This window comes from Pleurodeles waltl, chromosome 12 (genome assembly GCF_031143425.1).
Source record: "Pleurodeles waltl isolate 20211129_DDA chromosome 12, aPleWal1.hap1.20221129, whole genome shotgun sequence".
Lineage (NCBI taxonomy): Eukaryota > Metazoa > Chordata > Amphibia > Caudata > Salamandridae > Pleurodeles > Pleurodeles waltl.
Genome location: NC_090451.1, coordinates 694,465,137 through 694,537,225, shown reverse-complemented (window position 1 = coordinate 694,537,225; position 72,089 = coordinate 694,465,137). Strand labels below are relative to the sequence as shown.

Here is a 72,089-nt window from a genome sequence, read left to right as displayed (position 1 = left end):
TGTATACCATGGCGATCGGTACTCGTTTGAACTGTGGTGGAAACGCTTGTTAACCGGCTCTCGATGCGGTCTAGCCTAACAATGGCTGCAGTTCTCAGCCATAACAAGGCGTAGCCGCTTCAGCATATCATCAGGACTTAAGGGCGCCTGCAAAGAAACATCCTAGCATAAAGCCAACTGGTGCTCCGATGTAGCCGCCCCCGCGGAACACTTCCATCTCCATGGCGATTCAGGAATTGACTCAGAAAGGGGACTTTGTTAGTGTCACTAGATGGACTTTTTTTCCTTGCAATTTTCTTCCTTTTTATGGCCGGGTCGGACTCTGCTTGGGCAGATAACTGCAAAGAAGTAATACTGGGCAAATCAGGGTCAGCTGCACTGTCCACGGAGAGGTTCACTCACTCAGGCCCACAAGTTCGCTGTCATGACTGTGACTGCAAAGAGCCAGACCCATTATTATGGTCACACAGAGATGGAGTTAACACATTCCTCAGTTACAGAGTCAGATCTTACATCCTTGATAATCTTCTTTCTGCTAATTCTATCTCATTAGAGATTATCTCTACTGCTCTCTCCAGCATACTATCTATAGTGTTTTTTGGGCGTAACCCTGTGTCAGCAGCCGATGGCACAAGTTGACCTACAACCTTCCTCTTTCCCATGATAACAGCAGACACCAACAAGCATTTGCAATGCAATGGGTCTCGCGTTTGCCCGAGTTAAAGCTATTAGCTTTGCAAACTCCTAACCGGACTTTTCTTGCCACATAAAATGAAAAGTAAAACAGTTTCACATAAGAGAGCCGATGGCCGACCTGACCGCAAAGCAAACACACAAAAGGAAATAGATGTTACTCGCAGTGAAATCTATCGGCAAAAGTGCAATTATCCATGTAACCAGCAAAAGTGCAATTATCCATATAATCGGCAAAAGTTCAAATATCCATGTAACAGGGTCGATGTCATGCAAAGCGCTATACTACTGCTCAGCGAGATTGCGCTGCCTAAGAAATTAAGAGCCTCGTATGTTTTCAGTAGTTGGCGGTGTACTCTATGTTGTCTAAATGCCAGAAAAGGCATGAGGTATGCATGCCTTTCACTAATGAAATCAAGCTAATTGTAAAAGGCAAGCCCACGAACCAACCAAACTGATGGGCTTGACATGGGCTTGGTTACAAGCCCACAGAGAGATCACAACAGGGAGCATTGTGCTCAACCATAAAAAGTCCGGGAAACCACTGACCAGTTAAAGTTCCTTCCACCACGCACAGACGAGGACACGAAGGGCGGAAAAAACAAAGAGAGATAGGACCCAGCCTCGTCTGACCGCAGACGGATACAGACTGGCCTGCTATTGGCCTGGTTTTTGCTCGGGCATCTCCAGACACCCACTGTAGCACGATGTGGACGGCGCTAGAAAGACCTAAAGAGGGCACTTTGGGATATGCCACCACCACAGACACTAGCAGGTGTCGGGAGCGCGGGACATGCACAAGCGCAAGCGTGACTCGGCTACGCTGCTTTTCTGTTCAATTATCGATCTAGTCCATTAATCAGGTGACAAAAGGCAAGGTTTCCTAATATATATTTTATATATATATCTCTTACTCATCCTGTGAAAAAAATATACTCTGAAAATCTTTGATTCCTCCTTCTCCTCTGCTGGGTGTCGAAATCCACTCACCACTTCCCCAACACTGAAAATAGTGCGGAGGTTTTGAAAGGGTGCAGCAGTGTGGGCCTCTTTTTATAGTTTTCGTCTGATTATCACATGCTCACGCTTGGAAATAAATTGCAAAAAGGAAAAAGCTAATTTTTCATCCATTCGCAATTTGTGAATGGTTTATACCAGTGCTTTAAATAAGCCGGTACTGTCCAGTACTGAGTACCGGCACTGTTTTATTTCTAGAGGGAGAGTACTGGCGCATCTCAAGAAAAACGTAATACTTTTAATCGGAGAGTACCGGCACTTCTCAGAAACAAGCAGGTACGCTGGCACAGAGTACCTGCACTTTATTTTTTCCATTGCAAGCACTGGTTTGTACATAATATCTGCAATTTGCAAAAAGGAGATCATAAAACGTCAGTACATCAGTCCCACATCCTGTCAAGCGATGCTATGGAATAGAGCTTCTTCTCATTGGCCAGGAGAGGGCAGCAAAGTTCCACCTTTGTTTGGTTTTATATCTGCCATTCGACTTGTAGCCTGACTAATTAAAGGCATGGAGTGGCAAAAAATTAGAGAGTTCACTTACGAAACGTTAAATTTGTTCACCAAGACAGGTAGGATTCATAAAAATAAGTACCGATAGGCGATTACCTTTGACCCGGCCATAGGTTCCCAAGTAAATGTAGTACCCCCATAGATGAATTACGTTTTGGACATAAAGTTTAGCTTTTTAGATTACCTGAGAATTTTTTTTTTTTTTTTAAAAGGACAGAGGAGATATTATGAAAACCTGACTGGCCCTAGATCCGTACTTTTTAGTGCTACGTGGGTCTGCGTATACTGCTGCATTAAAAGAATCAGTCCAAAGGGCAGCTCGCCAGGTATGTCTGCATATGAACCCTCCTGTGATTGGCTATCAAATTCTACGACAGCTATACCTGGGTTATGATTGGCCATTGTAGTCTTTGGAAGCCATATTTGGGAAGGAAAAACCACTGACGAGCAAACCACGAAACAAACAACAGAACCTGAAACGTAGGGCCCCAAACATTCTCCCTTTTTCCCAATCTTTGTTGTTTTTATATTGCAATATGCTTATAACAGAGCCATTTATAACCAACTAACTCATCTGGACATTGATAAGTATTTTAATTATTTGATCTGCCTTTGTCGAAGGTAACCCAAGGACCTCAGAGTGCTTCACAACAGTGGACTAATAGTTAGAGGACAAAAGTGGTAAAACAGCCATACAAATGTATGGTACATGGGGTCAATAGAAACACAATTATACTAACATGACAATTAGGAAAAAACACAAAAAAGAAAGTGTACAAGAGGGGGGAGGAAGTGCTGCAGGTTCTGGGAAGTGAGTACACAATGAGTGACAAGTAACGGAGGCAGTGGGGGAGAGGTGCCCACACCTCTGAGTCAAGAGGATACCATTAAATTTAATCCAATATGAGGTAGGGCCAAGTTCAAAAGACAGAAGAAACAGCCAGGAAGTCCAGAGTCCGAGGACCAGAAGAGAGGAGGAGGAATAAACCGTGGAAAGGTTTCTTCAGAAGCCACATAAGTAAAAAACCATTTGCAATGCAATGGGTCTCGCATTTCTCCGAGTTAGAGCTATTAGCAGTTGTAAACTCTCAACCGGACTTTTCTTACCTCATTAAATGGAAAAAAAGAGCACAGTCGCGCTGCTACAGTTCACTCGTATTGAAACCTATCGGCAAAAGTGCAATTATCTATGTAACCGGCAAAAGTGCAATTAACTACGTAACAGGGTCGATGTCATGCAAAGCACTTAAGTTCTGCCAAGCGAGATCGCGCTGCAAAAAAAAGAGATAAATTAGTCCACAAACCGGACAGAAAACAGCGAGCCTCGTATGTTTTCAGTACTTGGTCGCTGCGCTCTAGGAGGGCTAACCACCAGAAAAGGCATGAGGTATGCATGCCTTCCACTAATGAAAGCAAGCAGGTTTTTAAAGGCAAGCCCACGAACCAATGAAAGACACTGACTTGACATGGACGGGGCTCAGAGCCCTTTTGTAAGGACTATAGCCTCTCGCAAGCGATACGCATGTGCAAGCGCATGCTAGCGCAGGCTCGACCCTAAAACATAATTTGATGGAGCCAGAGTGGAAATGTCTGCAGAAAAAAAACAAAATTTGATCCATTGCGAATGCAGCCGAAGAAGCAGTGTTGAGTATAGTTGGTTAAGGAAAGTTCCTAGTTCTGTTCTCATTGCTTTAACAGCATCGAGCCACAGTATGCTTTTTCTTGAGGGCTGGGGTTTTAAAAAGAAGTGATTCTACACTGTGAGGAGATCATGCTCCTTCAGACAATTTTAACTTCTTGGTCAAGTAAATATTGTGTAGGACCCCAGTTACAACGCCTCCCATTAGCCAGACAGTAATTGTTGGACTACAGCCGCCGGGGGTGCCAGGTTCCGGTTATGGAGCTAATTTGTTTCTTAAACTCTCAGGGAAACAATAAACAAATTGTCACCATAGACTTGGAAATCGTCACCTCACTGACAGGTTATCATGGCATGCTTCATTATTACTGCAGTGACCATACCAAGGGCAGTATATCCTACCTTGGTAGACTAAAGCCGCTAGCTGGGAGTTCTTAACATGTATCCTCTGAATATAGAGATAAGATTCAGATTACAAAAAAATATCTTAGGGTATTCTTGCTCAGATTTCTCGTTTTAATAGTGGAGTACACTTGGTATGATTAAAAACTATTTCCTATTTGGATTCTGAGGAAACACAATAAGTCATCCATCCAATGAGATTTTCCAACATGTTTCAGCCTTTCGAATGCCCAGTACAGGTCAAAGGCCTTCTTCAGGGCTATTCTAATCCCTGCCTACTCTACATCCCAATCGTGCAAAGTTAGGAGGCATAGAGCTCTCATACTGGAACTAATCCATTAGTGTTTTTTACCCTTAATTTGTGGCAAACGTACAACCTAGTCTTGGCCAGGGCGCAGCTGCTTGTGGTCAGACGAGTCAAGGGGTAGTCAGATGAGGAACCGGTAGGTTATGGGCAGCGCCTAAGCCCTTGACAAGTGTGTGGCTCACTGAACTTCATGGTATTTTTACTCACTACTGCTGCCATATTATATACATGTGAGTATGTGCATCTGTATAGCACAGACTTAACTAGAAAGTAAGGAATGTGAGCTGAGTTTTTGGTTTTCAGTTAAAACCAATTAAAACTGATAACATCCAACTGAAGGGAACATTTCTTCTTTAGCAGAAACTCGAAAAACATCATATTTTGCCGCACATTTACTACTTTAGTGCCCCCTGGATTCAAAACGGTATATGTGTAGCCTTCCTTTAAAACAGTTTCCTCTGACGGATGCTCTCACTAGGCCCAGTCACGCCATGGTAAGACACTTAATAGGCTCTTTTGACCACCTTCAAAGTCCCTGGAGCCTGCTTCCACTCCTGGAGCGCAGTTCAACTCATAAGCCCTCAGCTCACTGTTCAGTTCATACAGTGTAGCGGCCAGCAGGTTTGCAGTTCAATTCTGAGCAACCTTTCAGTAAAGCCAAGAAAAGCTTTGCCCCGTCCTCCTTCACTGACATAAGCACATACATTAACAAAGAAAATCCACATGTTAGTATATGAGCTACAGACAGTGCAGCTCAGAATCATGAAGAGCAGCCAAAGTCTCAGAATTCAAAGAAAAAAGCTGGGTCTGTTGTGGCTATTATCGTGAGAAAATAGGCTGGGCTGCATACACTGATCTGTGAGACTAGCCCTTCGGGCGCTGTCAGATTGCCTTATAGACCGGTCCGATGCTGCCTCCTACCTAGACTAGAAACACTAGATCAGTTATGCTGATTTGTCAACCCCTTTTCCTATTATAACATTGAAATGATTGAAAATACATAGATAGAAATTGATATGTACATATTGAGGTGCAGATTTACTAAAGTTTTTTGCAAGGCAGCAAGGAAAGTTGCTGCAATGCATCGCGCCAAATTGAAAGAGCAGAAATGCGAAATATTTACTAAGATGTGGCACCGTTATGTTCTCTCATAGCGTTACGTCACTTCTGGCTGCCTACCACCAATGCAGTCTGTGAGACTAGCCCTTCGGGCGCTGTCAGATTGCCTTATAGACCGGTCCGATGCTGCCTCCTACCTAGACTAGAAACACTAGATCAGTTATGCTGATTTGTCAACCCCTTTTCCTATTATAACATTGAAATGATTGAAAATACATAGATAGAAATTGATATGTACATATTGAGGTGCAGATTTACTAAAGTTTTTTGCAAGGCAGCAAGGAAAGTTGCTGCAATGCATCGCGCCAAATTGAAAGAGCAGAAATGCGAAATATTTACTAAGATGTGGCACCGTTATGTTCTCTCATAGCGTTACGTCACTTCTGGCTGCCTACCACCAATGCAGTCTGTGAGACTAGCCCTTCGGGCGCTGTCAGATTGCCTTATAGACCGGTCCGATGCTGCCTCCTACCTAGACTAGAAACACTAGATCAGTTATGCTGATTTGTCAACCCCTTTTCCTATTATAACATTGAAATGATTGAAAATACATAGATAGAAATTGATATGTACATATTGAGGTGCAGATTTACTAAAGTTTTTTGCAAGGCAGCAAGGAAAGTTGCTGCAATGCATCGCGCCAAATTGAAAGAGCAGAAAAGCGAAATATTTACTAAGATGTGGCACCGTTATGTTCTCTCATAGCGTTACGTCACTTCTGGCTGCCTACCACCAATGCAGGCATCTTTGCCCCACAATGCAAGGGTGCCTGTGTGCACAAAAACTATTCTTAGAGGCATATTCCTGTATGAATATGTGCTGCAGAATGCATCACACATGCAAAGAGGAAGTAACAAAGAGATATTATATTTCTCCTTGTTTTGCCAGCTTTGGTTATGTGCACCATTTTACGTAGCCCATGTTTAATGGCTTTAGTAAATATTACTTTGCGTCAAACTACATGAGTGGATGCACAGAAACACCCATGCCCCTCCCAAGTAACTCCTCCTCACTGCAAGATAATGAAAGGCAGCACTGTGCACTGCATTGGTTTACTTTTGGGATGAAATCTGACGCAAAGCCACACAAATCTTGATCTGTGTGGCTTGGTAAATCCAATGTGGATTTTGCATCAGGGGCTGCGTCACAAAAGTGGCACAGACCTGATGCAAAATCTCAGTATATTTGGGCCTCAATCTTCGAGATTCTTAAGAACAATCTAGGTTTAAGCTCGCAAAGTTTCGATGATAGGCTAAAAACACTGTTTTTCAACATTAAGATAGAATTGCATTGCATGACACTGTCAATACATTTGTTTGCTCTTGACACTTTTAAAGAAGAATGTGAGGCATTTTTCTTAAGGTTCTAGAAGACTCATAAAGCTTCCAAATCGACCTGCGTCATATAATATGCTTTCATGACGCCCTAGCGTTCTATCCAACAACATTTTGCATTTTGCAACTCATATTTTTATCATTATGAATAAGGGCTTAAAATCTGACTATGCAACTTGTTTTTTATAAAACCCCGGAGCTGGCTGAAGTGATTGAGGGTGTCAGATTGACAGCTGTTCACATCTTCCCCTTGATAAGTTTCGATTTAGGTCATGGGCAAATCATGCAGCAAAAAAAAAAAATTCCGCAGCATGTGCAGTGAAACCAGAGACAAGAGTGTGAGGTATCCATTTCACCCTCATTATAACTTTTTTTGAACATTGCCAAAGAATTGAAGGCCCATTTCCCTTGCTTGCGTAAATGCCTGTGGCAATCATGCAACACCAGTGAATCAGAACCAGGAAATCTTTATTTGGATGAAATGAACATCCATAAAGTTACAAGTTAAAACACAACAACTAAAAACATCGTATAAAAACAAACCGTTCAGCAAGTAAGAACATAGGAGCAATCGGGTGCCACGGCACTACAAGCCTTGACAACAGCCCTCCAATAGGAGCCAACATGCAAGATGGTTTCATCATCAGATAATTGCAGCAAAAGAACAAAAACTGATTTGAAATGCATGTAATCACAACACTTCTTTTTTTCAAAAGGGGTATTAAAAAATGCTTTGCATATCTGTCATAAAATGTACAAAAAAAGTGCAAAGTACAGCATAGTTTGCCGGAATTTGCCATCACAGGGGCAATAGTTATCATCTGAATTTACCCTGTATCCTAAGGGGAAGCACAATAGGAATTTAACAGTGACTGCTCTAAAACAAAATAATAATGAGCGTTCCCAATGCCCCTGCGCACGGCAGAGATAGTTGGTGGGGGAGTTTGGAAGATTCCTATATACTGCGATAGTGGGCTTGCTCACTTCCCTGTTAAATCTTTGAGAGAACTTAAAGTTATATAAGTCTGGTATAACATGCTTTTTAACTAAGATAATACAACTTTCTGATTCAACAAATGTATTTTGCAGGCCAGTTTTGGAGTATTCTGATTTAACATAAAACAGCCATGGGATACGCAACCCTTCATCTTATGACAGGCAGTACAAAATGATATCGCTACATAGGCTAGCCTCCTCATTTTTCCAAATAGCTAACTTCAATTGTGCTGGCCGGACTCGAATGCAGTCTTCTAAATAAGGTAAGCACGACTCTTCATGGCAGATTAAGTTTGAAGTAGATAAAGGGGTGGAAAGAACTCTCCAACAAAAGCGATTTCCCTTCAGCTGGATGGCCTCGCAATTCGCAATGCCCCATTCCTCTGCCCCTTACACTGCAATTAAGACACATTGTGACTTGTAGATCTGTACCATGGCAAGCAAACCTCTACCCTGTGGTTCCGGGAGACTACATAGAGTGCCAATCACTTTTTTATAATTTTACCCTACACTGTACGACATTAGGGACACAAGAGCCTGTATCAGCAAAGGCGATCCCTAAATTGGGAAAGGTGCTCATACTACTCAGGTAATTAGTTCCTATACAGAGAGTAGCAAGTTGTTTCTGCTTCAGGCCGCATGACATAATAGGCTATTTTGAAAAATGTGTTCGTAGGTTTGATGCAGTCATACAATCCACGAAGGCAAGGACCTGGCAGGGTAGCGCTTTGGGCCTGCGTACCATAAGCACCGCGTCATCCGCATGTAAAAGTGATGACAACAACATACCTTTAATTTTGGGTACATCCGGAGTAATGGAGGTTCAGACATGGAAGAGTTAATTAATATATAAAAATGAATATTACAGGGGCTAACACACACCCCGTTCTCATGCCCGGCCAAACATATATGTCACCAGAAACCTCTTCAGTGGTGCTGATTCTAACTGTAGACTTCATGTCTTTGTGAAGGTGGGCCAAAAAGTGTACTAGCGCCTTATCCAACCCTGAGATCCAAGCTATGGAATATGCTTTTAACGACTGACACAACTGAATGCTAAGGTCAAATTCATGAATGAAAGGTAATATGGGCTACCTTTGGCAACAGTCTATTTACCAAGAATTAAATTTAGATTTAAGCATTGTTCACCTGTCCCTACACTATTTCTGAACACATATTGATAGGGATATAAGACTCATTCAGCTTGGATCCACTCCCTGATTCTGTTATAAAGAACCCTCCCTAGGACTTTGACCGTGGTGTCTGTCAATGAGATAGGCCTATAACATCCAGGTTGGTACCAGTCACCTTTTTAAAATATGTTTAGTATGATGGAATCTCTTTATGATTAGGGATCTGGTTATGAGCAAGACTAATAAAAACATCAGTAAGTAAGGGTACCCAGAAATTAACTTTATATTTTATTACATCAATCGGGACCCCATCAGGGCCTGGTTCCTTGCCACTGACACTCTATTTATCGCTCCCACTACCTCACTTAAACTAGTCTGAAGGCACCTCAAGATATTAGGGTCCATTACAAAATTAATATCTGATGGAGGAGCAGCATTAACATGGCAAAATAAGTCTCCCAGGTTTTGCTAGCAATATGAGAGGAGATTGGAGAAACAGAGTATTTTTTACACATCAAATCGCGGGCGGTGACCCAAAAAGATCTACTATCTTTCTGGGACGCTGCCTCTGCTAACCTGCCCCATAGTAATGTCAGTACCTCCCTCCAGCACTTAGTGGTAATCCCTTTATATTGTTTCCTTCCTATGACCACTGCTATGGCCACCGCTACAGAGTCCCATGGTTTGCTGGACAGAGACCAGCGAATCGCACGGTTGGCCACCGAACAATCGTGATTAAGCCATCTAGGTTTGCTATCCCAGAGTTGAAGGGCTTTAAAAGGCTTTCCCGATTAATACTAGACCATAAATCAAGAAATACCTCAAAAATCGGATGGTGGACTCACAACAAGGAACACCCAATAGGCACGTGAAAACGTTCTAATAGGTTTCCAAACCGCGTCTTGCGGTTGATTGTTCCACTTTCAAACAAACACTCCTTGTGACTCAAGAATGCTGAGACAGTCAAGGCCTCAAAAGATTGAACGTGTCCCCCTGTAACAATGCTTACCCAAACCACCAGACCCCCTGATGCTTGGCCATAGTGAGAGGGTGTAGCCGGCAAGCTATAGCACTGAAACCCGTCTACCACTGATGGTATAATACCCCAGGTCTCTTGAAACAAGGCAACATCATAGCCCTTTACAAAAGTAACCCATTCAAGCAGGCAGATTTACGATTGCCGCCCTACAATGCTCCAACGTAATGCTCATAAGGAGGACTTCCGTGAAGCAATTGGGGCATTAACTGAACAAGAGTTGTTGGAGCATGGTTGGGACACCACTGACTTAGCTTTAGCCCTGGTGTATCTTTTTTGTTGACAGGCTCGATCTGCCAGTATTGCACCTGTTTTCTGGGAGGGAATCTTGCACTTTTGAATTTTATGTTTTTTTATGTTTTATGCAAAGGTTGCAAACTCCACCTCTGCCCTGCCTATACTCACTGAAGGGACTGATTGGAAGTGTACTCCCACTTTACTTATGACACTACTGCCTATGAGTTTGATTTTGTGTGACCTTCAAGAGATATAAATTAACATGACAGTGCTTGATACTCTCAGCCTGAGACTGGCAGAGTCACTGGGGCTCAAGCTTATGAGATTTTGGCGCAAGGGAGTGCTCCAAGTCCCCTTGCTGCACTGCCCTTCATCAAAGGGAACGAAAGGGTAGGATTGCGAGGTAGTTAAGAAATACAGTGCATTCCTGTCCTTTCCACCTGCGCTGGCGGCCTTTAGGCAGTCGAGCACCAATGCAGGCAGCCAAGCATCATGGTGTGTGTTGCATGCAGGACACCTTCCTACACAAAAACAATCCTGGGAGACTTTTTCCTCTTTATATGTGAGCTGTAGAATGCAACACACCTAGCGAGAGGAAAAACGTGGAGAACTAAAGATCTTTCTCCTCATTGTGTCTCCCCTGGGGAGGCGTGAGGTTTTGGCGCATCCTCAGGTTTACAAGGTCTTGTAACACTGGGGATGCGTCAAAATCCATAGGTGTTGCGTGAGAACACCCACTGCAACGCCCATGGAATGCCTTCCTTGCGCAGAGAAAGACAACGCAGCGATCTGCGCTACCTTTCCTTACTCTATACCTATGAGGCCATTCAAAGCTATGCAAAGTACTTATGAGTTCAAGGTTTGTGCCGCTGTTGCGTCACAAAAAGTGATACAACAGTGGCACAAGGGGCTCACAAATGTGCCTCTCTGTTTCTTCAGGTCATGTGCTGAGACCTGACCAGCCTATGGGGGCCTTTGGGTGCAGGGCTGAGCACCAGTTAGGGACTCTTAAGTAAGTCTGTTGCTCTATCATCTCTGAGCTGAGACACCCTTGGAGTGTACATGCAGAGCATTGAATCTGGGGTCTGTGCTTCAAGCGGGAGGGACCACACAGGACCACCTGCAGCCTTGAAGCCTTGCAGCAACTGAACGATTTTGGGAAAAGGATAGGTATGCTTGACAGATTTTTAACCGTCTTCACTCAAAAATGTTGAACCTGGTATGGTCCTGGATCCCCCTCCTCAACGTACTGAGATTGGCGGGTGGCACTCCAGAACACCGACCAAAAACATGCATCTTGGATGCTCCTATGAGGGACGCTGCCTTGGGCTCATTGCACTCTACTTATGTTTGTCCAGCTGGGGTTGAACCCAGAGGAGCACCTTGGGTTTCAGATACGGTCAGGTATTGGAGGTTCGGCCCAAAGTGTTTCATATGAGGCCTGACCATTATGGACAAAAATAGATTTAGATCAGCGGGAAATAGGAAGCATTTCTGAAGGAAAGAAGAAACATTTGCTAATGATCACCGGGTGCTACAGCTTGTTTCTTGGGAGTGCAGTGGAAATTTTTTACAAAATTGCTACATAGACCTTTATTCCTAAAATCCAAAGAGACACTACCTTTTTTAAAAGTTACAGTAACATTTTCTGCAGTGAGGAACCAGTCGTAACTGATGTGTCTTGTCACTATATGTGAGTCCCAGAGCTGAAAAACATGTCAACAAGTTGTAATGTGATGCCCAGTGGAATAACTGGCACAGTAGAAGATGGTTCACATCTGAAATAAGGTGCATATTGGTATGTTGATCACAGTTTCACAATATCCGGGGAAGATACAGGTTAGATTGAGGTGCTCTGTCAGAGCTTTCTGTCGGACACATCTCTGGAGTGTTTTGTGAGACCACAGCAGCATGAGCAGGTCAAGAAAGAGGTGCAGGAAAGAGGTGCATTACAAATGTTATTTGTGGAGCCGAGCACTGCAGTATCAGGTTTGTTGCAGGTTGTGCCTCTTGTTTCCTGTCCAACAGAGATCTGTATATGAACTTAGTATTGGAAAAGCAAATGCGTTTCAGCTAATTTCTGGTTAGGAATGAGGGACCAGATGCACAAGGCTATTTAGCTGTCACAAACAGTGAAATTTGCTGTTTGCGACCGCTAAATGGCCTTGTACCATGTACCAATCCTATTTTGCGAGTCAGTAGCATAACACCGACTCGCAAAATAGGGTTTGCAATTTGCTATTACGAAGAGGCGTGCCAAGGGCGTTCCTTCCTAATAGTCAGTCCCAGAGGTATGTGCAAATGTTTTGCTCCGGGAACGTGGTCGCAAAACATTTGCTGATTACCACCAACTTCAAGTTGGTAGCAACCATTCGCTAACATTTTTTAAGAACAGGCAGTGGTCCCACAGACCACTGCCTACTCTTAAAGAATGAAAAGAAAACTTTTCATTTTTGTTTTTGGAATGCATCTTCTTTTCCGTTAGGAAAAACGGGCTGCATTACAAAAAAAAAAAACTGATTTGTTAAAAAAGAAATCACAGATATAATGGTCTGTTGACCCCAGCAGGCCACCATCCCTGTGTTTGTAGCCATTCAGAAAGGGTCACAGATTGCAACGACTCATGAATATTGATGAGGTAGGTCCATTTGCGACCCAGTGCGAATCGCTAAATGTGTCTGAGGCACACTAGTACACTGCAGTTTGGGATTTCCTAATTGCGCATCACAAAGATGCGCAATTAGGATATTGCAAACTGGAATCTTTGTACATCTGGCCCAAGGTACTTTGGCAGAGCTATTTGTTTGAGCCTAATACTGGAATACGAAGGAGCACTTCTGGCCATGCATGAGGTCCATTGAATGTTTTCTGGAGTGCAAGGTATGGCTAAAATTGTGGTTTGTGATGACAGAGAACCTGTGCCTGCACTATCTGTACAGAGCATCTGGACAAACACATGTCATAGAGTTACTGATTTATATATGGCAGTGCTACTGTCCATAGTTTTATAACATTCTGCTTTTGGTAAAGTTATTAAAACTGATCAATGCCAGCCTTGTGAGTAGGTCATGAATAATCAACAACAGATGACCACACAGTGGAACACACTCCTGACGACTGCTGCTAGACAAGGAGACAGAGACTGTGTTAGAAAGGTAAAACTGGACAGTCACCCAGACTCTAACTTTTGTGACGTCATTTGTATCTCATGATGTCATCAGGGTCACAAGCCACACAATCATTTACTCTGGTCGGTAACTATTTCATGTTATTTCCTGTAGTATATTTGTAAGCTTAAAGATTGTGTGATGTCATTTTAGGAGATGCCTTCAGTTGGATAATTAGTGCAGTATGTGTTCTCTATCAGGGAGACTCCGATGGCCGTTTTCTGTTCTGCTCATATTTTGCGAGGGGGCTGGCGGGGGCTTGCACTGCTGTGTACCAAGAAATATAGTTTTAGGAGGGAGGATTATACTGCTGCTTTTCATACTCTGCTTGTGAAGGGGGCGAGCTCAGCTCCCTGCCATGCTGTACCTGTTACTGAGCCAGGGATGTAGTGCAGCATATCCTGCCATGTATGTTTTGTCCAAACTTTGTTTTCACAGTTTCTTCTTTTCTCTTTAGTGTGTGAAGGACTGGTATACTTTTATTAGGACAGTACTGGCACTCTTTATCAGTGCTGCTATACTCTTAATAGGTAGTACTGGCACTCTTCGGCACGGCTGCTATACCTTTAATAGGACAGTACTGGCACTCTTAATCAGTGCTGCTATATTTTTAATAGCATAGTATTGGCACTCTTCAGTAGGGCTGTTATATTTGTATTAGGACAGTACTGGCACTCTTTATCAGTACTACTATACTCTTAATACGAAGTACTGACACTCTTCAGCATGGCTGTTATACTTTTATTAGGACAGTACTGGAACGCTATCAGTGCTGCTATACTTTTAATAGGACAGTGATGGCACTCTTTATCAGCACTGCTATACTCTTAATAGGTAGTACTGGCACTCTTCAGCACGGCTGCTATACTTTTAATAGGACAGTACTGGCACTCTTTATCAGTACTGCCATACTCTTAATAGGCTACGACTGGCACTCTTCAGCATGGCTGTTATACTTTTATTAGGACACTACTGACACTCTTTATCAGTGCTTCCATACTCTTAATAGGATAGTACCGGCACTCTTCAGCACGGCTGCTATACTTTTATTAGGACAGCACTGTCACTCTTAATCAGTGCTGCTATATTTTTAATAGCATAGTATTGGCACTCTTCAGTAGGGCTGTTATATTTGTATTAGGACAGTACTGGCACTCTTTATCAGTACTACTATACTCTTAATAGGAAGTACTGACACTCTTCAGCATGGCTGTTATACTTTTATTAGGACAGTACTGGAACGCTATCAGTGCTGCTATACTTTTAATAGGACAGTGATGGCACTCTTTATCAGCACTGCTATACTCTTAATAGGTAGTACTGGCACTCTTCAGCACGGCTGCTATACTTTTAATAGGACAGTACTGGCACTCTTTATCAATACTGCTATACTCTTAATAGGCTACGACTGGCACTCTTCAGCACGGCTGCTATACTTTTAATAGGACAGTACTGGCACTCTTTATCAATACTGCTATACTCTTAATAGGCTACGACTGGCACTCTTCAGCATGGCTGTTATACTTTTATTAGGACACTACTGACACTCTTTATCAGTGCTTCCATACTCTTAATAGGATAGTACCGGCACTCTTCAGCACGGCTGCCATACTTTTATTAGGACAGCACTGTCACTCCTCAGCAGGGCTGCTCTATCGTTAACAGGACTGCACTGTCACTCGTAAGCAGGGCTGCTAATCTTTCCATAGACCAGTACTGGCACTGTTCAGCAGATCTCCTCTGTGCTTAATTGAACAGTGATGGCTCTCTTCATCAGGGCTGCTCTGTCTTTAACAGGACAGTGTTGGCACGTGTTAGACCTAACAACCTTAGGGTTATCTTCCCCCAATCTTTTTGCCTGTCTGCGTCACATTTGTGCTGTGTCTTTTTGTTGGCCTTAGGACTCTGAGCACTTTACCACTGTTGACCAGCGCCTAAAGTGCATGTGCTTCTCCCTAAACATGGTAACAGTGATGTATCCACAAGTGGCATGTTTAATTTACTTGTAAGGCCCTTGTAAAGTGGTATACCCTTTAACAAGGGCCACTAAATGAAATGCTACTAGTAGGCCTGCAGCACTGATTGTGCCACCCACACAAGTAGCCTTTCAAACCTGTCTGAAGCCTCCTATTGCAGAACCTGTGAGTGCAGTTTCTCTGCATTTGGACTTTGCATTTAAAACCCCTTGCCAAGCCTTAAAAGTCCACTTTTATTACATTTAAGTCACCCCTAAGGTGGGCCCTAGAAAGTCCACAAAGCAGGGTGCAATGTAAGTAAAAAGCAGGATATGTATCTTTACATTTTATATGTCCTGGTGGTGAAAAAACTCCAAAGTTGTTTTTCACTACTGTGAGACCTACTCCTTTCTTGGACCAGCATTGGGAATTCCTTAATTCACTTTTAAGTTGTATTTCTGAGCAGAAAGGAGTAGCTACATTATTTATCGTATCTTTGGAATGGTAAAAATAAATCCTTTTTACTTGTAAAGTTGGATTTAATATTACTATTTTAGAAGTGCCACTTTTAGAAAGAGCATTTCTATGCTCGTACTGCTCTGTGTGTCTTGCAGCCTGTCTCCAATACACACACATCTGGGATAGGTGACAGCTGCACTTTGTGCATTCTCTCTAGACAGCAACAAACACAGGAAGGGTGGGTGGGACAGAGAACTCATCTGCATTCATCTGCATTCTGGTAGCTCTTCCTGGGCAGGAAGAGGGAGGGGCACTGACACACTTAAATAGGCAGTGTTCTCTGTTACACAGCAAGGGCTGATTAAATCCCTACTGAGCCATGGCTGGGATGAAAGGGGGGCCTGTGCACTTCAAGGAGCTGCTTTGAAGTCACTCCTACTTAAAAGGCACATTTGGGTATAAGTACTGGGGCTCTCACCCTAACAAGACAGTACATCACCCAACCTGTGAAGTACTGTGCCAGGAGTAAAGACAGCTGTGCTACAAGGATTGCCACTCTGCTTGGCTGACTGTTCTGAAGGAGCTGCTTCACTGCTTTGCTGTGCTGGCCCGCTTCCTGCTGATCTCTGCCGTACTGAGGACAAGGACTGGACTCTCTCACTTGAACCTAGAGTGACCCCAAGGTCTTGCTGGCTTGCCTCCTGTTTCTGAAGTCTGAGGGCCATCAAAGACTTCCTACAACCTGGTTTCTGCTGCTGGACTCTGCCATCCATGAGTCCTCCTGTCCTCCCTTGCTTGAGGTGCCAATCCAGTCTTGGGCCGCAGAAGTGGGTTTTGCAGCAGTTTCTCTCTCTTCAACAATTGATGCTTCCATACCATTGCATAGTTCAGGACTGATGCAGTGCCCTTCGACGTTGATGCAGAGCCGATTCAACAATGCAGAACCCGACTGCGAGGTTTGATTAAGACAAAGCGCCAATCTGAGGACATCGCTGCATGGCTCAACGACAACGCATTGCCTGCATCGAGAAGGGTTGACGCCGACGCAGGACCCAACTGCGAGGCTCTATACCGATGCATCTACCTGACTGCATGGATCGGAATCGACGCATCGAGTCTTCAATGCCGAGGCTTGCTTCATCCAAGGTACTCTGCGTGAGTCCTGTAGCCGGCCTGCCCTCCATCTCGGTCGGCCTGAACTTGGATTTACCCCTGTCTAGCGCAACCTCAAGTAACCTTTCAGTGCTATTGATGTCTAAGCATTATTTCTGGTTTATACTTTAAAATGTCATATATTGACTTCTACTGATTGCATTTTTGTCATTTTGGTCTTGTTTTACTCAGATAACTATTTTCTATTTTTCATAAAGCTGTGTGGAGTCTTTTTGTGGCGTTTCCATTGAGTGAATGTGTGTGTGTGTTGCACAAATATTTTACACATTACCTCTTTATATAAACCTTAATCCTCTGTGCCAAGCTACCAGAGAGTGTGAACAAGTTATCCATTAAGTGTGTATCGAGGTTATCTTGGCTAGAGTGGTGGTACCTGCTTGTATAGGGTGCATACCCTGACAACCAGAAAGCCCATTATTAACAGTAATCTGCAGTAAGGCTGATCTATCATTATTAAGATGATGCTGGCACTCTTCCGCAGGGCTCTAACTTTACTAGGGCAGTGCTGGTAATCTTCATCAGGGCTGCTAATCTTTCCGCGGGACAGTGCTGGCACTCTTCAGCAGGGCTGCTCAATCTTTAATAGAACAGTGCTGTCACACTTTGGCAGGGCTGCTCTTTTATAGGACAGTACCGGCACACTTCAGCAGGGCTCCTCTCTCTTTAATAGGACAGTACTGGCACTCTTCAGGAGATTGGCAGTATCTTCAATAGGGCAGTGCTGTCACCCTTTAGGAGGGCTACTCTATTTTTAATAGGACAGTACTGGCATTTATAATAGGACAGTGCTGGCACTGTTCAGCAGGGCTGCTCTGTCTTTAATAGGACAGTGCTGGCACTCTCCAGTAGGTCTGCTCTATCTTTATTAGGACAGTACTGGCACCGTTCAGCAGGTCTGCTCTATCTTTAATAGGACAGTGATGGCACACTTCAGCAGGGCTGCTCTATCTTTAATAGGACAGTGCTGGCACTCTTCAGCAGGGCTGCTCTATCTTTAATAGGACAGTGCTGGCACTCTTCAGCAGGGATGCTCTATTTTTAATAGGACATTGCTGGCACTCTTCAGCAGGGATGCTCTATCTTTAATAGGACAGTGCTGGCACTCTTTAGCAGGGTTGCTCTATCTTTAATGGGGCAGTGCTGGCACTCTTCAGCAGGGCTGCTCTGTCCCTAATAGGAGAGTGCTGACACTCTTCAGCAAGACTGCTCTCTCTTTAATAGGACAGCGTGAGTACTCTTCAGCAGGGCTGCTCTATGATACTAGGAGAGTGCTGGCACTCTTCACCAGGACTGCTCTTTCTTTAATAGGACAGTGCTGAGAATCTTCATCAGGGCTGCTCATCTTTCCATAGGACAGTGCTAGCACTAGTCAGCAGGGCTTCTCTCTCTTTAATAGGGCAGTACTGGCACTCTTCAGGAGGTTGGCTCTATTTTTAATAGGGCAGTGCTGGCACTTTTTAGCAGGGCTACTCTATTTTAAATAGGACAGTACTGGCACGTGTAATAGGACAGTCCTGGCATTGTTCAGCAGGTGCTGTTCTGTCTTTAATAGGACAGTGCTGATACTCTTCGGCAGGGCTGCTAAGTTTTCCATTGGCTGGTGGAAGTGCCCCTGTTCACAGCTGCAAGACTTTTAACAGAAGACTGATGGCACTTCTCAGTAGGAGGTATAGGCTGTTAATGGGACAGTGCAGCCGTGGTGAGCGGGCCTGCATCACAAAGGCGCATTTACTAGGATACTGGCAGCGGTGGTGGGCTGCAATGCATCACATAGATGCATTTAATAGGACACTGGCAGCGGTGGTGGGCAGCACTGCATCACATTGATGCATTTAATAGGACACTGGCAGCCGTGGTGAGCAGGGCTGCATCAAGGAGACGCATTTTAAGCGACAGTTCAGCCGTGATGGACAGAGGTGCATCACATAGATGCATTTAATGGGGCAGTGCCAGCCGTGGTGAGCAGGGCTGTATCACATAGATGCATTTAATAGGACAATGGCAGCGGTGATGGGCAGAGCTGCATCACATTGATGCATTTAATAGGACACTGGCAGCCGTGGTGAGCAGGGCTGCATCAAGGAGACGCATTTTAAGCGGCAGTGCAGCCGTGATGAACAGAGGTGCATCACATAGATGCATTTAATGCGACAGTGCAGCCGTGGTAAGCAGGGCTGCCACGCATTTAATGGGATCCTGCAGTTGCATCTCACCATTGCTGCTACAGTTTTAATCAACCAGTGCAAGTGTTTCCCAGCACAGATGCCTTAAGTTGATTGGGCCCGCCTTTCAATGTGCGACTTTCTGAGGCATAGTGTACTTACCATAAGGCATGGCCTCATACTTTGGGACCTTAAAGGGACAGTATTGATTATTCTGGACAGAGCTAGTATTATTTTAATGGGACAGTATCAATTATTCCCATAAGAGGCACTATACGCCAGTGTCGCAGTGGCAGCCTTCTGCTTTACTGCTGTGCATTGAACGGACACAGCTTCTGCATCCCTTCAGGGAAGCTTATTTTAAAGTAAAATATGTGCATTTCTCAGTTTGCCCTTTCTGAGCATGTCAGTGCATCCTATCTAGGGTGACAATCTGGCATTGAGGCAAATTCTGGACAGGACTGTCAAATATTCAGGACAAAGGACCTCATTACAACCATGGCAGTCGGTGTTAAAGCAGCGGTAAAACCGCCAACAGGCCAGCGGTAAAAAAAATGGAATCACGACCATGGCGGAAACCGCCCACATAAACAGCCACTTTAATAGTCCGACAGCCACGGCGGTACAAACAAACACAGCAGCGGTCACCGCCAACAGACAGGCGGAAGACAATGTACCGCCCACACTATTATGACAGGCCAATCCGCCACCTTTTCCGGGGCGGATGCAACGCAAATAAAAACACGGCGGAAACAGGACTTGGAAGGGAAACCACTCACCTCTACACAACCGACGAGGAACCAGGACGCCGTGGAGCCTGAACTCCAAATACTCCCTGCGATAGTATTCCTGCTCCTCTACCAGGGGTACGAAAGACGGCGGCGATGACCACAGTGAATACTGCACCTACAACACAGGGGATGGGGGAGGGAAAAGAGAGTGACACACACACACGCAACACCCCCACCCACACCCTAACCCACAACATACACACCAATACATGCTGCAACATTACATTTACAGCCACCCAACCCCCTTTCAAGAACGCAGGGACAAAAGGAAATGAGTTGAACAATTGTAATCAATAAAAATCCATTAGTCAAAACTTTATATACAGTATAAACAATTAAGTACACCAACCAATCAAGTCCGGGTAGTGCACCATTCATAGTCCGTGGCCCACTGGGCCCAAAATGCATGGGCGAGGCCCACACTCGATACCAGACTCGAAAAGGAGAGAACACTGCTGGGGCATCAGATCGAAATGAAACATGCACCTCAGGGGGAAGGGAAGGGGGCACCTCAGCCGGATGAGTGCACGACACCAGCTCCACGAGGGGGCTCCATGCCCATTGATGTATCCTGGGGAGTGCAAAGCCACAGTCTCTCAAGTCTCTCCAGTGGGTGGGTTGCCCACTGCTTTATCCTAGGGAGTGCAAAGCCACAGTCTGTAAAGTCTCTCCAGAGGGTGGGTTGCCCACTGCTTTATCCTGGGGAGTGCAAAGCCACAGTCTCTCAAGTCTCTCCAGTGGGTGGGTTGCCCACTGCTTTATCCTGGGGAGTGCAAAGCCGCAGTCTCTCAAGTCTCTCCAGTGGGTGGGTTGCCTACTGTTTTATCCTGGAGAGTGAAAGCCACAGCCTCTCAAGTGGATAACAGTCTCCACTGGTTCTGGAGGGGGCCTGGTGCCCGGAGTGCTTCAACCTGCCAAGGACTGAGGTAGTGGATGCCTTTCTCCACTGGTTCTGGAGGGGGCTTTGTGCCCAGAGTGATTCATCCTGCCAAGGACTGAAGTAGTGGATGCCTTTCTCCATTGGTTCTGTAGGGCTTTGTGCCCAAAGTGCTTCATCCTGCCAAGGACTGAGGTCGTGGATGCCTTTCTCCACTGGTTCTAGAGGGGGCTTGGTGCCCAGAATGCTTCATCCTGCCAAGGACTGAGGTAGTGGATGTGAATCTCCACTGGTTCTGGAGGGGGATTTGTGCCTAGAGTGCTCCATCCTGCCAAGGACTGAGGTAGTGGATGTGAATCTACACTGACGGTGGTGCTTCATGCAAGCTGCCCAGGCCCCTGGAACTGACCACCAGCCTCCTACGAATGACCACTGGGGATGGCAGTCATGTCTGCGGTGGTGCCACTGGCTCAGGATGTTGCGGGGCCGCTGGCGGTGGGGTCAGTAGCGGCGGTGCTTGCGGCGGGCTCTGTGGCATCGGTGCTGGCGGCGGTCATTGTGGTGGCGGTGCTGGTGGCGGCCTCACTGACTGCAGTGCTGGTGGCGAGCTCACTGACTGCGGTGATGGTGGCGGTGTCAGTAGCGGCGGTGCTTGTGGCGGGCTCAATGACTGCGGTGCTGGTGGCGGGCTCACTGACTGCGGTGCTGGTGGCGGGCTCACTGACTGCGGTGCTGGTGGCGGGCTCACTGACTGCGGTGCTGGTGGCGGGTTCACTGACTGCGGTGCTGGTGGCGGGCTCACTGACTGCGGAGCTGGCGGCGTTGTCAGTAGCGGCGATGCTGGTGGCGGGCTCACTCACTGCGGTGCTGGTGGCGGGCTCACTGACTGCGGTGCTGGTGAACGGCACAGTGTCTGCGGTGCTGGTGAAGGGCTCAGTGTCTGCGGTGCTGGCGGCGGTGCAGGTGGCGGTGCCGGTCTTGGCCACGGTGCAGGTTGGCGTCGACGTGGACTTGCCTTTCATTTTCAGGCTCTTCCCCACCTTGGATGGTGGCGCAGTTGTCTTGCCACTTTCAACTTTTGTCTTGCCTGAGCCCTTGGTGGCAGGTGTTTTTGCCTTCTCCCTCCGGGATATGGGCAACTTTTTCTGTTTTGGAGGTGGCGGAATGTCCTTGCCCTCGCTCCTTGGGACACTGGCAGCCCTGTTGCTTGGCGCACTCCAAAATCCCGCTATTGCTGGCACCACTGTCCCCGGTGATGTGGTGGCTGAGGTGATGGGTTGGGACCTGGAAAGGTGGGCCCTAGGGGAAGGACGGGGGAGGTGTAGGGAAGAGGTCAACATTTGATAGGAAAAGCTTTTTAGACACACTGGGACTGGTAGATGGAGGGGGTTTGGGAGTGGAGGAAGAGGTAGTGGTTGTATGAGCTGTTCGTTTGGTGACTTTGGGTGAAGGTGCATGGGCTGTAGGCTGTTGTGAGGTGGATGGTTGTTGGGTGGGTGTGTGACTGCGTTTGTGTACTTTGGGAGGAGGGCTCACAGAAACACTGGGAGAGGACACAGGGGATGTGTGAATGGTAGTGGGGTGGTGAGTGCACATGAGTGCGGGGTAGTGATGGGCGTGCTGGTGATTGAGGTAGTGGCTGAGGATGTAGTGCATGCAGGTGTGAGTAGAGACATGACAGGGAGGGAGGAGGGAGATGTGGAGGAGGGGGACACAGTGGAGGCAGTGGATGTTGGTATGTGTGCATGGGTATGATGCTTGTGTGAGTGCCTGTGGGATGTGTGGTGCTTATGTTTGCCAGAGCCACCCTTGTGTGTTGAGGTGTGGCCGAGGTACTGGGGATTGGGTCTGGGTGGAGGAAGGTGGAGGGGGGAGGCTGGACACAGGGACATTGGCTGCCATCAGTGCTGAGGCCAGAGCCTGAAATGCTCGCTGTTGGGCTGCCTGGCCAGAATGAATGCCCTCCAGGTATGCATTTGTTTGTTGCAACTGCCTCTCTACATCCTGGATGGCATTCAGAATGGTAGACTGCCCAACAGTGAGAGATCTCAGGATGTCAATGGCCTCCTCACTGAGGGCAGCACAGCTGACTGGGGCAGGGCTTGAGGTGCCTGGGGCGAAGGAGATGCCCACCGTCCTGGGTGAGCGGCCACGGGACACACGCTGAGGGGCTCCTGGGAGGGCGGTGCTGGTAGGGGGGGTGGCGGCTGAACCTGTAGATGCGGTGGGCACAGAGAGGCCTGCCACCGCAAGGGAGCACCCATCAGAGGAGGAGTCTCTGTCGCTGGTCTCTGCTCCTGTCCCCACCGTGGAGCTCCCCTCGCCCTTCGTCCCACTGCTGACTTCAGACTCCGTTGTCTCGCCCTCCAGGGCCATGTGGGATGCAGCTCCCTCCTGCTCCAGTGGCAATGCTCCTCCATCCGATAATGCTAATGCACACAAGAAAAGGGAGACCACAAAAAGGGGGGGGGGGGGGGTGAAAGAAGAAAGACATGTTCAGTGCATGCAATACCGCTACCGTTGGCGGACACTACAGACACAGCAGCCCTCTGCACTACGCCATGCACTTAGAGTTCCCTAATTAATAACAGGGACATGGGGTACATGGCCTATGCCAGATTGCTGCACACATGGAAATCACAGGAGCCTGACTAGGTGTCGATGGCTCTTACCACTGGTGGGGTTGGGGTGCCACTTAGCCTGCCTCACAAAGGGTCCTTGCCTACAAAGCTCGCCCTAGCCTAGGGGAACCCACTGCCCAACTCCCCCAACCAGACACCTCCTAATGCGTGCAGAGTCAGATGGATGTGACGGTACTCACCCCCTTGTGGCTGCTGTGATGCTCTCAAGCGCCCATCCAACTCTGGATACGACACCGCCAGGATCCAAAACATCAGGGGGGTCATGGTGCGACGGGCACCCCTCCCACGTTGGGAATCCATCCCCAGCTGGGCCCCGGTCGTCTTCTTGCTCCAGCGGCGAATGTCCTCCCATCTTTTACGGCAGTGGGTGATCCGTCTGTGGTGGACCCCCAGGGTCCGGACGTCCTTGGCGATGGCACGTCAAATATCCTTCTTCTGGTGGGCGCTGACCTAGAGGAGTAGTACTTGGGAAAAGGGAAACTTTAACCGTCCGGACCGTCAGTCATTGTCCCACGTTCCCACCCTTGCCCTGACGCACACACACTCACCGTCCGCTCATGCAGGCCTCATCTCCCCCATATCTTCCATCCACACCACTCCAAACAGGCTTTGCCCATACAGCATGCTCACAGTGTACTCACTTGTTTGTCTGGAGGACCGTAGGGTAGCGTGTACTGGGGGAGGACCCCATCCACTAGTTTCTCCAACTCCTCCAATGTGAAGGCAGGGGCCCTTTCCCCAGACACATGAGCCATTGTCGCTTCCAGACTGAGGTCACAGCAGTACTTGCAGTGTAGGTCCTCTCCTGTCGAATGTCAGGTATCAAGTGAGTGAACAGACAGAAAATGGCAGTCACGTCCGCGGCGGTGCATACCGTCACCACCGGCTTACATTGTCATTGGCTCCTGGGACCCATAGGGCCCAATGTTAACCAATACAGGATTGCGCCGCGGTCTTCGACCGCCTACTGCGACGGTGTACAACGCCAGCGCAGTTACCTCATATCCCCTTGTCCCACTTTACAGTTCAGGCAGCCGCCATTTCAGGGAGCCACATGGCATTATTTTTAAAGGCGTCACACATATCTAGGCCTTACATACACACAGAGACAGGCACATAGCGGATTGACAAATGTGTGCAATAAATTCTTTTTTCACTACCTCAGTGTTGGCTGACTCTGTGCTCGCTGTTCTCATCCATAGGGCACGTCCGCTGGGGCAGGTGAGGAGATGGCGGCATCCTCCGGTGTACAGACCGCTGGTGGACCTGTTGACAATGGAAGAGAGACATGTAATAGTCACCTACAGACTTGATCGTGCCACAATCCAGGAACTGTGTGCCCAGTTGGAGCCAGACCTGATGTCAGCTATCTGCCATCCCACAGGAATCCCCCCTCTAGTGCAGAATCTGTCTGGACTCAATTTCGTGGAAAGTGGGTCTTTTCAAACTACAGTGGCCATAGCATCAGGGATGTCCCAGCCTATGTTCTCAAACGTGTTGTCCAGAGTGTTGTCTGCCCTGCTGAAACACATGCTCAGCTACATCGTTTTCCCTCAGGTGGAGGATTTGCCCACAGTGAAAGGTGACTTCTATGCCCTGGGACATATCCCCAACATCATAGGAGCCATTGATGGGACACATGTGGCCTTGGTGCCCCCCCCCCCCCCGCAGGAGTGAACAGGTGTACAGAAACCGGAAGAGCTATCATTCAATGAATGTGCAGATGGTGTGTTTGGCCGACCAGTACATCTCCCAGGGGAAACGCCAAGTTTCCTGGCTCAGTGCATGACACTTACATTCTGAGGAATAGCAGCATCCCTTATGTGATGGGGCAACTCCAGAGGCACCATGTGTGGCTAATAGGTGATGACAATGACCCTATACCCTGTGAATAGTTGTCTGGGTCTGGGGTTGTCCCTAAGGGTTAGTGTGTGTCTAACAGTTGTCCCTCGACATATGCAGGTGACTTTGGGTACCCCAACCTGTCATGGATACTGACCCTAGTGAGAAATCCCAGGACAAGGGCAGAGGAACGCTACAATGAGGCAGATGGGCAAACTAGGAGGATTATAGAAAGAACCTTCGGCCTTCTGAAGGCCAGGTTCCGGTGCCTCCATATGACAGGTGGTTCTCTGTACTACTCACCAAAGAGGGTGTGCCAGATCATCGTGGCCTGCTGTATGCTGCACAATTTGCCTTTGCGACGACAGGTGCCTTTTCTGCAGGAGGATGGTCCAGAAGGAGGTCTTATGGCAGCTGTAGAGCCTGTGGACAGTGAAGAAGAGGAGGCAGAAGAAAAGGATATCGACAACAGAAACAACGTGATCCAACAATACTTCCAGTGAGACACGGGTAAGAAGACATCACTGCCTCCTACATCTCATACAATTGTTAGACCTATCATATGTTTGTCACTTTCACCTAGTGTATGGACCCTGACCTGTCACTTTGCCTTTCCATTTCACAGATGGGGGTCCCACTGTGTGACCTCTGCTATGTTACCTCATGGACTAGAGCTGTGTGACATAGGTATGATGACAATACAATGGACATTGCTATTTTCCTTAGTTATAGCAAATACACATTTGTGAAAGCACAGACTGACTCCAGATTGTTTTGTGATTCAAGGGTGTTTATTTAAGTTCAAAATAGTGGAGGGTGTTGGAAAATGGTCAGGGGTGATGGCGGAATGTCCATGGCAGAGTCCAGTTATTTGTCTCACAGGTGCATTGTCCAAAGTGGCATAGGAAGTGGAGCTAGGGCAGTTTGAGGATGGACAGGGTGATGAAGTGGGACAGAAGGATGACATTCAGGGTGGTCTCATTTCTTGGCGCGGGTCATGGCATTGTTCTCTGTCTTTGTCCTGGATCTCAGGGACCATTTGCAGGGTGGTTCTCCCTCTGCAGGGGGTGGGGTGCTGGTGTTGTGGTCCTGTGACGGTGCCTCCTGTCCACTAGCGCCGGCGGAGGTGGTGGGCAGTTCATCGTCCAGGATAGTGTCAGGGGCCCCTTGTTGTGCCACAGTGTCCCTCCTGGTGTTCACAAGGTCCTTCAGCACCCCTACAATGGTGACCAGGGTGGTGTTGATGGACTTGAGTTCCTCCCTGATCCCCTAATACTGTTCCTCCTGCAGCCGCTGGGTCTCCTGAAACTTGGCCAGTACCATTGCCATGGTCTCCTGGGAATGGTGGTACGCTTCCATGATGTTGGAGAGGGCCTCGTGGAGAGTGGGTTCCCTGGGCCTGTCCTCCCCCTGTCGCAAAGCAGTCCTCCCAGTTCCCCGGTTTTCCTGTTCCTCTGTCCCCTGAACCGTGTGCCCACTGCCACTGCCCCAAGGTCCCTGATTTTCTTGGTTTCGTGGATTTGCCTGTAACCTTATGCTACTTTACACAAATTGAACAAAAATATCTGGCTCAGCCCAACCGCCCATGGACTTTCAACCTAAACAAAATTTAATGAGACAGGGCAGATGGTGTGGGCGACGGTCTCACACCTAATGTCAGTATGTGAGGTACCCACAACTTGTCTGTAGTCTCACAGCACTAGAGTGTATGTCTGGGACTCTACATTTATCTCAGAAATGGGAGCCCGAACTACCTATCAAAGATAATAAAAGAGGAGGATGAAATAGAGATGGAATGCGAGATCCACAGCAAGTGACTCAAAGGGTTGTTGCTAAGAACTGGATAAATAAGGAAGAGAAGAACAAGGTGGGGCTATTCCTAAAATCAGACAAGATGGGTCCACCAAGACTATCGGAAGGTAGAGACACTCTCAAGTGGTTGAACAAGCAACACCTATCCACTTTGGCAAACTCTTCTGGTGCAATAGTCCGCTATTAGTGCTTGTGAAGGGTGAGCAGGGGGCAGGCCCCTTTGCTTGGTTGTGCAAGGCAATTGCCTGCTTTATCCTTGTCTTTAAATGGTTTTGAAATTGAGCAAAAGCCAAAATAGTGATCTGGGTTTTCCCTAAGTGTCAAGTACAAATAGAATCTTCAAAATATTTGGGATGTAAGTTACACAAACAAAAAGTAAATATTTAAAATGTAGTTAGTGTTTCTTTAACATATGGCACTGTTTTCCCCTTTATATACAATTAGATCTCAGATTGAACTGGGAACCAGTTACCTTTTGATACCTAGTGATTAATATCTACCATTCTCCCACTGATTTACAGGATGGAAATCTTGGCAGAGCATCACGGTCCCTCCAAACCCAGTTTGCTTTTTGGTCTTCTCTTCTACTTTCTGTAGTGGGCCACTTGGCACTAGTGAAGATGGTGTGCTACCCCAATGATAGTATTATTTTGCAAACCTTCTCCTGCTCGTCCTTCATTCCTTCTTCAGACATGCCACACATTTGATTTGGTTATCAGTGAAGTCTTTTAAGGAAAGCTTAATGCACTGCTTATTGTTTCCTACTGACCATTCTACGGATCACCATCCGGGGTTATCATGCACAGCTTTCTCTTTCCTTGCTAGAACCTGTAAACTCACTGATAAGAGGAAGCCTTGTGCTCCTGCACTATCTTTGCTAAGCCTTCCCACTCGCACAGGACGGCTGTGCTCAGAGCAACTCTATCAGTGGCATGCCGCAGGTGTCTTAAAATTGGGGGATTTGTTTCTGGACAGCGAGCTACTAAATTTCAAAACCCTTGTGGCAGACTACCATCTTCATCCCTGTCAACTCCTTACTTACAACCACCTTAAATAATCATTAAATGCCCTATTTCATGCCTGCCACCTAGCACTAACCAAACAAGAGGTGTGCCAAAAGCTCTACACCATAGGAACTGGTGGCAAACTGATAGAATGGGTGTACACACCTTTTTTTGCAACATGGAAACCACTCCAGGTCTTCTCGTCATACTACCTGGGTGATTGATGTGGCCAAACCTATGCAAGATACGGACTGGACTAAAATACTGGACTTTCCCCACAAAGTATCACAGGGCTCTCACTTTAAGTGCATTCATAGACCTTCCTTGGGAATGCATTCCACCTGTTGCTTGCCATTGGCCTTGCGGTTTGTAACTCACATTTTGTTGCTTTCAATTTGCTGGCATTATTTGTTTTAGGCTATGCAGCTTGAGCTCGTCCATCGCTTGCCCAAACCTTATTTACAGTTTGCTTCCGAGTGCTCCCTTTCTGTAAACAGGCCTGTAAATCCTGTTCTTATCTCATCACATTTGTTGTGCATTCACAGAACAAAGTAAGAGGTCAGGCTCTGTCTGTACCCCACTGCCCTCTCCTCTGAACCACTGCACTCTATGCCACTGCTCTCTCTGTCACTCTACTCCACTGCACTGACACTCTGCTCTGCAACATTGCACTCTCCGCTGCTGTACTGTACACCAATCTACTCTGTACTACTGCATTCTACGCCACTGCACTCTATGCCAATGCACTCTATGCCACTCTACTCTGCATCACTCCACTCTACATAACTGCACTCTACAGCACTATACTCTACTCTGCACTACACCACTCTACACTACTCTACGCCACTGCACTCTCTGCCATGCGAGCCTACTCGGCACTCTATGCCACTGCACCACTCTACACTCTCTGCCACTCTAAAGTATGCCACTCTATTCCACTGCAGTCTATGCCACTCTACTCCACCGCTCGCCACTCCATGCTACTGCACTCTAAACTACTGCATTCTACACCAATGCTCTCTAAACAACTGCACTGTACACACTTCACTGTACTCTGCACCACTACGCCACTGTTCCTATGCCACTCTACTCCAGTCCACACCACTATGCCACTAACTTTTAGCCATGAACAGCAGCCACTCTGGTGTATAAAATGGCTAAAACACATTGGCAAAGCCAATAACTCTTGTGTAGACTAGACCTATTGGCTTTGCCAATGTTTGTTAGTGCTATGAGGTACCAAGGTCCTTGAAAGAACTGTGAATGTGTATGTCCTTATTTTAAACATGCATTCGACTCGTCAGGAGTAGTAAGTGCTATATAGATACAATTACATCAAAATAATATAGGCTGCTACAAAATGCGCAAATGAATTTTGGTTAAATTAAAAAAAAGTGCTTCTCAAATACAGATTTCAATAATATACAGTTTATAGCTAGTACTAACATTTTTTATAACACTCCATTAAAACCACAAACTCCACAGCTCACCTTGGAACACCATTACAGTACCTCTCTAAAAGAAAATATCTTTGCCATCAGGAAGCTTCAAGTAACTCCTTTGATTAAAGTCAATGCAGGTTTTTAAAGCCTCTTTGCATTTGCACATTTACCAGTTGCCTACATTTCCATTTGTTTAGGGAAGGAGACACCCTGGCACAAAGGCCTTTTCGTATGTCTGCCCCTCCCTCCTGCAGAGCACAGGAGACTCCCTCCCTTACACTCCAGCTGGGGAAACTGATCTGCCCATAATGTCGCCCTGCTGTCCCTTGTCCTTTTTGTGAAAGGCTAAAATTATAGACAAATGCTGTTTTTCATCACGGACAACGGACAGCAGGGCGACATTACGGGCAGTCGGTGAAATGTACAGACCGGTGGTCACCCTAATCCGATCATGGACACTACCACTGCAAGTGCTTGGAAGCAGAGTTCCCTCGCGCTATACAAGCCCGCATCCTCCCCAGTGCTTAAAGGTGCCGGTGTCCAAAACCCTCTTACACACGCGGCTGCTGCAATTGAATGTGCAAGCACGTAATACTAAGGCAGCGTAAACCTGAAGCCATCTCGGGCCTCTTCAATCCATTTACAGCCCCTCCCTGCCCCCTCAGCTCACTCATGAAGCTTTCTGTTTGCTCCCACTGTGATGCTTTTTCGTTTTTCTCTTCATCAGTCTTTCCCATATGTGTCTTTTGCTCGCAGTAAATGCCGGAGGAAGAAAAATAAGTGCCGGCCCTCAAAAATAGGTGCCGGTGCTTTGCACCGGAAACAACAAGCACAAATTAAACACTGATCCTCCCTGTCAGTGAGTCCTCGTGCCTGTTTATTTCAGTCAGCTGAGACGGGTTGTGTGGCTTTCAGGCTATGTCCTCGGGTCAGAGTTGGTTGTCATGGCGTCTCCAACAGACCTCCCTCCACTTCTTCTGATCCTTGTAGGCCTCATAAACTCTGAGATGTTATCCTTCTGTGCCTAGTGCTGGCGCAGTCTCTCCTCCCTCACTTCCGGCTTCTGCACCCACCGGTATCCTGCACCCCGGATCCTGCAGAGGCACCAGCTTGGTGAGTAGACCCCCCTTGAACTCTATATGGGGCTTTAAATGGGCCGGGTCCCTCCGGGTCTCAGACTCGTTAGTGATTAAAAACGTGCACTGAAACGGGCCTTTATCGGCCCTGTATTAATTTCCTTATCTTCATTGGCAAATAACACCGCTCGTTTTCTGAACAGTTATTGGAACAAACGATAATGTATTCCATGTCTGAGTTCATAGTTTTATTTCACATGTTTTACTAATTCGAACACCAAAATACTGTTCGTGTGGCACACTGGATTACAAAATATAGTTTACTTGTTTAAACAACGGGCTTAATTACATAGGCCACGCCCCTTTCGGAGACATACCACCCCCCCATACCCGACTATTTTTTAACCCACTTAAAAGCTCTGCTCTATATGGAACTGCGACCAATACTTCATAACACAAAATACAGCTTATTGTAACATAAACTCAGAATAAATTCATAATTTACCCGGTCTCATCTATATTCGCGTCCATATCTCCAAAGATTTTCGCAGTTTCGTGATTTAGAGGCGCGCACCTTTTATTCGGTAAAGAATGCCTCCCTCAGAGGAGGCTCCATTCAGCGGGCTGGTGACACATGAGTGTAGGTTTTGTCTGTGACCAACAGCGGCTGGAAGGTAGCTCGGAGGTTTAAAGCCTCTGCGACCAGGTCTCTGGGTTCAACTTGCAGGACGCGTTTGAATCCCGGTTGAGTACTTCATTTTTCCCATGTCCACAAATCTAGCCGCACTTGGTTGGTTATAGAAAGACCTGTTATTTAGGTGCTTTTAAGGAGCAACAATTGGTATTCATTTTTGGTTTCGTTGGTGGAAGCATTTTATATCCAGCCGCATGAAGAAAAAAAAAATTAAGCACAAACCTATACAATTACGTGTATAATATAACTTTGATACTTTACTAATGTGTTGACGGTTGAGGCACACAGCTCACGGACATACTGAAGGGTAGGATGATTTTTAGCTAAATCAATGTTATACGGTTTAAAACTTAACAATATATGTGCAGTGTCCACTGAGATGTCTATTAAACGATCGAATTCTCGTGCAACCATTGAAACAACCTGCACAAATATTTGTGACAATACTTATACCGAGCACTTCCAGTTGGCCAGTGGGGTCTACTGGGCCTTCCTATAAATGCAGGGGTTTTACTTAGGCCTTCTTGTAAATCTTTAGTTCACCCCAGGTGTCTCCTGAGTAGTGGGGTGTAAGGCTGGCATTTGACTTCATTTACCATATCTGTTTCATCAAATAGCATTTCACTTGTTTTTGTTCTGTAGGCACACCCTGATAGTACAATGTGTAAAGAAAACCCTACGCTGCAGCTGTTTCCATATTAAACTATTTGCAACTGGTCAAGTGGATTTTCCCCCAGACACCTATAGCTTTCAGCCTTCCAAGTCTCTAACAACCGGTGTAGGTACTCCACACCCTCACAGCTGCTAGGTGCCCAGGGGTCACTGTTGGCACATTCCGCTGGTCCGGGCTCTTTAGCCAAGTTAACTTTCCATGCTGGAAAGCCAATAGGTTGCGCCTGTTCAAGAGCTATTGGCTTTGCAAATGTGTTTTAACCATGTGTTTTAACCAAGTATGGCTTCTCTGCAGCATGGCTAAAAGTAGAGGAGTGGATTGGAGTGTTGTCTAGTGAAGTGGTATAGAGTGGAGTAGAGTGTTAGAGAGTGAAGTAGAGTGATATAGAGTGGGGTGGAGTGGCTTAGAGTAGCGTACAGTGTTGTGGAGTCTTGTATAGCAGAGCATTGTAGACTGGCGGGTGATAGAGTGTCATGGAGTGGAGTAGATTGGTGTGGAGTAAAGTGGAGTGGCATAGAATGGAGTAGAGTAGGGTAGGGTGACAGAGTGGTGTGGAGTGGAGTCGACTGGCGTAGGCAGGGGTGGCATAGAGTGGATTAGAGAGCCATAGAGTGCAGTGGATTGCCGTAGAGTGGAGTTTCATTAAGTGGAGTGTTGTAGAATGGAGTGTCATAGAGTGGAGGGTTGTAGAGTGACGTTGTAGAGTGGAGGGGCACAGAATGGCGGTGTGTAGAATGTTGTGTCATAGATTGGAAAACAGTGTCACAGAGTGCAGTGGACTAGAGTTGAGTGCAGTGGAGCAATGTTGTAAAATGGAGTATGGTAGAGTGTCATAAGGTGGAGTGGAGGGACGTAGAGTGGAGTGGGATAGAGTGGAATGGCATGAGTGGAGTGGCACAGACTGGTGTAGCATAGAGTGGAGTAAAGTGTCGTAGAGTGTCAGAAGAGCGTAGAGTGTAGTGGCATCGGGTGGAGTTGCAGAGAGTGGAATGGCATAGAGTGCAGTAGCCTAGAGTGGAGTGCAGTTGAGTAGAGTGTCATGGAGTGAAGTGTGGTAGAGTGTCACAAAGTGGAGTGGTGTAAAGTCGAGTGGTATAGAGTGAAGCAACGTAGGGTAGAGTGGAGTATAGTTGAGTAGAGTGGCAAAGAGTGGTTTGGCATAGAGTGGAGCAAGATAGAGTAGCGTAGAGTGGAATGTGTTAGAGCAAAGTGTCATATATTGGAGGGTCGTGGAGTGGAGTAGTTTAGTGTGTCATGGAGTGTCGCAGAGTGGACTGTCATAGAGTGGGGTGGCATAAAGGGGAGAGGCGTAGAGAGGAGTAGAGTGGCCTAGAGTGAAGTGGCCTAGAGTGTTGTAGAGTAGAGTGGCCTAGAGGGGGTGAAGTGGAGTGTTGTAGAGTAGTGTGTCGTAGAGTAGAGTGGCATAGAGAAGAGTAAAGCACAGAGTGACAAACAGTGGAGAAGAGTAAAGTGGCATAGAGTAAAGTGCAATAGAGAGGTGTGCCCTTGCGTGTCCTAGAGTGGAAATACGTAAAGAGGGATACAGTGGTGTACAGTGGCATAGATTAGAGTGGAGTAGAGTCCAGTATGCATGTTGTGCTTGTGCATTTATATCACAGACAACCTATTTTCAAATGAAATGACCATAACATTTGCACATAGATTTGTACTGATAAAACTGTTCAGTGTACAACAACAAAATGTGTGGAAATAGCATCAGCTAGTGTATTTATTTGTTTTGTTTGTATTAAAATATAAATTTACAAAAACATGTTTCATTTGTACTTTCCTAATTCTGATATTGTCTAAAATATTTGCCCAGTCAATTGAAAGACCTTTACATTTTGTTGTGTGCTAGAAAAAATCCTTTAGCTTCACATCCCAAAATAGTCAGATAAATCCTCTCACTTTGAAGTAAGAAAAGAAGCAGTTTGCTTTCAGCACGTCAGGCTTGTTGAGCTTCTTGAACAATGTTACCAACAGGGTAGCAACGGGCCTTACTGTACAACTGCATATTCTGTTTTTTGAGCCCCAGGGCAGAAGCAATGACTGCCTATAATAGGTTTCAAACACATCTCAGTAAAGGCAGGTTCTACATAAACCAGGGCCCTGCTGCCCCAGGCATTGCGAACCTCATGCACCCCTGCAGTCCCTGCAATGTGAGGTGGGGAGTGGTCTCCTAATCCTCACTGCTACCCTGCAAGCTCAGATGAGCACCACCAGGATGTGGTGTAACGGCCAAAGCTTCGACTTTGGAACTGGGGAACCAGGTTCGAGTCTCTGTGTCTCCTCAACTCCCTATGATTTTAGGCAAATCCTTTTGGGCCTCATTACGAGTTCGGAGGTCCTCGGTCTGCCAAACTTGCGGTGGTGGTCGGACCGACACACTTCTGGTGCCACACTCCTGGCGGTCCAACTGCCAGATTAAGATTCTGGTGGTGGGACCGCTAGGAGACTGCCGCCTCTGCCGGGATCAGGCATTCCAAGGGGTTGGTGGCGGTCAATGTCATTGACTTTGAGTAAAGTGGTTACTAACAGTTGAATACAAGCAATGATTCAATAAATGCCTTCCTGTAAAACCTGAACAGTCTAATAATACTTTCAACAGAGCTTATGAAAGAATTTACAGTTTAACATCATTTAGCACTAGGGTGACAAACAGCCTCATGCTATTTTCCTCGACACCCGTCTCAGCAGACCTTTAAAAAAGCGACACTTTGCAGCCTTTGCATAAACTTCTTCACCCTCAGTTAAGTATTTTACAGTGAGGAGATTGTTTTTTGATGAGTGATAAAAAAGTGTAAAGCGAAGTATGAAAAGGTATCAGTCAACCAAAAGTGAAAATTTAAAATATTTTCTGTAGCATATATTTGCTATCTTAAGTGCTAAATTATGTGATGTTAAAAACATTAAAACAAATTGCCAAAATAACTTTTTGAAGTTAATCATTTTGTTGGGAAATAGAACCACGAGGTAAACAAAAAAAAATACTTTCCTGGACCAGGAAATAAGGCTAGAAGAAGTGGTATCGGCGATTTCCCGCCTGAAGAAAGGGAAGTCCCCTGGCCCAGATGGGTTCACGGCGTTGTTTTACAAGACCTTTTGTGTTGAACTTTCCCCGCTACTCACCCGACTTTTTAATTCCTTTCAGACGACGGGGACCCTAGCGCCTAGTATGCTGGACGCCACTATTACTGTCATACATAAACCGGGTAAGGACCCAGAGGATTGTGCCTCGTATAGGCCGATCTCACTTCTGAACATAGATTCTAAATTATTTACGGGGATACTTGCCTTCCGCCTTAATCCTTATATGCCGGGCCTCATTGATCCAGATCAGTCAGGTTTCATTCCAAATCGACAATGCGGTGATAATACGAAAGAAAATTAGTTACTTACCTGTAACTGCAGTTCTCCAGTATTGGTATCTTTCATAGATTCACATGCTTGAATCATCCCCGTCGTCGAGGTGGGAGCCTCACGGTAAACTTAAATATATAAAAAGCAGTAAGTCAGTAAAAGTAAAACCAGTAGGCCTCATAGGGTATTTTACAGTCTATCCACTTTGTTTTGTGAAAAGACCCAAACTTGAGTATCAACCAATCAGGATTCAGCCCCTCCCAAACACTCCCAACAGAGGCTGAATTCCCTCAGATTTTCTAGTAGGAGTGTGAAGTTTAATATCTGTATAATAGGGGAGCCTCTGAGGGGAGGAGGGTGGGTCGCATGTGAATCTATGAAAGATACCAATACTGGAGAACTGCAGTTACAGGTAAGTAACTAATTTTCTTCTCCAGTATTGGATCTTTCATAGATTCACATGCTTGAATCAGAGTAACGAGCAGTAATGTTTTCTTACTTACTGAATTACATTGACTGTAATTCCATCGTAATTCTATACGTGATGTGATTCACATTAGTTCAGTTTTAAATATGCACTTACATATAACTATATTTATATTCATAAACATCCAAATATAAGAGCAATAAAAGGTGTGTGGCAAGAAATCCTGACATAATTTATGCTATTATTATGGAGAATACGACACGTTAACACAGTATAAGAAAATGAACCATTAATGACCATACCTCGAGTGTGGTGGTGGGATGTGTAAGAGGCTCACCTTAACGAAATAGATGCCTCAGCACTGCTTGTCCCACTGCTGTATCGACCTGGTTAGTCTCCTCTAGACAGTAATGTCTTGTAAATGTGTGTTGGCTGGACCATGTCGCTGCTCTACAGATGCTATGTAGTGGTACACCTGCAAAGAGTGCAGCTGAAGTGGCTACCGATCTTGTAGAGTGGGCTCTCACCCTGGTGTGGAGCGGCTTTCCTGCTTTTGAATGGCAGAATTGAATCGCCAGGCCAATCCATCTTGCTAAAGTCTGTTTGGACACCGCGTGTCCCTTCTTTGTTCCGCCGAATGCTACAAATAATTGATCCGACTGGCGGATGGCCTGAGTTTTCTGTAGATAAAACTTTAAACATCTTTTAATATCGAGAGAATGTAATGTTTTTTCCGCCACTGTTTGCGGATTTGGAAAAAAGGTTTTTAAGATGACTGGTTCATTTAAATGAAATGTTGAGGGAACTTTCGGAATGAATTTAGGATTTGTCCGCAGGATGACACCTGAGTTTGTAAACTGGAGGAACGGCTGTTTGATAGTGAACGCCTGAATGTCACTGAGACTCATTGCATTGCAAACGATTGTTTTCCTACTTGTTTGCGTTAGAAGGGGGCATCTAATGGGGATGTCACCCCACAAAAGTTGATAAATGTTAACACTGTTGCTTACTACAAAGGAAAAGTCAGCTAGTAGATGGTGAAAAACATGCATAGGAACACACGAATAGACATGCCACAGTTTGCTACCTGAATGGATCCAAGGCGCTCACAATTTTTGGCAGATAACCAAAGGGAAGCAGGCTCAGAAGAGTACGTGAGCATAGCTGCCAAGTTTTAAATTGCTTATGAGTGACATTACTATGGCTTGTGTGCTTATGTGTGACATTTCATGCCTTATGTGTGACACTGAGTGAAACTTAATTGCAATTAAAACCATGCTGAAAAAGCCCTGTAAACATAAATATTAGAAATCACCCAATACATCAAGCGCTAAAGTTATTGACACTTTTTTGTTTTTCAAATGTACTTGCAATGAGACATTGTGCTCACTGCCTACATATTGCCATTTAATTTAAAGATAACTGCGTCTGCAAGGACCACCCACCACCAGCCTCATCTCATACAACAAGGTACATTGTCCGAGGTTTAACCATGACAGACAGATGTTAATCTTATTTTACCCTTTATCTCTCCTGGCCGCAGACACTAGTAGCTGATCGCTGGGTCTCAGAGGGTTTGCTGACATATAACTTTTGTCACTGGTGCATACAGACCAAGGGAACAGAACACCCCTCCAAATTGCGTGACAAAATGTTCCAATGCGGGAATGACTAACGATTTGCGTTACTCTGACCTGGGATGCGAGGCACTTGGCAGGGCTGGGTGAGTTGCCCAGCATCACAAGAAGCGTTCCTGTGGAAGCCGGGATTCGAACCTACGATTTAGGCGCCTTCTGCGCTTATGTGCGCATCTGCGGTGGAACACAGAAATTGAATGATACAGTGAAACAACTATGTGACAGTATTAATTATTGTAACTTGTCTTTGAGATGGATCTGTGGCTTTGATTTAAAAATAAATACCAACGGTTGCACCATTTCTGTTTACTGGGCCTGAGCGAAATGCATATTTAATTCGTGCCACTACGGGAATTTGGTGTTCCGACACAGCGCAAAACGACAGATTTGCATTTTGCATAATTACCTTAATTTTGCTTCATTTTTCAGCAGTCACGTGAATGCAAATTACGAGATTTTTGCACACCTTTACTGTTAAAAGTCTCCAGGCTTCATTCACTGTGTGTTTTCTGACTTTCCCTCGCTTTATTGAAAGTGTTTTGACACAATGTCTGGTGATGGCATAACTAGACCTCACATGATGTCATTTCCGGCGATGCCTTTAATACAGTAGTAGGTTATTTACCAACGAGAGAAAAGCCTACCTCGTTTTAGTCCTAGAATGTTTAAAGCATTGTCTTCTTAATGTTAACTCTTTTTTTGGCCATTTCTTCGGTCTACCATAACTACCGTACACAAACCAACACGTCGACAAGGAGCACGCGCCAACTGGAAGCACCCCCGGGCGTTGACAACCATTGTCCTAGGAGCGTGCCGAGGAAAGTGTGGGCGCGTCCAGGTTGTCACTTCACAGCTGATGTCCATCTAAACCCTCGACCACTTCCGCCGCACCTATCCAGGACGCCCTCCCCTCATTACCGCCCCCTACAATACTGCATGGTATGCCGGTTGCTTGACGTGTCCTCACCTACTGTGCAAGCTTAAAGTGCAAACCGTCGAGTACATTTTTGTTTGAATAAAGATAGGGGCATATTTACTAGAAGTTGGCGCAGGGCAGCCCCGCAAACCTTTCTGCTGCGCAGGCTTACGCCACCAAATTGAAAGGCCAGAAATGCATCCTATTTACAAGATACAGTGCATTTCTGTCCTTTCCCCCGTCCCCCACGCTTGAGCACAAATTGCTGCCTAGCGCCAACTCAGGCAAATGGTGCAAGGGTGTCTGCGTTCTCAGCAGGAATGTTTTTGCGAAGGAAGGGGCACCTTCCTGCATGTAAACCATCCTTAGAGGTATTTTCCTCTTTCTATATGTACGGCAGAATGTAGCACACATAGATAGAGGAAACTTCCAGGAGAAATAACAATATTTCTTCTTGTTGCGCCTGTCCTGGGGAGACGTACAGTTTTGACGCATTCCCAGGTTTACAGATTCTTGAAAACCTGGGAATGCATCAAAACGCATGGGTGTTGCGTGGGAATATCAACAGCAACACCCATAGAACGCCTCCCTGACGCAGTGTAAGGCAACGCATCGACTTGCACAGCGTTGCCTTGCACCATATCTACAAGGCCATGAAAAGCCACGCAACGTGACTTTGTGTGGCTTTCTAGATATACGCCTGCACTACGCACCACCGGTGAGTCACGATAAGTGACGCACCAACGGCACATGTGGCTTGTAAATATACCTCATATTGTCCGAGCAGCTGGAAGTAAAGTGCGTTGGTGAAGAGTGTGGAGGGGAGATTTTTTTTTTTTGCAGTTCTGAAGTCTGAAGGAAACAGAGATTTTAATAAGATTAAAACAAATCAAGGCACTTGGTGATACACAAATAATACACATGCGCTGAAACCCAATCTCTACACATTATTGTTTATTGGTTTATCAGTAAAACAGCATCTCTGTATAAAGTTAGTGGCCATTTCAATGGAAAATGTGCTGTCTATAAATGACAACGCGTTCCCACACCAGTACCCCAAAATGCACCACTGTCCACAGACCACGCCCTTACCAAGCACCTGCTGAATGGTCGTAGCCCTTTGCTACACTTGTTCTTTGTGTGATGCTTTTGCACAATCCCGGTGACTTCAGTGATGTTAAAGTAATGGATCGGATCGGAAAATTGTTCCAACCCCATTGTCCACAAGGTGTATCTCCTCCCTTTATTGTGTCTTTTCCTGTTACCTTTTTTGGGCCATATATCACCATGCATGTGAAAAACATATTGGGCCTGTATAAAACACAGAACCATGATGTTGCACACACAATAACAAAACAAAATACAACTAAACACATAAAAGAGAAAACATAGCATGATAAATGAATAAAATACAATAGAATATAAAATATAACATTCCCCACTCCAAATTAAAAGCTCTTTCCTTTTATTAGTGAAAGAGGAGGATTACCAACGTCAAGTTTTCACCTGCTGGAACAAGTGCATATGTTATCACACCAGTGCTTAATTTGCGCTTGTTGTTTCCGGTGCTGAGCTCCGGCACTTATTTCTGAGGGCCGGCGCCTAGTTTTCTGTTTCAAGCAGTTGCTGTGAGCAAAAGACACGTGGGAAAGACGGAGGAAGAGAAAAAACAAAAAAGGGTCAGGAAGGGGAAAAGCAGGAAGCTGACAGAGTGAGCTGAAGTGGCAGGGAGTGGCTGTAAATGGACTGAAGAGGCCGGAGGTGGTTTCAGGATCACGCCGCCTCAGGATTCCGTGCTTGCACTTTTAATTGCAGCCACCGCATGTGTAAGAGGAGAGCTTTGAGCACCGGCACCTTTTTATTTACAAATTAAGCACTGTATCACACTATACGGATTTGCAGTCGGGGTGATGGAGGCTTATGGGATCCTAGAAGGAAGTACAAACCCAAGATTGTAGGAACCCATTTTGGCCCCTACAACTTTTCTAAAATACTTTAATAGTTAATCTTGGAGCAGTGTAGAAAATGAGGGCGATCTAGGCGGATTTCGTCTCCAGCAGCATTTATTAGGCTTGAAATCTGGGCTGGTGCAAGTGGACTAAGGTGAAAGTCGCCTGGTGTAATTTGCAGGCCCGAGACACTTTGAGCAGCACCAGAATGTTGTTTGCTTTACTTTCCAAATAGCAACGTGCAGGCGGTGAGGGGGCCTTCTTATGTTCAATTCCCCGTGTGCCCAGCACACAAGCTGAATTTAAGGGGCCATCAGCCTTCCTTTTGTTGGTTCAAGCCTACTAGACAGGGCATGAGCCCCCTGATCAAGGTCTATTGTGGGCTCACCAAGAACATTGAGGGGCTTAGAACCTTTCTGTTGCTTTCCATTGGGTGTCTTTCCTTTTCACCTTCTTTTGTCTGCTTCTCACCCATGTTCCATGCGTAGCCTTGGCTTTGTCCCTACCATGGACCCTTTTCTCTATGCGGTCTCTTTGGCTAGCATGTCTGCTTCTACTACTTGCTTTTCAAGCACTACTTTTTTCTTTTGTGTTAGGCATTCCTTGAGAATGAGTGTGCTTTTGGGCCGTTTACGTTGTGTACATCTCTCCCCTGCGTTCCGTGTTGCTCTCTGTTGCGCATCTGCTTCCCCCTCTGTATTCACCCCTGTGCTTCTCCTCATTCTTAATGTGAGCAATGCATGGCAAAATAATGTGTTATTCATGCTTAATGTATGCATTCTCTAGTAAGGAATAATGCAGGATAATTAGATAAAGTTTGAAATCCCAGACCTGATAATCCTAATTAATATCTAGATGTGCAGCCATAGAGTCAGTTTTAAAGTTGAGCGTGACAGTAGGTGGCTGTACATCTGAAGGTTTATTTCTAAAACTGATAGGGTTTGTCATTCGGTATTAGGAAGGAGCGTATTTAGGGTGTCCCTTCCCAGTACCGAATCGCAGTGGTTGGAGGAATGGTTTGCAACCAAAATGCTGTCCTGAGGGCCATTATTGGCTCTGCGAGAGAGGCCGTGTGACCCCCTCCAACATTTGAATTTTTGGCTTGGGGTGGTGGTGGTCCCTGGGACCGTGGGGCTGCAACAGACCCCCTTCCTTATCCTTCTTCAGCCCCGGGGAGGTGGCGGTCCCGGGGCCTGCAGGGGGCCCATGTGCCCCCCCTTAATGTGAAATGAATTGCCCACAGGAGGTGGCGGTCTGGGGCTGCGAGGGGAGGGACTCGGCCGCCGGCATTAATTGATTCTTTAGCCCGGGGAGGTGGCAGTCCCACGGGCTGCGGAGGCCCTGGGGGACCCCCCATGATAATTTAATCTTTAGCCCCAGGGAGGTAGCAGTCTCCAGGTCTCTGATCAAATTATTGTTTTGCCCTGGGGAGGTGGTGTTCTCCGGGGCACAGGGAGGATACACGTCCCCTGCATATTTGTCGCTGATCCGCCCCAGGGAGGGTGTAATATCTGGGGCTAATACAAGCCCTACGAGGCGGCCCTGTGCGCCGCCTCATTTTTAAAGCCCCCAATTCCCCCAGGACCTGGCCCACTTGAAAAAGTGCAGGAGACCTCCGTTTTTAAAACAAAATCTCTGAAAACTACACTGATGCTTTTTAGCCCTGGCGGCATCCATGGGGGACCCCTAGACCTAGGCTAGGAGCTCAGGGTGGCCCTACCCAGGCCCCTTTTCTTTGTTTAATATTGTTTTGTGGGACATGGCTGAAGCTGAGTCCGAAGATGACTGCCAACACTTCCTTGTTGAAGTGTTGGCAGCCAATCAGATATCAGCACTCGGACAGTTGGATCCGCAGATTGTCTGAGTGCCTAGATATCTTTTTTTTTGCCCTTTACTATCTATAAAACTACTGAAGAGATGTACACCAAACCACAAACACACTCTTTCTGTACCAAGAGCTAGCTTTCTGCCAAATTTGGTGTAATTTCGTTCAGGGCTTCAGGCTGTTGTTCTGTTCCAAAATTTGATTAATCCCATTTACGTAGAATGGGGAAAAAGTGTTTTGGGACCCCCCTTTTTCTCGGCCCCCGTTTGAAGGATCACTCCAAAACTATCAACACAGCAGCTGAACCGACTAACGTGTACGTTTTGAAAATTTCATGAAGACTCGTCAAACGGCACCAAAGGTTTTGGCTAAACAAAATATATGCATGTACATATTCACTTAAATAAACAAAGGTGACAGGGACATTCTAGTTAGGCTCAGATGTTGAGCATAAAAACCATAGAAGTTCAGTAGTCAGAGTTATTTCAAGTAACTAAGGAACTATAACTTGTGTCCTAAGGTAACTATAACTTGTGCCCTTCGCCATGCACAGTTTTCTCATCAATAATTTTACTGCAAATATTGCAGTGATACTACCAATTATGTCATAGATGATGTTATAAGCGATGTAGAATTTTGGCATTATATATTGCCTATGACTGATCTGACTATACAGAGCATTTGTTGATCCAAATAAATTCTTCACTGGAACACAAAGAAGATTACTGTACTATTCACAAATGGACTTCTTGCATTGTTGTGTTTGTAAATATCTGTGCCTTGAGCGCTGTGGTCATAGCTGTTTCTATGATTGTTGTGTATTTTTCAAATACATACATTTCTTGCCTTTGGGTAGCAGGGCAAGTGACCATAGAGCACCACTTAGATTAGACTTATTCATATGCTAAATTGGACACAGCTAGGAGGTGCACTCCTTTACCATTACTACCTTCCACACAGTTGTAAAAATATGTAATTATTGTATCTTAAAAATAAAGATAAATTGTTGATCCAAAGTACCTGAGATAAAATATGATCTTGCTCAGACTTGATCATGAAGGTATTGGCTTAGCTATACACAGCATATGTTCCAATGCTTGCCCCAGTTACTTTTGACTAGAATCGTTGCCCCATTTGAAATGTCTGTGGTATAAGGTAGATTGCATCAACTTCAACGAAAACACTTTTAGGTCTTTCTTCATAATCCATCTCTAACAAAGCCCATTCAATGGTGTGTAAACACAAATTATGGGGAATGGATTTATACAGATATTAAATTGGACTACATTGATGAGGGTGTAGGTTATCTTTTAATTGTGACCACATTCTCATCACCTTGCCTAGGGCTTAATTTGTAGAAGAAAAAATAAACGCAGGGATCCAAAGGCTTTCTTCGGAGCCTGCCATCAGTTTTACAGAATATAAAGGTGGACTGGGTTTAATGCTACTGTATCCCTCTTTCTTCCATAACTACACACTATTTCTCTCTTTTTTTAATCACTTCACTCTAGCAGATTCATTTTATCCTTCATATCTCCCTTTGTCAATGTTTTCCAATCTTCCTCCTTCTCGCTTCTCCATTTTCTGTCTTTCTCTGTGTTGCACTGATCATGAAAAGTAAGTCCTAGTACCCAAGCACTAGGTCTAGTGCCTAGCATCTGCAACCACCTCACAGATTAAGCACTGCTGATATCTACAGTGCTGACTCCCGCCCCCCCCCCCCAGCCCTGAATTTCTCATGGGCACCACAGTTTACCGATGCAAGTCACCCTCTTGGTGGGACACCTTGTGCCTGGAAATCAGGTCTGCACTGGGACCAGTTGAGGTTTACCCCACCTCATGCTAAGCCAGGTAATTTTGGCTGGGTGAATTTTCACAACCTTAGTTGATCGTGAAGGTGAAGAAAAAACCGTGCACAATAACACTCCCGCTACACTAAATAATACACAATGGTGTCAGAGGTGTGTCCTTTCAGTGAATGTATTATGAATGCACAGAATCTGGTTCCAGCAGGCGTGTTGGTAGCAAGTTCAGAAACTGGTTTCAAACAAGGTAGGGGATCAGCCATGGCCGGGTAAAAGGGGCAATTTAAGCCTAGCGTAAGATATAGATTACAAGCAGAATGTGCATTGTGATGTAGCAAGAAAGAAAATGGCTTTTGATAAACGTCTGTTAGCAACATATCCATATGCAGGTGTGTAATCGTCTTCATTTCCTTCCTCCCAGGTGAGTGAGGAAGTGCCATGAGGCTGCCGAGGGGATCCCTGAAAGGATGCAGTGTTTTCTTGGTGGTGTGTACCTCTCTGATGCTCTATGCTCTGCTGTACACCAGGCAGGAAGAGAGATCCTGGTCCACAGGGAAGCCTGATCTTTTCATCGTCCCTGAGCCTCAGAGGCTTTTTGGTCACTCCTCCCTGGAGATGTCTGATGGGATGTTTGTCTACCACCTCAACCTGCGTGTGTACCAATCAGAATTCCCTTACATGCAGCATCACCAGTGCCGACTGCAGCAGGAAAGGTTGAGGTTTTGCCGGGTGGCAGAGAGGAGGACTCTACTCCTACTGGCCACCAAATCACACCCAGAAGCATTCCCCAGGCGAGATGCTCTGCGCCAGACATGGGCCAGAGATGCCCATTTCTCTGACTTTGTGGTCAAGCATGTCTTTCTGATGGCACAGTCCCCGAATTGGACATTGATGCAGCAGGTGGCAGAGGAGGATGCTGTACATAAGGACATCCTTCTGTGGGACTTTGCCGAAAGCCATCACAACTTGTCTCTGAAGGAGCGCTGCTTCATACAGTGGCTGCACAACAACTGCAAGGAGGCGGATTTTATCTTCAAAGGTAATTCAGATAATTTTTTGGGATGTGGAGTTGTAATGCGGTTGTTACATTGTAAGTGAGTTCCCAGGGCCTCCCTTAGCTTACTGATGATCATCAGCAAGTGAATGACCTGTGGCAGCTATCTACACTCACTCCTTAGACAAGTGCAGAAGCCCATGTACTAGTGCTCTAGTATTCGCCTCAGTAGGAGATATCCGCTCATCGCCTAAACATCAGTAGTGGTGATACAGAATATTGAGCTTTCAGAAGATCTTAGCAAAGTAACCATGTCTAAGTAAGTGTAGGTATACTATACTTAACTACACATAGATGTACCTTGATGATAAACATATTGTCACGGCATGTAGCTGTCGAATTAAACATGCCACATCTATTCTTACCTACATATATCTAACTTCTCAATAATTTGAACCTCAAAATTTTGAGTAAAATATTCTGGTAACCTAATATTCCCTACTCGATATTGCAGACTACAGTTGTTGCAGCCATATTGCAAATGATGTAATTGGTTTGAAATCTTCAAAATTCCAGTTACTCCTCACAGTTGTGGATTACGTATGGCTCCTGGGAAAGGCAACAGAGGGTCTCCTGTGCCTATGTGGGATCATCCCACTAATTCTAAGTAGGCAGAACTGGTTGCCAATGTTAGAGTTGAGTGCCAGGAATGGCTGTCTTATCCCACCATATGCCTCAAAGCTTAGAGACGGGGTAGAGGCGAGGTTTCTGCCATAGGACTGGTAGAGCCCTTGTCTCTCCCCCACCTATTATGGTAGCACTTGAGAACATTTACTGCAAAACCCTCATTTGAAAAACAGAAACTTCAAATCATAGACCAAAATGGTGGGACTATACATCTGGTGCATGTGGGTCGGAGAATTGTAGTTTGACCAGATCAGGCATTACCTAAATTAAAAAAGTAAAGACTAGTATGTTTATGAGCATTGCCTGTCACCCAAAAAACTAAAAAAATCTATTCCTTGCCCTTGGGTAGGGAGTGGGTGGATGCTGGGCAAAAAGGTGACAAAGCACCCCCACTCATAGTTAAGGTGGGATGAAAAACAAATACTCCTCCACCATTGATCAAATATCACCTTTGTTCTTTGGCAAGGGTGGAGGGAGTGAAAGGCACTAGATACCCCCTCGCTTTTGGGAAAAGCAAGCAAGAGATGAATTAACCCACATACCCCGCCTTAGGCCAGTGTGTTTAAATGGTACACAACCCAAGATTTCCTCCACCCTTAGGAAAATTGGCCACAGGGAGGGGGCACATTCAACTGCTTCCCTTCTCAAATACAGGGGGGCAAACAAAGCTCCCCCACTATTGGGCAAGGTGGATCGGGTATGGCTTGCATGCACTTGAGCATGACAAGATAACATACATAATCCTCTAACCTTGGACAAGGTAGGGGGCAAACAAACACAATACTGTCCTTGTCCAGCATTGGGGGCCATGACCGTGACCACAAGGGAAATTATAGTAAAAATCTCCTGCTCTTGATCAACATGTGAGCCCAAACAGGGACCCCTCACCTTCATCTTTAGGCATAGCTTCGGTGATAAATATACCCTCCGCGCTTAGCAAAGATGGTGGTTGCCAGGCACGATCCTCACTCTTGGGCAAGGAGAGGGGCCAACACATAGCAACTGGCCCTTCAGTGAGACTAGGACTTAAGGACATTTGCTTAACTTACTCTTTGCCATCGTGTACCTGGCATGGGGAACAGCTGTATTATTAGATGTAAGAGTTAAATCTATCACAGGTAAAATGGAAGGTACTGAGTTAAATCTATCACAGGTAAAATGGGTGGTACTGAGTTAAATCTATCAGAGGTAAGATGGATGTACTGAGTTAAATCTATCACATACAAGATGCAAAGCTCTGAGTTAAAGCTATAACAGGTAAAATGGATGGTACAGAGTTAAAGATATCACAGGTAAGATGGATGCTACTGAGTTAAAGCTATCACAGGTAGGACGGATGGTACTGAGTTAAAGTTATCACAGATAAGATGGAAGGTACTGAGTTAAAGCTATCACAGGTAAGATGGATGCTACTGAGTTAAATCTATAACATGTAGGATGGATGGTACTGAGTTAAATCTATCACCGGTAGATGGATGGTACTGAGTTAAAGCTATCACATGTAAGATGAATGGTACAGAGTTAAATCTATCAGAGGTAAGATGGATGCTACTGAGTTAAAGCTATCACAGGTAAGATGGATGGTACTGGGTTAAATCAATCACATGTAAGATGCATGGCACTGAGTTAAAGCTATTACATGTAAGATGAATTCTACTGAGTTAAAGCTATCACACGTAAGATGAATGGTACAGAGTTAAAGATATCACAGGTAAGATGGATGCTACTGGGTTAAATCTATAACAGGTAAGATGGATGGTACTACGTGAAAGCTATCACATGTAAGTTAATTGGTACTCAGTTAAATCTATCACAGGGTAAATGGATGGTACTGAGTTAAAGCTATCACAGGTAAGATGGATGGTACTGAGTTAAATCTATCACCTGTAGATGAATGGTACTGAGTTAAAGCTATCACAGATAGGATGGATGGTACTGAGTTAAAGCTATCACAGATAAGATGGATGGTACTGAGTTAAAGCTATCACAGGTAGGATGGATGGTACTGAGTTAAAGCTATCGCAGGTAGGATGGATGGTACTGAGTTAAAGCTATCGCAGGTAGGATGGATGGTACTGAGTTAAAGCTATCACAGGTAATATGGATGGTACTGAGTTAAAGCTATCACAGGTAATATGGATGGTACTGAGTTAAATCAATCACATATAAGATGCATGGCACTGAGTTAAAGCTGTTACATGTAAGATGAATTCTACTGAGTTAAAGCTATCACACGTAAGATGAATGGTACAGAGTTAAAGATATCACAGGTAAGATGGATGCTACTGGGTTACATCTATAACAGGTAAGATGGATGGTACTACGTTAAAGCTATCACATGTAAGTTAATTGGTACTCAGTTAAATATATCACAGGGTAAATGGATGGTACTCAGTTGAAGCTATCAGAGGTAAGATGGATGGTACTGAGTTAAAGTTATCACAGATAGGATGGATGGTACTGAGTTAAAGTTATCACAGATAAGATGGATGGTACTGAGTTAAAGCTATCGCAGGTAGGATGGATGGTACTGAGTTAAAGCTATCACAGGTAGGATGGATGGTACTGAGTTAAAGCTATCAGAAGTAAGATGGATGGTACTGAGTTAAAGCTATCACAGGTAGGACGGATGGTACTGAGTGAAAGTTATCACAGATAAGATGGATGGTACTGAGTTAAAGCTATCACAGGTAGGATGGATGGTACTGAGTTAAAGCTATCGCAAGTAGGATGGGTGGTACTGAGTTAAAGCTATCGCAGGTAGGATGGATGGTACTGAGTTAAAGCTATCACAGGTAGGATGGATGGTACTGGGTTAAAGCTATCACAGGTAAGATGGATGGTACTGAGTTAAAGCTATCACAGGTAATATGGATGGTACTGAGTTAAAGCTATCACAGGTAATATGGATGGTACTGAGTTAAAGCTATCACAGGTAATATGGATGGTACTGAGTTAAAGGTATCATATGTAAGATGCATGGCACTGAGTTAAAACTATTACATGTACGATTAATTCTACTGAGTTAAAGCTATAACAGGTAAGATGGATGGTACTACGTTAAAGCTATCACATGTAAGTTAATTGGTACTCAGTTAAATATACAACAGGGTAAATGGATGGTACTGACTTAAAGCTATCACAGGTAAGATGGATGGTACTGAGTTAAATCTATCAGAGGTAAGATGGATACTACTGAGTTAAAGCTATCACAGGTAAGATGGATGGTACTGAGTTAAAGTTATCACAGGTAGGATGGATGGTACTGAGTTAAAGCTATCATATGTAAGATGAATGGTACAGAGGTAAATCTATCACATTTAAGATGCATGGCACTGAGTTAAAGCTATTACGTGTAAGATGAATTCTACTGAGTTAAAGCTATCACACTTAAGATGAATGGTACAGAGTGAAAGATATCACAGGTAAGATGGGTGGTACTATGTTAAAGCTATCACATGTAAGTTAATTGGTACTCAGTTAAATATATCACAGTGTAAATGGATGGTACTGAGTTAAAGCTATCACAGGCAAGATGGATGGTACTGAGTTAAATCTATCACCGGTAGATGGATGGTACTGAGTTATAGCTATCACAGGTAGGATGGGTGGTACTGAGTTAAAGCTATCACAATGTAAGATGGATGGTACTGAGTTAAAGTTATCACAGATAAGATGGATGGTACTGAGTTACAGCTATCACAGGTAGGATGGATGGTACTGAGTTAAAGCTATCACAGGTAGGATGGAACTGGGTTAAAGCCATCACAGGTAAGATGGATGGTACTGAGTTAAAGCTATCACAGGTAATATGGATGGTACTGAGTTAAAGCTAACACAGGTAATATGAATGGTACTGAGTTAAAGCTATCATATGTAAGATGAATGGTACTGAGTTAAATCTATCACAGGTAAGATGGATGGTACTGAGTTAAAGTTATCACAGATAGGATGGATGGTACTGAGTTAAAGTTATCACAGATAAGATGGATGGTACTGAGTAACAGCTATCACAGGTAGGATAGATGGTACTGAGTTAAAGCTGTCACAGGTAGGATCGATGTTACTGAGTTAAAGCTATCACAGGTAAGATGGATGGTACTGAGTTAAAGCTATCACAGGTAAGATGGATGGGGTGAGTTAAAGCTATCACACGTAAGATGGATGTTACTGAGTTAAAGCTATCACAGGTAGGATAGATGGTACTGAGTACAGCTATCACAAGTAGGATGGATGGTACTGAGTTAAAGCTATCACAGATAAGATGGATGGTACAGAGTTAAAACTATCAAAGGTAATATGAATGGTACTGAGTTAAAGATATCACAGGTAGGATGGATGGTACTGGGTTAAAGTTATCACAGATAAGATGGATGGTACAGAGTTAAAACTATCAAAGGTAATATGAATGGTACTGAGTTAAAGCTATCACAGGTAGGATGGGTGTTACTGAGTTAAAGCTATCACAGGTAGGATGGATGGTACTGAGTTAAAGCTATCACAGGTAGGATGGATGGTACTGAGTTACAGCAATCACAGGTAGGATGGATGTTACTGAGTTAAAGCTATCACAGGTAGGATGGATGGTACTGAGTTAAAGCTATCACAGGTAGGATGGATGGTACTGAGTTACAGCTATCACAGGTAGGATGGATGTTACTGAGTTAAAGCTATCACAGGTAGGATGGATGGTACTGAGTTAAAGCTATCGCAGGTAGGATGGATGGTACTGAGTTAAAGCTATCACAGGTAATATGGATGGTACTGAGTTAAAGCTATCACAGGTAATATGGATGGTACTGAGTTAAATCAATCACATATAAGATGCATGGCACTGAGTTAAAGCTGTTACATGTAAGATGAATTCTACTGAGTTAAAGCTATCACACGTAAGATGAATGGTACAGAGTTAAAGATATCACAGGTAAGATGGATGCTACTGGGTTACATCTATAACAGGTAAGATGGATGGTACTACGTTAAAGCTATCACATGTAAGTTAATTGGTACTCAGTTAAATATATCACAGGGTAAATGGATGGTACTCAGTTGAAGCTATCAGAGGTAAGATGGATGGTACTGAGTTAAAGTTATCACAGATAGGATGGATGGTACTGAGTTAAAGTTATCACAGATAAGATGGATGGTACTGAGTTAAAGCTATCGCAGGTAGGATGGATGGTACTGAGTTAAAGCTATCACAGGTAGGATGGATGGTACTGAGTTAAAGCTATCAGAAGTAAGATGGATGGTACTGAGTTAAAGCTATCACAGGTAGGACGGATGGTACTGAGTGAAAGTTATCACAGATAAGATGGATGGTACTGAGTTAAAGCTATCACAGGTAGGATGGATGGTACTGAGTTAAAGCTATCGCAAGTAGGATGGGTGGTACTGAGTTAAAGCTATCGCAGGTAGGATGGATGGTACTGAGTTAAAGCTATCACAGGTAGGATGGATGGTACTGGGTTAAAGCTATCACAGGTAAGATGGATGGTACTGAGTTAAAGCTATCACAGGTAATATGGATGGTACTGAGTTAAAGCTATCACAGGTAATATGGATGGTACTGAGTTAAAGCTATCACAGGTAATATGGATGGTACTGAGTTAAAGGTATCATATGTAAGATGCATGGCACTGAGTTAAAACTATTACATGTACGATTAATTCTACTGAGTTAAAGCTATAACAGGTAAGATGGATGGTACTACGTTAAAGCTATCACATGTAAGTTAATTGGTACTCAGTTAAATATACAACAGGGTAAATGGATGGTACTGACTTAAAGCTATCACAGGTAAGATGGATGGTACTGAGTTAAATCTATCAGAGGTAAGATGGATACTACTGAGTTAAAGCTATCACAGGTAAGATGGATGGTACTGAGTTAAAGTTATCACAGGTAGGATGGATGGTACGGAGTTAAAGCTATCATATGTAAGATGAATGGTACAGAGGTAAATCTATCACATTTAAGATGCATGGCACTGAGTTAAAGCTATTACGTGTAAGATGAATTCTACTGAGTTAAAGCTATCACACTTAAGATGAATGGTACAGAGTGAAAGATATCACAGGTAAGATGGGTGGTACTATGTTAAAGCTATCACATGTAAGTTAATTGGTACTCAGTTAAATATATCACAGTGTAAATGGATGGTACTGAGTTAAAGCTATCACAGGCAAGATGGATGGTACTGAGTTAAATCTATCACCGGTAGATGGATGGTACTGAGTTATAGCTATCACAGGTAGGATGGGTGGTACTGAGTTAAAGCTATCACAATGTAAGATGGATGGTACTGAGTTAAAGTTATCACAGATAAGATGGATGGTACTGAGTTACAGCTATCACAGGTAGGATGGATGGTACTGAGTTAAAGCTATCACAGGTAGGATGGAACTGGGTTAAAGCCATCACAGGTAAGATGGATGGTACTGAGTTAAAGCTATCACAGGTAATATGGATGGTACTGAGTTAAAGCTAACACAGGTAATATGAATGGTACTGAGTTAAAGCTATCATATGTAAGATGAATGGTACTGAGTTAAATCTATCACAGGTAAGATGGATGGTACTGAGTTAAAGTTATCACAGATAGGATGGATGGTACTGAGTTAAAGTTATCACAGATAAGATGGATGGTACTGAGTAACAGCTATCACAGGTAGGATAGATGGTACTGAGTTAAAGCTGTCACAGGTAGGATCGATGTTACTGAGTTAAAGCTATCACAGGTAAGATGGATGGTACTGAGTTAAAGCTATCACAGGTAAGATGGATGGGGTGAGTTAAAGCTATCACACGTAAGATGGATGTTACTGAGTTAAAGCTATCACAGGTAGGATAGATGGTACTGAGTACAGCTATCACAAGTAGGATGGATGGTACTGAGTTAAAGCTATCACAGATAAGATGGATGGTACAGAGTTAAAACTATCAAAGGTAATATGAATGGTACTGAGTTAAAGATATCACAGGTAGGATGGATGGTACTGGGTTAAAGTTATCACAGATAAGATGGATGGTACAGAGTTAAAACTATCAAAGGTAATATGAATGGTACTGAGTTAAAGCTATCACAGGTAGGATGGGTGTTACTGAGTTAAAGCTATCACAGGTAGGATGGATGGTACTGAGTTAAAGCTATCACAGGTAGGATGGATGGTACTGAGTTACAGCAATCACAGGTAGGATGGATGTTACTGAGTTAAAGCTATCACAGGTAGGATGGATGGTACTGAGTTAAAGCTATCACAGGTAGGATGGATGGTACTGAGTTACAGCTATCACAGGTAGGATGGATGTTACTGAGTTAAAGCTATCACAGGTAGGATGGATGGTACTGGGTTAAAGCTATCACAGGAAAGATGGATGGTACTGAGTTAAAGCTATCACAGGTAAGATGGATGTTACTGAGTTAAAGCTATCACAGGTAAGATGGATGTTACTGAGTTAAAGCTATCACAGGTAGGATGGATGTTACTGAGTAACAGCTATCACAGGTAGGATAGATGGTACTGAGTACAGCTATCACAAGTAGGATGGGTGGTACTGAGTTAAAGCTATCACAGGTAGGATGGATGGTACTGAGTTAAAGCTATCACAGGTAGGATGGATGGTACTGGGTTAAAGTTATCACAGATAAGATGGATGGTACTGAGTTAAAGCTATCACAGGTAGGATGGATGGTACTGAGTTAAAGCTATCACAGGTAGGATGGAACTGGGTTAAAGCCATCACAGGTAAGATGGATGGTACTGAGTTAAAGCTATCACAGGTAATATGGATGGTACTGAGTTAAAGCTAACACAGGTAATATGAATGGTACTGAGTTAAAGGTATCATATGTAAGATGAATGATACTGAGTTAAATCTATCACAGGTAAGATGGATTGTACTGAGTTAAAGCTATCACAGGTAGGATGGATGGTACTGAGTTACAGCTATCACAGGTAGGATGGGTGGTACTAAGTTAAAGCTATCACAGGTAATATGGATGGTACTGAGTTAAAGCTATCATATGTAAGATGAATGGTACTGAGTTAAATCTATCACAGGTAAGATGGATGGTACTGAGTTAAATCTATTACATATAAGATGCATGGCACGGAGTTAAAATTATTACATGTAAGATGAATTCTACTGAGTTAAAGCTATCACACGTAAGATGAATGATACAGAGTTAAAGATATCACAGGTAAGATGGATGCTACTGAGTTAAATCTATAACAGGTAAGATGGATGCTACTGAGTTAAATCTATAACAGGTAAGATGGATGGTACTACGTTAAAGCTATCACATGTAAGTTAATTGGTACTCAGTTAAATATACAACAGGGTAAATGGATGGTACTGAGTTAAAGCTATCACAGAAAAGATGGATGCTACTGAGTTAAATCTATAACAGGTAAGATGGATGCTACTGAGTTAAATCTATAACAGGTAAGATGGATGGTACTACGTTAAAGCTATCACATGTAAGTTAATTGGTACTCAGTTAAATATACAACAGGGTAAATGGATGGTACTGAGTTAAAGCTATCACAGATAAGATGGATGGTACTGAGTTAAATCTATCACCGGTAGATGGATGGTACTGAGTTAAATCTATCACCGGTAGATGGATGGTACTGAGTTAAAGCTATCACAGGTAGGACGGATGGTACTGAGTTAAATCTATCACAGGTAAGATGGATGGTACTGAGTTAAAGTTATCACAGGTAGGATGGATGGTACTGAGTTACAGCTATCACAGGTAGGATGGATGGTACTGAGTTACAGCTATCACAGGTAGGATGGATGGTACTGAGTTACAGCTGTCACAGGTAGGATGGATGGTACTGGGTTAAAGCTATCACAGGTAAGATGGATGGTACTGAGTTAAAGCTATCATATGTAAGATGAATGGTACGGAGTTAAATCTATCACAGGTAAAATGGATGGTACTGAGTTAAATCTATCACAGGTAAGATGGATGGTAGTGAGTTAAATCTATCACATATAAGATGCATGGCACTGAGTTAAAGCTGTTACATGTAAGATGAATTCTACAGAGTTAAAGTTATCACACGTAAGATGAATGGTACAGAGTTAAAGATATCACAGGTAAGATGGATGGTACTACATTAAAGCTATCACATGTAAGTTAATTGGTACTCAGTTAAATATATCACAGGGTAAATGGAGGGTACTGAGTTAAAGCGATCACATGTAGGATGGATGGTACTGAGTTAAAGCTATCACAATCTAAGATGGATGCTACTGAATTCAGTCTACCAGAGGTAAGATGGATGGTACTGAGTTAAAGCTATCACAGGCAAGATGGATGGCACTGAGTTAAATCTATCACCGGTAGATGGATGGTACTGAGTTAAAGCTATCACAGGTAGGATGGATGGTACTGAGTTACAGCTATCACAGGTAGGATAGATGGTACTTAGTTAAACCTATCACAGGTAGGATGGATGGTACTGAATTGAAGTTATCACTGGTAATATGGATGGTACTGAGTTAAAGATAACACAGGTAATAGGGATGGTACTGAGTTAAAGCTATCATATGTAAGATGAATGGTACTGAGTTAAATCTATCACAGGTAAGATGGATGGTACTGGGTTAAAGCTATCACAGGTAAGATGGATGGTAATGAGTAAAAGCTATCACAGTTAAGAAGGAAGGTACTGGAATGTAGAGAGAGTGGCCAAGCCATAATTGTGTTTTTGGTAAATATATGTATTTGAAGTTAGGGAATGAAGAAGGTCAGATAGGAAAGAAGAGTCAACAGTACATAGAGCACGGGTATGTGCTTTAAGAAATCTTGTGAATGATCAGAAGGAAAGAGCGCTGCTACTAACTAAGAGATGAATTTCCAAAAGTGTGGTGTGAGTTACATTCGTTGGACAGTGAGGTGCTGTGGAGGATTAAAGGATTTGTGGAAAAAAGGTTCAAAGATGTTGTAGTGATTCTGATGACTTATAGCTATATGGTTATCTCTAGATGTGTTGGAAAAGTATAATTTGCAACTTAATTAGTTTATTGTGTGTTCTAAAGTTTGAGGATGTGTGCTATATCCAAGGTTCCATGTCACACTGAAATAAAGGCGAACAACAATAGTTTCCCTATCTGTATTTATTTGAAGAATTGAGAAAAAACGAGGTTTTATTTTTAGTGAGTCTGAAGCACAGGGCATTAGAGCATGGTGGTAATAATTTCCAGAGAAACTTACATAATAGCAGATGTGGGCAAGTTTGTATAACAATACTAATACTTTTGCATGAGTGTATTGCATTATTTATGGATACTTGCAGCGCCAGTGCTAGCGGGCCATCAAAGTATACATGTATTTGTTTAAAAAATATATGGAAATATTTAGACAAAGAAATATACTCACACCTCTACACAAAGACTGAAATTGTTTATTAAGAAAAGAAACACAATCTGTGAATCACAGAAATGGGCAACAAGAGGACCCCCTTAGCACCAGTGAGTGTAAATGCTAACACATACATGTTCACAGAATAAATTAATGTTTCATACACAAGATTCCAGCAGAGATCACATGGCGAAACAGAACCAAGGAGAGTTTGTGTGGGGGCAGAGGCAAGCATGGGAAAGTACACATTCAACCCTCAAAATGATACAAAAATGTAAACTTTCATAGCTGAGCAGGCTGCTTGATATTTTGTCATTTACAATGCCAGACATGAAAGTGAAAAAAGAACAGATGATGGATGGACTGCTGAACAATGCAAACATTCACTCCCAGTCACAAAGATCTGGGTTTAATCCATCTTTTTTCTCACCATGCCACCTCAGTTTGGATCAAGCCATATGCAAATCAGTCTTGACCCTGCTCCCCAAGGTAACAGTCCATCCCGAACTGCCTTCCCTGGACCCGGGACAAGCATCCTGAGACCGGTTTTGGGGTATCACCCCACTTAAGCCAAGCTAGATTGAATCCGGTGGCGCAGTGAGCACGAGATCCACATCTGGGCATACCCTTCCCACATTGCGTAATGACGGCAAATAGAACAGATGATGTGCGGAATGCTGAACAATGCAAACATTCACCCCCAGCCACAAAGATCTGGGTTTAAACCATTGTTTTTTTTTGCCTACCACCATGGCAAAACTGAACCAAGGAGAGTTTGTGCAGGTGCAGAGGCAAGCGTGGGAAAGTATACATTCAACCTTCAAAATGATACAAAAATGTAAACTTTCATAGCTGAGCAGTCTGCTTGATATTTTGTCATTTACAATGTCAGACATGAAAAGGAGGCAAATTATAGCAATGTCCTATTATTTGCAACTTGTTGTTTTCATTAAGAAGTAAATACATAAGCTGAAGAAAAATAAATGTAGATAAGTATAGATGGAGACCTTAAAAAGAATAATGTAAGTATGGGAGCTCTGGTTAGATCTTTTGTTATCTATCATGAAATGTTGAGAATGAAATGTATGGAATAGATCTGTGTGATTTAGTAATGGCATGAGGTGCCCCCGTTCCTGTTTTTGGTAGCAGGCACTTGAAATACAAAGGGCCTGATTTAGATGTTGGCAGTAAAGGTCCCGCTGTGGACTTTTCAACTGATAACCCGTCCGCCACGGCTCTGGTTCGCCCACCGTATTTAGATGTTGGCGGTCCCATAGCTGAAAGCCCACATTCGAACCGCAGTCTCTGCCAAGAAAGACCACCTGTGTCCACAGCTCAGTAGGGAAAAGTGGCTGACGGCAGAACCTCAGACACCTTTCCTGCACTGCAGATTTGGATGTGCTCTACCACCAAGAAAAAAAGAGGCAGTCTGACATCCATGTTTGAGTTGGCAGATTGGGGGGAAAGGGGGTGAAAACTCACCTTTTTTCCACATTCCACCCTTGTTTTCGACTGGACACGACTGGTCAACACCTGCCATTGCTGCTGCCACCGATCCACGGAGAAAACACGACCCCCCATTTACGGACTCCAACGTAGGCAAGCCACATTACTAGGGTATGTTGGGTGGGCATAGCAGTAGGTCAAGGCCACTGAAGACATATACATGTCACAGTAATTTCTAAAATCTCTGTGACATGCATATGTCGGGGAACACAAAGGAGTCAGATAAGGATGTGGACACACTGGTACACAACACATATCGCACACATACACAACTGTCATTGTGGTGGCAGTATTCATTTGCAAATGAATGCTGATACCACAATGACGTTACCATCATGCCTGTCAACTGTGCCCATGTGTGCACGTTGGCCAAAGGACCTCTACCTGTCATGTTGTGCTGCGTATTGTGTGTGTGAGTCAGTAAGTGTGTGTGTGGATTGGCTGGTTGAGGTGGAGGGAGCAGGAGTGGATGATGTGGTTGTGTCTGTATGTGTGCCACTTGCATGTGAGACCGATGTTGTTGTATGGGTTGTGTTGACATGTGTAACATTCAGGTATGTGTGGTTGTTGTGAGGTGGACATTATCGTGAGGTTTGTGCATGTGTGAGAGTGTTTGTGTAGCTGAGTGTTTAGTTGTGTTGGTTTTTGTTGTTGTGTGGTGTGTGGATATAATATCAATGATGTATGTATGCTGTGGCATGGATGTATGTGAATGTCTGTTTTTGGCTTGTACGGGTTGTGTTGGGTCGGAATTGCAATGGGTTGTTGTGTGAATGTGTTGGGTAGTGCAGGGATACACCTATGCCATTGTACGAAGTCCATCGAGTCCCAATGCCATCAGCAATTCAGTCAAGCGCTTGAATAACTGTAACATCTAAAAACTGCGGAAGGAAGACCGTCAACTTGATGGTCTTCTCAGGCCCATGGCCGAAGTGAATGTTGAACACCTCAAGCAGGTCATCTGCAGAAGGATCTCTCCAAGGCTAAGGGCCTGATTTAGAGTCTGGCAGAGAGGTTACTCGGTCACAAGCGTGACAGATATCCCACCCGCGGTATTACAGTTCCATTATAGCCTATGTGACTTGTAATACGGCGGACATGATATCCGTCACATTTGTGACGGAGTGACTCCTCCACCAAACTCAAAATCAGGCCCTATGTCTTTAAAATGTAAGTCAAATCCTTCAGCAGGATAGGGCTGGAGGCTGTAACCCCTCGACTACCCACTCATACAGACCATCACTCTGTGCCCAACAGAGAGACAGAGGTGAACCAAGAAAGCGTGGGGGCCTTTCTACATTCTACCCATTAAAAGGTATCATCACTCCCTATGCCTGCCTTACGCTGCTTTTACCTTTTGTGTTGTGCCCAGACTGCACTGTCCCCAGAGGGCTCAATAGACATTCCCTGAGGCAAAGAACCTTTGGCTCCAATATTCATCTCTAAGCCTAGCACGCTGTTCGCCTCAAATGCTTCATCTGTGTTAGGGTCTGTGAATTCATTCTAGTCCACAGAAAATGAATGTTTAAGACTGAAAGACATTCCTTCAAAGCACTCAGGATAGCTCCTGCAATCCTGACCCACGATGTGTAGGCGCACTAACAGTGACAAAAACCAAGCGCTCTGCATACCCTTTGTTTAATGCACACACTTAGGGGGTCATTATGAACACAGCGGGAATCCCTGCCGTGTTCATGCTCGCGGTCTGAACACAGACCGCCAGCCCGCTTGAGAGCCTGCCGGCCGAATAATCAACATTCAGCGGGGCCGGTGGGCAGAAACAGTGTTTCAGCCAGCCGGCCCAGCGGAATGCTGGGCCTGGACATTGCCAACGGCTCCACATGAAGCCGTCGTCAATGTCGCAGTGTGGCAGGTGCAGCAGCACCCGTCGCACAAATCACTGCCCGTAAATCGGGCAGTGACCTGCGTGACGTGGCTGTGCACGGGGAGCCCCCGGAGCACCCCTTCCGCCAGCCTTTTCCTGGCGGGTGAAACCACCAGGGAATGGCTGGCGGAAAAGGGTTCTTTATCCGGAGCAGCGCTGCCCCGTCAGATAAAGAATTCCGCCATCGTCAGGCTGCCTGGCGGCAGCCTGCCAGTGGTAGAGGGCCGCCTGTGGCAGTCCCCCATGTGTTCATTATGTGGCGATTGAGACCGCCATGCCGGTGGTGGTAATTTCAACCGCCGCCAGCATGGCAGTCTCGACCGCCATGTTCATAATGAGGCCCTTAGTCTGTGCTGCAATGCATAGGAAGAGCTGCATAGTCCCAATGTGGGTAGAAGGTCCTGGACCTATTATTAAACAATCTTTGTATTTCTTTTTAAAGTCATAACTCTCACATAGCCTATCACAGACAATCTTGTTTGTGCCTTACTAATGTTTGTAGTGTTTGAGTTTCTAAACATACATCACTGCCCTGCGTTAACCCTTGAAAGTCAGGCTATTCAGTGACCTTGCAGGAGGGTCTAGTCCCTGGCGTTTGAGAGGATAAAGGCAATACTTGTTAGGAGAATTTGTGATTTGCCCCCCTTGAAACCCAACTTAACTGCCCTGACTTCGTGAGAAGACACCCGTTCTGTAATAATGCTGTCACCAGCAAGAGGTGCATTATTAACCCTGGTCATATATTCCTAACCAAGTAAAACATGGAGACCCGTCTGTAATTGCCACTGCTGTTTCTGAATGTTTTATCACATTTTTGCATTTCCTTACCAGCAAACCTGACTACTAGTATCTTCCTTTGAGTAAGGTGAAACTATACTAGCTTCCTATATCCATGGGAATAACATTGTCTCATCCATACATTCAGGATATTAACTGGGACAGTGTGTATGTAGTGAGGGCAAAATGCTGGGTTGAATGGTCAGTGAGTTAAACAGTAACCTACTAGAAGTTTTGTCTGGTGGTCGTCACTCAGGAAACATAACAAGAAGACACAATAATCTCTTTCAGAGTTTTAGTTAAAAAGGTCTTTTGTAAATGACTTTAATGTTGTCTATTGTCTATCTCATCTTTACCCTACCACCATGTTTAATGTCCCCATCATCTGTTTAAGGTCTTACGCATCCCACAAAAAGTATTTCTGCAATGCGCATAAACAAAAATAAATATATATAAATATGTTAATGGAAGTATTGCTGTGAAGATTCCTCGTATGAATTTGGAGTTTTGGTTTAGAGTCCTCTACAATGTTTGGTCACTGGAGATCAACAGTTCTGACACAAATATAGACTAAAAAGAAAGCTTAAACAACTTTCGTCGTTCAACATTCTCACCTTTCTCCTTTTTTTGGCAGGTGACGATGATGAGTACGTGAACCCATCCGCTTTGGTAAAATACTTGAACTCAACAGTGAATGTCTCCACAGCAGTCCATGGCTACATCCACAAGGGATCTGACAGTGAACGATATGGAAAGTACAAAATCACGGAGGCTATGTACCCCAGCGCCAAATACCCAATGTTTCCATCTGGTGGTGGATACATCATACCACGGACCTTCATCCCTGCCTTATACCACGCCTCCACCTGGATCCCCGTCTTTCCGCTGGATGATGTCTACTTTGGCTTCTTGGGCTTGGCAGCTGGCGTGACATACCGGCATGACTACCGTTTCTGTGTGAAAGGCATGTGGTACAGCAGATGTGCGTTCAAGGACGCACTGGTAGTCCATGGCATCAAACCCGAAAAGCTGATTAACATCTGGCAGGATGTCCAGAAAGCAGATCCATGCGACCCAAGGACCTTCTGGATCAATACACGTTTACTTCTGATGATAGCTCTTCTAATCAGCATCCTTTTATGGACAGGTTTCAGGTTCTCCTGTTGGACATTCAAACAAAAGCTGAAAAAAAGATGGTGGGACAAGTCAAGATTTTTTTCTTGTCACTAGCATCTGGCACCTGCACTTTCACTGGACTTCGGACTAGGAAGGACTATCACTGTCACGTCTGGGTGTGTTTGGGTGTTCACGGAACTTGGAATGCAAAGTGGGATGATGAAAAGTAAACTTATGGGTTCCTCGCCTTCTAGTTGAGGTTACCCTTCAGACACTTCCACTAGTTCTTGTGTCCAAAAAGTACCATCAGAGACAGTGCAGGAAAAACACTAGTTCATCTGTTACAAAAGTAAGGTCAGCCTGTTGAAGTCATTCAGCACATGGCGTTTAAAACTGCATCTTCAATTGCATATTGGCTGCACATGCAAAACAGAAGAATGAACCAAAAGCTAAAAACAAAGACAAATTCTTTATTTTGTCACAAAGATATATTGCAAGCATGAGAGACGGGTCTATCCTAGAAAGACCATGGTCAATCAATCAGCTGAACAGGGCACAGAGAAGTTGGGTGTAAACCTTCAGTGCTGGAGCCCAAATGTGTGCAAGCAACTAGAAACCTCCTACACTCCTTCCTCAACTCCCCACTACTCTACCTCCACATTATCAACACACACAACCAATCCCAAGCTCTAGATGCCTTCCTGGCCTTGATTGGGGAATGGATGACAGCAGTGTTCCTCATATTCATCTACACCAAAATACAAGTGCTGTTCTGCATGCAGCCGTCCCATCAATTTCAGCGGCATCCTTGAGAGCAGAGCCTACAGCTGAAGATCCAGAGCCTGAGGGAACCCTCTTATCAGCTTGACACTTGATACTTGCATGACTTCTCATTGCCCTCTGTTTTGTCTCATTATCTCTGTCTTCTCTGTGATATGAACTTCTTTTTCAGCCCCTAGAACATAAATCAACGTAATTCAAAAATACATTTCTCCTTGTTGTTCTTCTATTGGGAAGGCGTTACAGTTTTGATGCATTACTAGGTTTACCAGTCTTGGTAAATCTGGAAATGCACTAAAATACGTGGGTGGATGCGTGGGAGCACCCATGCCCCATCCATGTATCACTTTCCCAAGGCAGAGCCACGCAAGGCAGAGACTTGTGCTACCTTGCATTGCTTTAGATTTCAGAAGCCAAGCAAGGCCACACAAAGTGGCCTTCATGGCTTGGTAAATATGACTAAAGGACTGCATTGCCCTTGCAACACCCTGCGTGATGCAAGGGCAACAGAATAATTTGATAAATCTGGCCCTAGATATTCCACTTGCATCATGCCCAGAGGGCTACAGGAAGACGTGTGACTGGATGTCATCCTCTAACACATTGTAAAGGCATTCCACTTGACCTCATTTTAATTCAGTATTTCCTTCTAGACTCCTTCCTTCGCCTACAAATGCCCCAAGTTCTTTGGTACCATGATGATATCTTATGCCTCTAGATTCTACCTCACCTCTCACCTCCTGCCAAAATCAACTTCTCAGAATACACTGCAGATCTAAAAGTGTACGCCACATGGTATGTCTGGGACACATATTAAGGGATGTGCATTCTGTGCAGAGGATGATCACAGTGGCTTTAAAAAGAAAATGAAAATGCACCCTTTCTTACTATTAACAATCACGTCTTCAGCCAAGAATTGTCTTACAGTGATATAGTATGTGACACTTAGTCACTCATCTAGTCACTTGCTCACCATCTCAAGTACTTGCACTCATTCAGTCTTCCATTTTCAACCTTCCTACTTCCATCCCTCAACCACTTACTCCATCATTCAGTCACTCACTCAGCCACCTACTCACCTCTCCATTCTGGGCCTGATTCAGAAAGCTAAACTGACACTTTTTCCGGGGCGGCTCCTTCATAAGGGCGGAGGAGCATCACCCCCCACCACCACCAGTAACTGCTGCAAATCCCTTCACAAGGAACTGTGTTTATTATCTCTTCCTTGTGAAAGGGACGGGGCATTAGCCACCACAACAGGGGGAGGCAGTCACATGAGTCAGGAGAGCAGGGAGATGAACCTCACAGAGTGAGGAGAGGCTATATACAGAAACCAGCAGAGCAGTTATGGAGGACCAGTCGGCTCCAGGACTAAATAATTTGATGACATCGATCACCTACAAATCTATATATTGGAAGTACTTAGTAAGTCCCTTCAGCATTCCTTGTATTTAAAAAGGTATTCGTTCATTGGCCTCATTTGTCTGTTTAGTCATGAACCTCCCCTGTGACTTGCAGAATCCTTATGACGTACTGTTGGGGTACATTAGAAAGGGGTAATTATCGCACTATTGCAATCAGTATTTTAAGAATATGCAACATAAAGATGTAACATATTTGTTTTTTTGTATACTTGGTAACATATCAATGGGGTCTAATAAATATATATATATATACACACACACACATCTAATATATGTGTATATATATATATATATATATATATATATATATGTGTGTATGTATGTGTATATATATATATATATATATATATATATATATATATATATATATATATATATACAGATTTGCAAAAAATTCGGACCACAGAAGCTTTGTCCTGCCACCTGCTTCTTCCGTATGTGCTAATTGGGAAGATTTGGCCCCCGGTGACTGAACCCTTCTGTGTGGACAAGGGACCCTCTTCTTTAGGAGTACCGGGACCTCGAAAATGACTGGGCTCACAGTTATTATTCATAACTCCGTCGACCAATCTACCATTAACTGGCCTTGGAGTTATACTGCTGTGACCAGCTCAGAAGCAATTGGGTTAGAAGTATATGCAACCACTAGCCCAGTCCCTTGGTCGTTTACTGTTTACTGAGTAATTAATCCAGTCATTCCCTCTATAGTTAGGTCACCTTAGGGAGGCTAGCTTTAGAAACTTTCAGTATTTGCTGCATCATTGTCGCTTCTCCATAGGGGTCACAGTAGACCCATTAGGGGTGCTCTGGAGTGCACTGTTTTATTGACCATTGGGGTGAAACAAAAAGCCAACGAAAGGTCAACTGACGCAGGGAAAGCCAAAAAACATGCAAGGCCAGAAAAAGTTGAAGGCCGCCTACCTACTAAGCCTGTTAACACAAGGCAGAAACAGCCCGGGAAGGGCAGCAAGGGTGACATTAAATCATTTTTTGAAAAGGCTGGTACCAGTGAAATACTGGGCTTTCCACACGGTAGACACTAATACAAGGATTTCACTTTCTCCTTTGACTGAACAAAGCCTGACAAATATTCAGCCACTGGAACAGCCCACCTCAGGGCCTGCAATAACACCAGAATACAGCAATTGGTTTGAAGCACCAGGGTCTAGGGATGAATCAAGCCCAGGTAGCACACACCCATTAGTATTCAACATTAGTACAGTAGCTGAAGCAAGGGACCCAGCTAGTGTACAACTAACTGCACTAAAGGAAGAGCTAGTCACGCTAAGAGATTTTGTGGGCAGGGTGGCCAAAGCCCTTAATGATAAGTTGGACAATCTAGCAGCCATGGCTGTAAAACTTAACCCCAAACTGTCCCAAAGTCTAGGGAAGGTTGACCGTGTGGGAATTGGACAAGTAGAAAAATTAGGAAATATAGCTGTAGATGACCCCAAGAAATGCCACCAAACTTGGATCCATGTAGCAAACGTGCCAGGAGGAACTGTAATTGTATTTATATAGCACTTACTGCCCCTGTCAAGGCATCTAAGCGCTTTTTGGCGAGAAGCTTGCTACTCCGGAACCCAAAAGGTTTAGTGATGGATTAATATAGGGAAATATGAGTTCAGTATTAGTGTTGGTATGAGTTGATTTGAGCAGAGGATATGTGAGTTTGTTAGTAGGTTTGAATAGAACAATTGAGGGAGAGAGGAGGCAAGAATCCAGAAGTGATAATTGGGAGTTTATGGTAATAGGATGAGGCTTGGGGTGCGTAAAGGAGAGCTAGAGGAGGAAAGAGTCTGTAGAAAGGGGTTAGGGAGATCATAGTAGTAAAAGGGGTTTTGCATGAGTCAATGGTGAGATAAGTGAGGGAGGATTTAGTAGGGTTATTTGGGAGATCATAGTAGTAAACTGAGGTTCGGGGTGAGACCGGAGCGGTAGATGAGGGAAGAGCTTAGGCAGGGTTATTGTGGAGATCATAGTAGTAGTATGGGTTTGGAATGAGTCAGTGAGTGGGGAAAGATGATAGATTGATAGAGGTATAGGGTGATGAGGAGACATAGTAAAGCTTACAATAGTGTAATGTTTTTCCTTCTTGTACATTAGGATACGTAAATACATAGTAAGGGAATATATGTGTAAGGAATATAATAATGGATATAACATTTTGAGATTTAAAGTTGTGTTGTATAAACACAGACTTTCAAGATTTGAAATATTTGAGGTTAATTTATTTGTGTACTTTTCTAACATTATTTTATCTTTCCTCAATTTTCAGTAGCGAAATGCTTGCTGATAAAATAGGATAACATTTGATCATTGTGATAGATAAAATGAAAGCAGGGATTCAAAAGTATCTAATCTCACAACTTACCTCATTCATTTACATATATACAATTTCTAATTGCAACTTAAACAGCTACACGCTTCTGGGGAGGTGGGAGGGCGCATGTGAATCTGCAGCGGAACATGCCACGAACAGATGTACACTGAGTAAGTGACATTTTCCGTTCGATGGCATGTGTAGCTGCAGATACACATGCTGTGCATAGACTACAAAGCAGTAGTCCTCCCAAAAGCGGTGGTCAGCCTGTAGGAGTAGAAGTTGTTTGAAATAATGTTCTTAGTACAGCCTGTCCTACTGTGGCTTGTTGTGTTGCTAACACATCTACACAGTAGTGTTTGGTAAATGTATGAGGTGTGGACCAAGTGGCTGCCTTACAAATCTCTGTCATTGGTATGTTACCTAGAAAGGCCATTGTTGCCCCTTTCTTTCTAGTGGAGTGTGCCTTTGGTGTAATGAGTAGTTCTCTTTTAGCTTTTAGGTAACAAGTCTGTATGCATTTAACTATCCATCTGGCTATACCTTGTTTGGATATAGGGTTACCAGCATGGGGTTTCTGTAATGCGACGAACAATTGTTTAGTTTTACGAAATGGTTTTGTTCTGTCTATATAGTACATTAGAGCTCTTTTTATGTCTAATATATGCAGTGCTCTTTCTGCTACAGAGTCTGGCTGTGAGAAGAAGACTGGAAGTTCCACTGTTTGGTTTAAATGAAACTGTGAAATGACCTTTGGTAGAAATTTTGGATTTGTGCGGAGAACCACTTTATGTTTGTGAACTTGTATAAAGGGTTCCTCAATAGTGAAAGCCTTTATTTCGCTAACTCTTCGTAGTGAAGTGATAGCCACTAGAAATGCCACTTTCCAAGTTAAGAATTGGATTTGACAAGAATGCATGGGTTCAAAAGGTGGGCCCATGAGTCGTGTAAGTACAATATTAAGATTCCACGAGGGTACTGGTGGTGTTCTTGGCGGTATGATCCGCTTTAGTCCTTCCATGAAGGCTTTAATGACTGGCATTCTAAATAGTGATTTTGTGTGTTTAATTTGCAAGTAAGCTGAAATTGCAGTGAGGTGTATTTTGATGGATGAAAAAGCAAGATTTGTTTTTTGTAAGTGTAGTAAATAGCCTATGATGTCCTGTATGGATGCGTCTAACGGTGTGATGTGTTTTGCTTGGCAGTAGAAAACAATTTTTTTCCATTTATTAGCATAGCAATGCCTGGTAGTAGGTTTTCCTGCCTGTTTAATGACTTCTATACACTCGTTTGGAAGATTTAGATAGCCAAACTCTAAGACTTCAGGAGCCAAATTGCTAGGTTGAGCGTCGCTGGATTGGGGTGCCTGATCTGTTGTTTGTGTTGGGTTAACAGATCTGGTCTGTTTGGAAGTTTGATGTGAGGCACTACTGAGAGGTCCAACAGTGTGGTGTACCACTGTTGGCTTGCCCACGTTGGTGCTATAAGTATTAGTTTGAGTTTGTTTTGACTCATTTTGTTGACCAGAAAAGGAATGAGTGGGAGAGGGGGAAACGCGTAAGCAAATATCCCTGACCAATTGATCCATAGAGCATTGCCCTTGGACTGAGGGTGTGGGTACCTGGACGCAAAGTTTTGGCATTTTGCGTTTTGTTTTGTGGCGAACAGATCTATGTCTGGTGTCCCCCACTGGCGAACGTAATTTTGTAGTATCTGGGGATGTATTTCCCACTCGTGAGTTTGCTGGTGATCTCGACTGAGATTGTCCGCTAATTGATTGTGAATGCCTGGAATATATTGCGCTACTAGGTGAATGTTGTTGTGAATTGCCCAATGCCAAATTGTTTGTGCTAGGAAGCATAGTTGTGATGAGTGTGTTCCCCCTTGTTTGTTTAGGTAGTACATTGTTGTCATATTGTCTGTTTTGACAAGAATGTGTTTGTGAGCCAAAAGAGGTTGAAATGTTTTTAGTGCTAGGAAGACTGCCAGCAGCTCTAAGTGATTTATGTGTAGTTGTTTCTGTAGACTGTCCCACTGTCCTTGTATATTGTGATTGTTGAGGTATGCTCCCCACCCGATCATTGATGCATCTGTTGTGAGAATGGCGTGAGGCACAGGGTCTTGAAAAGGACGCCTTTGGTTTAAATTTACCGGGTTCCACCATTGAAGCGAATAGTGTGTTTGGCGGTCTATCAACACTAGATCTTGAAGTTGACCCTGTGCCTGCGTCCATTGCTTTGCAAGGCACTGCTGTAAGGGCCGCATGTGTAGCCACGCATTTGGGACAAATGCGATGCATGATGTCATCATGCCTAGGAGTTTCATGACAAATCTGACTGTGTAGTGCTGATTTGGTTGTATTTTTGGTACCATGGTGTGGAATGATTGTACCCTTTGTGGGCTTGGACTGGCAATCGCTTTTTGAGTGTTGAGTGTTGCTCCCAAGTATTGTTGAACTTGGGCCGGTTGCAAGTGTGATTTTTGGTAATTTATAGAAAACCCTAGTGTGTGTAGGGTATCTATGACGCAACGTGTGTGATTTTGACACTGCTGTTGAGTGTTGGCTTTTATTAGCCAATCGTCGAGGTATGGGAATACGTGCATGTGTTGTCTCCTTATATGGGCTGCTACTACTGCGAGGCATTTTGTAAATACTCTGGGGGCTGTTGTTATCCCGAAGGGTATACCTTGAATTGGTAATGTTTTCCTTGTATGACAAATCTGAGATATTTTCTGTGCGATGGATGGGACGGAGGCAGCTCAAGACCTAGCTCTTTGAGCAGCAGTAACCCCCTCCCCCTAGCGCCTTGAGACCCTCACGGGTGAGTAGCGGGCTTTATAAATGTTTTTTGATTTCATTTGATTTGATGGGTATATGAAAATACGCATCTTTTAAATCCAGTGTTGACATGTATTCTCCCTGTTTTAGTAATGGTACTACATCTTGTAGTGTCACCATGTGAAAGTGTTCTGATTTGATGAATAGGTTGAGAGGCCTGAGATCTAAAATTGGTCTTAGTGTTTTGTCCTTTTTGGGAATAAGTAAATATAGGGAATAAACCCCTGTTCCTTTTTGTTGGTGAGGTACTAGTTCTATGGCTTGTTTTGTTAATAGTGCCTGTACCTCTGTTTGTAACATTGCTAGATGTTGCGACGACAGTTTGTGTGCTCTTGGTGGAATATCTGGAGGAAAATGTGCGAATTCTATACAGTAACCATGTTGGATAATTGACAGGACCCATGTGTCCGTTGTTATGTCTGACCAATGTTTGTGGTAAAATCTCAGTCTTCCTCCCACAGGTGATGTGTGTTGGGGGAGGCTGACGTGCAAGTCACTGCTTGTTATTAGTGTCCTGCTTAGTGGGCTGAAATTTCCCCCTTGACCTTGGGAACTGTCCCCTGAAGGACCCGCGAAACCCCCCTCTCTGATATTGTGACTGGCAGGTGGGTTTTGTTGGAGAGGTGGATGTTTCTGAAGACTGTTGTCTGAAACCTCCCCTATGTTGCGGCTCACTGAATGTCCCTCTATATTGAGACGAGTAGAGTGCGCCCATGGCTTTGGCCGTATCAGTGTCTTTCTTCATCTTTTCGATGGCTGTGTCCACTTGTGGCCCAAACAGTTGTTGTTGGTTAAATGGCATGTTTAAGACTGCTTGTTGTATCTCTGGTTTGGTGCCTAAGGATCTCAACAAAGCATGGCGTCTAATCGTGACAGCAGTGTTCCCTGTTCTTGCGACAGTGTGGGCAGAATCTAATGCAGATCGTATCTGATTATTAGATATTGCTTGTCCCTCCTCTACCACTTGCTGAGCTCTTTTCTGATATTCGTTGGGGAGATGTTGGATGATATCGCTCATCTCGTCCCAGTGAGCTCGATCATAACGTGTAAGAAGGGCCTGCGAGTTTGTGATGCACCATTGATTGGCAGCCTGTGACGCTACCCTTTTTCCTGGCGCGTCGAACTTCTGTCTCTCCTTATCTGGAGGTGGTGCATCTCAAGATGACTGTGAGTTGGCTCTCTTTCTCGCAGCTCCAACCACTACAGAGTCCAGGGGCAACTGTTGTGTGATGAACACTGGGTCCGACGGTGGTGGCTTGTACTTCTTTTCCACCTGCGGTGTGATGGGTCTCCCTTCCACAGGCTCGTGAAAAACTTGTTGGGCATGTTTAAGCATGCCTGGGAGCATAGGCAGGCTTTGTGGACAAAGTATTAAAGAGAAAGTCGTCCTCCAATGGCTCTGAATGCATGCTTACGTTATGGAGCCCTGGCCAAGACTTGGGTGTATGAGGTGCTATCCTCAGGTGGACAGGGTTTCGAAGGGTAGCACTCAGGGCTATTGTCCGACACAGGGGGATCGTAGAGGTCCCAAGGGTCTGCATCGTCTAGCGACTGCATAGTGTGTGTGAGTGACTGTGCAGTGGGCATGGCAAGAGGTGACACTGTTCTTTGTGGTGAATGTGGAGGAGAAAGTTCTGGTGAAAAATGGCGAGTGGGCGATTTTTCCCTGGGCACTTTAGCCTTTGGCTGTTCAGTCTCTGATCGTCCCTGGAAAGCAAGTTTTCTTTTTAATTTGGGAGGAGGGGCAGTTTGGATCTTCCCAGTATCCTTATGGATCTGTATCCTAGCCTGTGTTTCGTCAAACTCTTTCATTTGAATCTGTGTCTCTCCTTTAGTTGTTTAGAGAGTCGATGTTTCTCAGTGTACAAGCTTTTTTTGGCTCCGAAGCCGGTTTTTTTGGCATCAAAATGCCCTTGCTGATGGAAGGCCTCAGCTCCGAAAGGCTTTTTTGAGGCTTCGTCGATTCGACAAGTCGATGCCGAGTTTTTTCGGTGACGGATTCTCGGCTCGAGTCCGAAGACTTCGGCACGATTTTGGCCTTTTTCGGTGCCGAAGGTGTAACTTGGTCACTGCTTGATTTTTTTTTTTTGGGTCGAGCCATGGCCTTCCGGCAGTGGCGTCCCGGAGGCCTTATGCTTCTTAGGCTGACTGTGGGCTTGGGTTGGGGCAGGCATACTCAGGTGTTGGCCTGCTGTAGGCGGTCGGTCTGCGTCAGAGTCGTCCGAGTCCGATCCTTGGATGGAGATAGCCATCTCCTCCTCTTCGACGTCGAGGTGTTCTGAACGTTTCAATGCCATCTGCATCCGCCTCGCCCTCTGATCCCTCAAGGTCTTCTTCGATCAAAAGGACTTGCAGGCCTCGAAAGTATCTTCCCTGTGCTCCAGTGACAAGCACAGATTACAGATCCGATGTTGGTCTGTATATGGATACTTGGCGTGGCACTGTGGGCAGAAACAGAAAGGGGTCTGGTCCATTAGGCTTCGACGTCTTCTGCAGTCGGGCCGACCAGGCGAAGCTGTGTTTCGCCGGTGTCGATGTGTTGATGCAAGATGTTTCCCGATCGAAAACAATACCGACGCTTTTCGGTGAAATCTAGTCTTTTTCCGATTCGAATAACGGAGCGAAGAGGAACACGTCCGAACCCGATGGTGGAAAGAAAACAGTCTAAGATGGAGTCTATGCCCATGTGCAATGGAGCCGAAAGGGAGGAGTCACTCGGTCCCGTGACTCGAAAAGACTTCTTCGAAGAAAAACAACTTGTAACATTCCGAGCCCAACACTAGATGGCAGGAACAGTGCACAGCATGTGTATCTGCAGCTACACATGCCATTGAACACATATATATACATTTAACCATGAGTAAACATACATTTGTTAAACAGGCTTAAAGAGCATGTATATATTTTTATATTATGAATTAGTAATTACATATTTCTTAAATAAATACACATATGTAGATATATACACATAATCAGATTATAAATGTTTACCTACACAGGCATATGCAGTTCTTTGCTGTTTGGATATGGTGGTTATGAAGGAAAGAGTCAACTCTTGAGAAGTCTTCTGAAGACAAGATAGTTATCTGTGGATCTTATATTTGGGGGTAATGAATTCCGTAGTTTGGCTGCTTGAACAGAGAAGGATGTACCACCTATAGTCTTTTTCTAGTATGGTGGTGTTTTAAGGCGAGGTGCCAATCTTGAACAGAGGTTTCTTTGTTGAATGTACATGGTGTACCGATATTACTGGTCCCCGAATCGGG

At 44.5% G+C, this 72,089-nt stretch overlaps 1 protein-coding gene across 1 annotated transcript; it reads left to right on the top strand.

The window, feature by feature from the left end:
* The first annotated feature begins 30,499 nt into the window (after nt 1-30,499).
* LOC138266860 (beta-1,3-galactosyltransferase 5-like) lies at nt 30,500-62,423 on the top strand. Its single transcript, XM_069215566.1, has 3 exons — nt 30,500-30,865; nt 44,536-45,153; nt 60,976-62,423. The coding sequence occupies exons 2-3, from the start codon at nt 44,553-44,555 to the stop codon at nt 61,569-61,571; spliced, it is 1,197 nt and encodes a 398-aa protein (XP_069071667.1). The 5' UTR covers nt 30,500-30,865; nt 44,536-44,552; the 3' UTR covers nt 61,572-62,423.
* The last annotated feature ends 9,666 nt before the right edge of the window (nt 62,424-72,089 follow it).

What these genes read in the sequence shown, in the direction of transcription:
- LOC138266860 (XM_069215566.1), top strand. Translation starts at nt 44,553, where the DNA reads ATGAGGCTGCCGAGGGGATCCCTGAAAGGATGCAGTGTTTTCTTGGTG. An exon ending in GGCGGATTTTATCTTCAAAG is followed by an intron (nt 45,154 to 60,975) that starts GTAATTCAGATA and finishes TTTTTTTGGCAG; the next exon opens with GTGACGATGATGAGTACGTG.